This window comes from Paramisgurnus dabryanus, chromosome 13, assembly GCF_030506205.2.
Source record: "Paramisgurnus dabryanus chromosome 13, PD_genome_1.1, whole genome shotgun sequence".
Taxonomy (NCBI): Eukaryota; Metazoa; Chordata; class Actinopteri; order Cypriniformes; family Cobitidae; genus Paramisgurnus; species Paramisgurnus dabryanus.
The window spans coordinates 12,809,550-12,881,638 of NC_133349.1; the positions used below are offsets into that span (position 1 = coordinate 12,809,550).

Genomic DNA, 72,089 nt, shown 5'->3' on the forward strand with positions numbered 1-72,089 from the left:
AATAGTATGAATATAAATATAGAAATATGTACAATTTCTATATTTACCCATATGGGCAGACAACAAGGCAATGACCATGGCGTATACTTATCATATCATAACAAGGACAGTGTCTATCACTTTTATTTTAACATGTCGTTCCCAAACACACAACATGTCTTCTTGTAAAAACAAAGCATCTAACAGATTACTTAAAACCAGTTAATAATAAGAATAATATAGTAATATTAAGCAATCTGACAGACACAGGAGTTTTTAAATGTCAGGCAATGTGCTGATCATCCATGATCATTTCCGTGATCCCTACCGGGTTTTCCACGGCTCTCAACCAAAGTGCGCTAAGAGTCGAATCACTTCTTTTTGGTTCCCGGAATACTTCCGTGGCTCGCACAAGTATGTGTTACGGTTACTGTTTTGAATATTAATACTTGTCGGGTGCGGTAACTATTTTCTGTACAAGCTTAAGTGTCTAGGTCGTTTTTACTCGACATAGGCAAGGAAAAATTTGACAACAAACATAAGTTTAACAAACACTAGGAACTATCTGACATAGTTGTCATGTCTCCTTCTCGTGTACAATGCATTCCTGTGTTCTTCCGCGAGTGAGAAGGCCTTTTCAAGGTCCAGACTACACATTACGAGAAAGGTGTCCCGGCTCGAACAAGGTTCTCTGCTGTAAGTTTAAAAAATACTCGCCGTCTGTTAAAAGAACGTATTAGGGATCCTACCCAAAAGAATAATAAAATTACTTCCTTATTAACGTGTTTGTTGAGACTATAAAAACTGACGGTCAACAACATTCGCTGATCCCGAACACAACTAATCATTGTTTTACAAAAAAAAAAAACTTGTATTTGACGTGTTATCCGAATAAAAAGCATGATATGTGGTCACAGACACACATTTAGATACTGCAGTTTTCATAGACGCAATAACAAACGAGTAAATGCTGACTACAATGCGGTGAGCATTGGTAATCAATACGGTAGTGACATCTAGTGGTGAAACTTCTGATGTATGCACGCGTCCCCTTAATTATTGTGGGGAAGCTTGGTACTAACATGTACATTTATAAATCCAAAAACATTCAAATAAACACCCAACTCAAAATAATATGGGTTTGTTTTCTCCACTTATCATTGCAATAGTAATCACAACTGTGATTTGTGATGTTTAATGTTTTCAAGCCTTAAGATTGAGCTAGCTGTAGGACTAAGACTTTTCTGAAGGGTTATGTACATAATTTGATTAAAAGAAATAAAAACCATAACTCAGTCAACAATCCTCTAAAATATTTGACAGCATTTTTCTTGTAAAATAACACTGTTTAACTATCTGAATTGGTAATATTAAATTACCATGCTTTTATGCTTTTATGCTCCAATCCCTGTTCCACTTTAGCTAACCTTTGAAACTTAGAAGTGAAACTTGGATTATCTTTTTTTATAATAAATTGCTATAATGTTCCTAATTTCTATAACAATGTGAATATTATTGTCTGCTAAAGGACAAAAACGTAATGAAATAAAGTCAAAACAGCACTTTGTCTGAATTATCCACTGCTCTAATGTTTAAAGACAATCAATAATAATCTATTGAAAAATTAATAATCTATTAAGTAATCAATAATCTAATCAATAGTACAACAACAAATGTGTTAACTGTTTGGTTAAATTGTGAGCAATTGAATCAAGTCAGACAATCGTTTTTACAAACTAATTTAATCAATATAAAAAGTGTCACAAGTCCATAATTTCATCCTCCACCGTTTTCTCAGTGGCTTCCACGTATCTCTCCTGTACTCCAAGAGTACTGTAAGTAGATTGTTAAGGTCAATAAATACATAATTTACAAGTAAGCAAGAAAACACAACTTCAAGAGTCTGCTTAGAACATTTGAAGACTTATCCCTAAAAAAAGGATAACAAATTAATGTATTGTAGCAAAATTATAAAATGTTAGAATTAAATAAAGAAAATCTTTGTTCATATTTACACAGAGAAATACAAAATATTACACAGCTGAAGAAGTTAATAGTAATGTTAATGTGGCAAACAATTATACAAGGATACGTGCTGAACTGAAAGTCTGCCCCAACAGCAGCAGACATCATGGCCTGCAGGTTCCTCTCCTCCAGGTCCCCAAAACAATAACCATTGGCCTTGTCTACAGTTCGCAAAACCTGCATCATGCTTTCCTTGTCCTGTTGTAAAACAACAACAAGTCAAAAGTTATGCCCATGGTCCACATACAGTAAACAATCTTATACCAAATCCTTAGACATTTCAAGCAATGGTTAACCCCATAATGTCAATTCTCTCTTTATTCACCCTCATATGCATATCACTTTTTTAGCTAAACACCATAGAGTAGGTGGCAAGATTGGCATGAGGGTATATTATGAGTTTTCATTATGAGGTAAACACATCAAAGAAATGAGAACTAACCTGAACATTAAGAGGTACAAAAGACACCAGACTGTAGTCCTGGATCACTTCAGCCAACTTCTTATTCAGTTGATGAAACTTCTTGAAGAAAGGGTCTAAAGCGAGATGCTCCACCAAATACGACAGGTCAAGAACCTCAGTGTAGAAGTCCAAATTAAATGCTTGCAAAAGAGTTAAATACAGATATATCATATTAGTTTGCAACACATCATCTATGCACGCATCCATATCTCTTTTAATTAAAACCTGGACTGAATCATCTTACCAAGTTTGCCATACTGCTCAATGAGGTCTATTTTTGAAAGCACATTGACATGTGGCAATTCCACATGCAGCATGGTGGACAGTGATGTACAGAGCACAGAGATGAATTTGGCTGGATCGGCACAGTAATGGGAATCCACCAAGTGCACTGCAGTAAGCTGCCAAAATCAGATGAAGTGAGACAGGAGATACATTTACAATTAAAGAAAAAATGTTTAAGACCATATGCTTACCCTGAAATTCCACTTAGACAGCTGTGCAAATATGTTCTTCACCGAACTATTATGAGTGTAAAGTTCAACCTGACCTGGGCAGTCAAAGAGGAAATAGCTGTCTTGATGGTGTCTTAACTTGTCCTCTAACCAGTCCAAATTGGCCTCTAAATATTCCATACAATAAATGAGGCCACCATTGGGGCCAAGTTTAAGACCGTCCATCACATCGTCAAGTGTGACCAGTTCAGATATGTCCACTGCACATGGATATGGTAGCCCTTCATTAGCAGGATCCAGGTTAACAATGACCACCTTGCGCCCGAGGTGACTCAGGAACTCCTGCATGCCCCGACAATAGGTGGTTTTACCTGAACCAGGTGGACCAATTACAACCTGGCCGAAACGTAGGGGTGATTTTGAAGGACGTGATGACATTATGACGAACACTATGGATAGGTACAAATTTGGCTAACTTACATCTAAAAAGAAAGACAGAGTATTAGAAAATACAAAAAATTGAGTGAAATTTAAATAATATGATCGCTACAGTTTAGTTTAAATATTAATTTTCATCCTATTTCGTCTTAAATGTAAATAAATATTACAGGCATTTATTTTGGATTGGCGCAAATGTTCGCGGCATGACTATACATCACATGTAAACATAAGCGAATTTAAACCATTACAAAAACACAGGCATACGAAACTTAATGTATACTGTTCGGCCGAAATCTTTTTCATGTATTAAGACAAACCTAAAACGCACAATACATAAGCACAAACCTCTGAAACCAAATGATATTATTCCAAGCAACACGAAACGTGATTAAACCGGATGTCGGTGATTTCAAAATAAAAGACACTGGCTTGACGCTTTCTTCGTCAAAAGATAAATAAAAAAACATTTTTATAATAATTAATTAATTAATAATAATGTAATTAATAAAATATCTGCCCTATTGACTTTACAAAGTAAATAACATACGGGAGAAACATTGTATGCCCAGTTACAGCAGTTTATATTGAACAAAAGTTTTTTTCAATAAATTAAATGTAGGGATGCACCAAAATATCGGAATGTAATCTGTATGGACATATAAAAGCATTTATAATTAACCCTCATTTTATATAAAATTTTTGTGTAATATCATAAAAATATTTTGATACAGTACTATTCACCTCTTGGATAATAATAAGTAGTAAATAGTAATTCAGGTTGCTGTGTGTATAAAGTGATTATCAGCTGCAGATCTCACTTAGAATATGTACAGTCAAAGAAAAAACACTCATTATGATCCATCTTTATTAAACAATACAAAACATCAAGGTACTGTGAGAGAATAGAAAATGTCTAAAGATGGCATCTAAAGTATAACAATATACAGACTTGTTATATACAGACAATATTCAGACAGTCTGTTTTATCTGAACAATCACAATTATGCTTGTTTGCTCTGTGAGTGCTGGTAAATTGATTTGACTTAGAAGGAAACTACTAATGTATAAACTTAACTAAAACTCATAAAACAAGCACTCACATCAAATGCATCCAATATATTTACAGTAACCATATTTGGACATACTGTTCACGAACTCAGGAGTATCCAAAATATATCTTTTAAGAAATCGAATAACTAGAGGCATCGAGCACTTTTTTTGCAGTACGACACTTTACACAGTTTGACAGAAAAATGCCGGACGATACAAAACCTATCCACCTGAGATTTTAATTATACAGACACATTGGGCAGGACGAAGCACAACTGTTTCATTGTCCTAAAAGAAATTATAAATCAGTTAGCAGTTCATGTCCAACCTGTTCCTTTTAAGGATCCCAGAATAAAACGGATACTTTGGTAAATGCTGGGTAAGAACTACTCATCAAGGCCTTCATCTTCCTCGTCTTCATCCTCCCTCTTAGCATCAACCTCAGCTGTGTCAGAAAACTCATGAAGGAGCACATACTCCCTACTGCTAAAGCCAAATTTCAGCACATCTTTTTCTTTGAGCTCATAGTAACGCTGGGAGTCCATCCGCTGGTTGTTCAGATAGGTGCCATTACCAGAGCCCAGATCAATGATGTATGGCTTTACTCTTCTGCCTGAGGTGCCATCTGCCCGTGTGAACTCCACTAATCTGGAAAAATAGGTTTAAAAGAAATAAGAATAACCCCTTAAGTGAATATAAATGAATCAAATTGAGAAATTTTATCTATGTTTATCTAAAGAATGAAAATATTTAAATTTACTCAACCCTGTTGTTTCAAACCACATGACATTTTTCTATGAAACAAAACAACGTAAAGTAGAATGTTAGGGACTGACCGCCAGTCACCACTTTTTTCGGAAAAAGATGCAAGGAAAATCAATGGTGACTGAGGCTGTCAAATTCTTAACATTTAGCATTTTCTGTTCCACAAAAAAGTCTCAACAGTTTTGAAACATGATTCTTATTTTGCATTTTTAATATATTAAAAAATGAACCATGGTGCACATTGCTGTTCTGACCTGTACTGTAACACAGCATGCTGTTTGGAACAAGAAGGGTGGTCGATAGGAATGTCTGCTATTTTCCTTTGTCGTCCAAGTAGATATGCACTCTGTCTGTGAATATACATGACTGGCAGCGGCTCATCATTTTTAAAGGGGTACAAGCGCCACCTTCTTTTAGGGATACGTGCCTCAGGCGGCTCATTATACTTGATCACCACCCCCCTGAATGTATTGGTGTCTTCCACCAAGGCACCTGATAGTTCAAAGTTTGGCATATCTTTCTCAACAGCCGGGGCAGAATCAGGGTCACCAGCTGCCTCATCACCGCTGCCACCTTGAGCCTCTCGTCTGAGGCGATTCTCTCGCCGGCGTTCATTATGTTGGTCCCTCTCAGCTTGCTGATGCTGTTGTATGTGGGCATCTCTTGTTCTTCCCCTATGTCTCTCCTGTTCTCGGTCTCGCTCTCTTTGCCGTGGTCGCTCTTCTTCTCTTTTTACCCTGCGATCATTTGAATCATCCCTTCTCTCGCGATGCCTATGACTTTCGGCTCCTCTGTGATCCTCTTGTTCCTAAAACAAAAATTCCTATTAATATGCTTTACTGGTAGCCTCCTTCATTTACATATTTTAATACACCAACGTTAAGAATCAGCATGTGCTGTAACTGTAAATAAACCCTGTTGAAAAACATTCGTATGGCTTTCATTAAAAAGTAAACCATTATAAAACCTTTATGTATTGGATTTTTCCTTATTCCAGTATGGTTAAATGGTATTCTTTTGGTTCCCATCTCACCAAACAAACTGACACATTACCAGTAGAGACAATTTACATTATAACCGTAAGATCCCTTTGCCATTACACACATCCCTTGTGATGGTTTCTATTGTTTTTTTAAGTAGGGAAAACCAATTTGATTGTTAAACCTGTTGTGAACTTTAAACTATAAAAATAAATAATTAGAAACTACTAATTATTATTACTACTAATATACAACTAGTAAAGTAACAGAGCATATTTTATTTCAAATATTGCAATCCTATGCCATACTTTATAGAGAATGGTCAACTTACAATAAAGTTATTTTATATATTTATTATGAGACTCACCCGCTTTATCCTTGCGTCAGTTCCGCGGTGTGGGCTTCTACTTCTGCGGGGTCGAGGTGACCTTTCGTGCTGTCTGCCTGATGAACGGTCTCTTCTCGCTGGTGATCTTTCCTTTCTTCTGACAGGCGATCTACAGTTCAGCAAACATCCCACGTGAAACAATGGAGTAACTTATAAACAAACTTACTTGTTGATCCCTCTGCCCCACATTTCAAACTTTTAACAACAAACTACAAGAGCGATGACTTTATTTCGCTGACCTGTCATGCAGATAACCATGGGTGTTAGGTATAAAGCTTACCTGCTGTTTCGTCTTCTCGGTAGAGGACTGCTGCTGCCGCGGCTGGATCCCGAAGCGGATCGGCGTGACCGCGGAGGCCGCCCGGGACTCTCTTGTTCCTGCTTGATTTTAATCTTTACATCCCGGGCAGGAGATTCTCTGTGTCGTCTCCTGTTATCCATTACGATGTGGGCTTGGTAATAAACTTCATAAAGTATAACAGTCGTTCACAGAAAACGAGACCATGAAAACACAATCACACCGCATTTACGAAACTTCAATTTGCACTTCCGGTTTGTAGCTTGCCGCTAAGAAATATGTCCCCCTTTAAAATGTACACGAAACTTTGGTTCCGGTGTTCTGTCGAAGTCTGTTTCCCTTTTGTATAATGTTAAAAAAGTTTAAATGGTTTGCTACTGAGATGTGTGTGTGCATGTATGTAATGTTTCGTTTGTTTCACTGAAGGAGTTATAGTACAGGACAGTACCATTTGACCTCGATATTAACTTAATGAATATTTGTAATTTATTGTATTGTAATTTAAGCATATTTATGAAAAGATAAACAAGGATTTTAAAATGATGCGTGATCACTTTAATTTAAATTATTATTCAACGACCACACGATTAACAGGATGCCCGCCAGGATTATTAAACAGGATAGTAAACTCACAAATTTGAGTTTAATATTATATCCAGGATAACCTAAAATATATGTTAAGTTCGCAAATTACTAAATAATTGCAGTGCATTGCCACCTGGTGGTGGGATCTTTTTTATTGCTACTAGCATTGCTTGATCAAAATAAAATATAATTTCCTGAAAATCAAACAAACAAGCTTTACCTTGAAATAATTACGACCATTACTATTTTATCAGTAATTTTACCAATGTTTGACTGTAAAGTACAACAAAAATAAAAAACTTATGCAGGTCATTTGCTTTACGTCTGCTAAAGGTATTCAAATGGTTGACGCAAGTGAGGCTGTCATAGCAACCGTAAACATTAAACCGAAACTTACGCAGCAATACAAGTGCTTGGTAAACTTTTAACCAAAGCGTACATTTTTTATCATGATTCCTCCTTCCGACTCCCTGCTGAAGTATGATTCTCCAGTGTTAGTGAGCAAAAATACTGAAAGGAAATCCCCAAAGGTAAGCACGGTGTTCTTAAAATTACCTGTAAAATAATGTACCCATTCACCTCTTAAGAAGGAACGTTAATATTCATGATGTGTTTCCGTAGCTCAATTGGGTAAAGTTTGGGTTCGATCCCATAGTGATATTGATAATATTTTGTAATGCACTCTAACGCATTAAACAAAAAAGTCAGCCAAATGCGTAAATGTAAAATGTATAATGTAAAAGTAAACTTCTTTTCATGTTATTAAAGCATCTTTCAAAGCTTTATTAACATAATACAAAAACCAAACATTTTCACAAATTCTCTCATTTCTACTTAAGAGTCGCCCTTTAAAAGTAAGTCCTCAACAGACGTCAGTCAGTGGCCCTGTCCCACCTCCACCTAAACCCAAGAGTCCCTCAGCAGATGCCAGCCATCAGCAAACAGAAGAGATCTTGAATGCTATTCTACCACCTAGGTATAGGTCAACTTACTAATACTACACCATATGACTACCAGCACCCCATAGTTCAGCTGTACAGGATGTCACCCTTTTTAAATGTTGCAAATGATTCTGTTATAGGGAATATATAGAGGACGGCCAATTATGGGTACAGCCGGTGTCCAGTGCACCATGCACTCGTGCAGACGTCATAAATTTGCAAGAAGAGCTGTACAAAAAACTACAGCAGCGCCAGGCCAGGGAGACAGGCATATGCCCCGTCCGCCGGGATCTATACTCTCAATGCTTTGGTAAGAATGTACAAATGCCTAGAGATCAGGTCAGTAATACAAAATGGCTCTTAAAGTTGACAGTTGCCTATTTTCCTTTTAGATGAGCTGATCAGGCAGGTCACAATAAACTGTGCCGAGCGAGGACTTCTGCTGTTGCAAGTCCGAGATGAGATCCGCATGACCATTGCTGCCTATCAAACGTTGTACGAGAGCAGCGTGGCCTTCGGCATGAGGAAAGCTCTTCAGGGCGAGCAAGGAAAGTTGGACATGGAGAACAAGGTACTGTTTGTAGTTATAACAAATGCACTTTACTATTATATGTATAACAAGACCTGCCAGATGGTTTACATTAAATTATGATTTAGTGGCAAGTGAAATTCTTAAAACTTTTTGCTAGATATTGGAGTTGGAGAGTGAGAAGCGAGATTTTGAGAGGCAGGTGAGTGAGCAGGTGGCTAAATGTGAGGCTATTGAGAGACGTGAAGCCGAGCGGAGGGAAATTGAGGAAAAGCAGCATGCCGAAGAGGTCCAGTTCCTCAAAAGAGCCAATCAGCAACTTAAGGTAAATAGCTGCTGGTAGAGAATAAAATCACGTTGTTACAAAAGCTTTGTTCCAACTAAATGCTCTTCATGTCTTTGTATTAGGCACAGTTGGAAAGTATAATTACCCTGAAGAACAAACCCTGAATTATTAAAACAACTACACACTACAAATAAAAGTCAGTTTTAAATGTTCTACTTCAATAAATAAAAAGCTTGTTTAAAACATTACTTGTTTAGTATTTATTTTTTTTCTCCATACAAAGGAGAACAGATATAAATACATGGGTACATGATCCATATTTCAGTATGGCTGAATCAGGACATTCTTTGAAGCGAAATGCTTTAAAAAATGCACAGTGCTGAAATGAATTGACAGCCTGCAGTCAAAGGATGGTCACAGTATGAATAAAGTGCAGATCAACTAAACCTTCACCTTTATACAAATTACTGTGATACCAATCAAGATGTTCCAAACTTAGCCACCGACCCAACTATGGGTGATGGGAATGAATAGTGATGGGATTTGACCTGGTCTTATCTCTTAGCCCGTTTGGCTTTTGTGCCATCCTGGGGCATTTTTCGGTTTTTATTTTTGTTCTTGACATTGTGCGTGTCATAATAACGGACTCCAGTTTTCTTTGTTCTCTGGGCACGCTCCATTCTTCGTTTCTGTTGGAAGAAGTTGTTCAAGTAAGAAATTGACAAATGTGGCTGAGGAGCTTATATTTATTTGGGAAGTCTGAATTGAGCATGAAGAACAATGCATACCTCTTTGGATGTGAGTTTGGTGGACGTTGAAGGTTCCTCATCTTCCAAAGCTTTCCTCTTTTTGCCCAACTGCGTCACAGCTAGAAAACAATACAAAGAAGGGTTACATTATGCCTACCTGTACTCATTGACCAAGAAATGTTTCAAGTGTACTTCCAGGTCAACCTGGTTTGCAAATCATCCCTTGCCTGTTGTGTTATCTAATACAGTGACATGATCAATAACTGATATACATGGATATAGAACAGTGTACTAAAATGGTGCCATTTTTGTTCCAATTCATTTTCAGGTCTGAATTAAAAAAAAATATTTGGCATTAACTTGGATTGTTTGTGTATGTAGCCCATCATTAGTTTTAATATAACTTACCTTTCTGTTGTGCACGATTTTGCTTTGCCTTGGTTGCAGCAAACACCTCTTCAGAAAGGCCTTTAGGAATTCTGTTAAAAGACATTAAGACATTAAAAAGAAAAATTCTAAAAGCTGGAAAAGTGGAAAATGCAACCTGAATTAGCTAAACAGGGCAAACCCTCAGTAAATGCCTATAGTTTGGCTTGGTAAAGAAAGTTAAGCGTTAATATGAAATATTAAGAACCACAAACCGTAAGGCAGAAAAGCGCTTCGACTTGGCACGATCAAGAAATTGTTTCAATTTGGCAATCTTATCATCCAGCTCTTTATTCACTTCTCGTGTGCTCTTGCTCTCGGGCTTGTCTGACGATCCGCCCACTGATGATTCTTCCGGTTCCTCTTCATTGTCGTTTTCCACGTGTTCCTCTTCTTCCTCGTCTTCCTCATCTTTCTCATCTTCTGATCCAGAGGGATCAAAAATATCAGGCATTTCAACAGGCACAAGATCTTCTTCGCTAAACTCTGGGGCCACGTTTATTTTGCCAAAGTTTTGCTTGACGCTGACAAAGATCTTCTGCATCTCTTCATGTTTTTGTTTCAGTTGTTGATCGTCTTGTTTGCTAGATGACGCCCCCTCCACATTCTCCACTTCAAGTGTGTTTTCAAACTCTTCCTCCGCTGTTTCCATCTCAGGGATTTCTAGCGGTGGCTGTGTTTTGCTCTGAGAGAAAAGATTAAATGTCAGTGTGGTGAAAATGTTTATAAAATGCATTACAGTCGAAGTCTTTGCCAGTATAAAGATTTACAAAATTTGAAATGTAATATTTTTAATCAATGTGGCCAACAATAAGGTTTTGATTTATTCCATGCAATCCTATACTCGTTACAGGAAGCTGGAGGATTTAGACTCGGAGAGCACATATATAAACAACGAATAAACAACAGAAAGTTTTCAAGGAAACAAGACGTTGAAGGGAATCCATCTCTAAATATTTCATTACAGTTTCTAACACTGACCATTTGATTCGGTTAAAAGATCCAAACTTTCTGGGAATGTTTGTAGCACTTGTATAAGGATTAAAAACAAATGTCTTCTTACCCCTTCATCCATCTCGCACCCAGGGGGCTTCACAAAAAAGGGGATCCGTCCCCTTTGCCAATCATTCAAAACCATTTTAGCGACTGTGCTCAGGTCAGGCTCTCCACCCTGTAATACAGCACAAAATACTAATCATTAGAGATATGTTTGATATTTAGAGATTAAAACAAAATAATAAAAATAGGAAAAGCTAACAGTCCAAGACCTTTAAATTTCCAAAAATGAAGTATAGGGTGGTTTTGGTACAGAGAAATCCGAAACTGGCTATTCTAGTGTATAAGTTTTTCCACAAGCTCAAAGTAAGCAAACTGTCACAACCCAATTCAATCTGACACCCCAGAGACAACACTAAACAAATATGCCAAGAGAACTTTGGGCTAACAGTTCATCTTATCAGATGCACTTTACAATGGTGCCAGACCTTAAGCAGTTTTCCGGTGCGAAAGGCAAGCTTTTCCAGGAAATCTTCGGCGGTGCTCCAGGATGGAATACGGTATGTCTTCTGGATGTACTCGGCTTTCGCCCTCTCCAGCACCGCTCCGATGTGATCCTCTGGGTTTCGGATCTTCTCCACTTGGACCTAAGAAGCAAAACGATTCAAAGTGATGAGATAAAACCATTGGGAATACCAAATGAGAACAGTTCGCTTGGACAATCGAAGCCATCTTACCACTCCCTTCAGTACGATGTCAGACTCGCTATCGTCTGAGGGGTAGACAACGCCAGGGCAGTCGATCAGGAATATGCGTCTCATTAGTGTGATATATTGCCAGACCTTGGAAAGCAATAAAGAACAATCAGAATCCGCAGGCCGAAACATTTCAACAAAATAAACTGCATTTCCATAAATAATCTCTGGAGAAAGAACCATAAGTATTATTTGTTAAAGGGACACTCCATTTTTTTTGAAAATAGGCTCCCTAGCTCCCCTAGAGTTAAACATTTGATCTTTACCTTTAGGAATCCATTCAGCTGATCTCCGGGTCTGGTGGTACCACTTTTAGCATAGCTTAGCACAATCCATTGAATCTGATTAGACCATTAGCATCACGCTCAAAAATAACCAAAGAGTTTCAATATTTTTCTCATTTAAAACTTCACTCTACTGACCAAGACCGACAGAAAATTAAAAGTTACTCTCATTCTGGCATAATAATCAAGGACTTTGCTGCTGTAACATGGATGCAGGAGGCACAGTGATATTACGCAACAGCCAAAAATAGTCCCCTAAGTAACTTTCAATGGCAGGGGACTATTTCAGGCACTGCGTAATATCACTACGGCATGTCCTTGAATATTACGCCGGAATGAGAGTATAGCCCTAGCCATATCTGCCTAGAAAAGCTCAACCTCAAATTTTCTGTCAAGCCTTAGTACACAATGTAACTACAAGAGTCAAGTTTTAAATAGGAAACTTTTTGGTTACTTTTAGCGCGATGCTAATGGTCTAATCGAATTCAATGGATTATGCTAAGCTATGCTAAAACTACTGCCAGACCCGGAGATCACCTGAATGGATTCCAAAACGGTAAAAGTCAAATGTTTAACTCTAGGGGAGCTGGAAAATGAGTATATTTAAAAAAGTGTCCCTTTAATCTCAACCATTTAAAGGTGCAGTGTGAGACTTAAGTGAGACTATGGGCTCTATTTTAACGATCTAAGCGCATTGTCTAAAGCGCACAGCGCAACGTCTAAATGGGCGTGTCCGAATCCACTTTTGCTAATTTAACGACGGGAAAAATTGTTTTTGCGCCGAGCGCATGGTCGAAAAGGGTAGGTCCTTTTGTAATGGGAGTATTTTGGGCGTAACGTGCAGTAAACCAATGAGAGTCACAGCTCTCATCCCCTTTAAAAGCAAGTTGCGCTGGCGCTATGTCTAATCCCTATTTAAATGACGGACTTTGTAAACTGAAAAACTAAGCGGAGGAAGACGATCCCCAGTTTAAGATTAATGTTAAATAATTGTGTTGTTTTTCACTTGTATTGAAATTGTTATTTTTTATTAAAACCTTTAAAACCCGTTTTCTTTTAGTCATGGAAGTAAAAAGCAGGCTTGTAATTGCTTTAAATGTATGGCTATCCAATATCATCAAAACATAATTTACAAGTATGTAAGAAAAGGTTTGTACTCTAAAAATACTTTATTTGTAACAAACAGGAGATAAAGAAATTACAAACGGCTCTCCTCACGTTTCAGCACTTTGGACAGCGTTTTTTTTAGCAAAGAGTTTTTTAAGCATTACTTACAAATGTTTCTCATCTCACCATATCCACAGGTACATTATATACAATAAATCCGTGAGGTAGCATTAAAAAAAACATTTAAAAACAGACGCATTTGTTCAAAGCAAAGCATTTATTTACTTACCAGGCTGGTGAAGCAGCTCTTTGCGCCTTAACGTCTCATAATCAGTCCTCATTTATAAATATGTCCAAGAGACTCAATAATAATCTTTTACATTCAATCCTTTAATCTTTCATATTTAAAAGCATTTTTGTGCTGCTGCGCATTCATGTAGCCTACTTTGTGATAAGCAAACCCGCGTTGTCCTCCCGTTTATAGGCGCATTTTACTAATGCGCTCTTTAAATAACATAAAACACATTGCGCCATTGACTTTAGACTTTAGACCAGGTTTTTGTTGGTCAATGGCGTAGTCTATTTTAGTTGCCTCAAAATAGCAACGCGCCAACAATGCGCCTGAACACACCTCATTTTCAGACCAGAACGCCCATGGGCGCAAAAGGGGGCGCAAATGCATTTGCTATTTAAACAACGCGGCGCTAAACGTGAAAATTAGGGTGGAAACTAGCGAAAGACACTTGCGTCGCGCATTGCGCTGCATTGCGCCGGGTGTAAGATAGAGCCCTATGAATTTTTATCCAACGTTTCAGTCCACAGCTCACCCCTCCCTATCGAAACGTGATACAAATCAACAAAACAAATCAAAGTGAAGCTACAGTAGCCGCCACATGACAAACATGTCATCGACTGAGACAACATAGTGACAAAATGCGCTCTATAGGACAGTTTGTACGTTTAGGGGTACTGTTGAAACATGGCGGCGACTTCCATGTAAGGGAACCTGCGATGTACTATGTAGATAAAAACAGGTCATTCTAAGATACTTAAAACAATACAGTTCATTTTGTAGGGTCTTTATACACCACTGATAATATAGTTGTTCCGCTGAGGGTTCTCAAATCTTACCTTAGTTTCACCAGCAATGGGTGCCACGTTGCAGACTTTTTTGGAGCGCAGGGTATTGATAACAGAGCTCTTTCCAACGTTGGGGTAACCAATGAACCCAACACTGATCTGCTTTTTGTCTGAATGGAGCTGAACAAATATCAACCGGAACATGTTAAGGAAAGTCATTTGGAAAATATTTGTTTAATTAAAACACAAACACACTTTCATGATATCCAGCTAATTTGGATCAACCTTTACACCTATAGTTTGCAGACAGCCCCAAACATTCCACAAGGGGAACCAAGAAATAAAGTTGATACTTTCAAAGCCCCTTTAAAAGTCATTACACGCAGATTTACACCAATCAGCCATGACATTATATGACCACCTGCCTAATTTTGTGTGTATCCCCCTTTTGCCACCAAAACAGCCCTGACCTGTTGAGGCATGGACTCCACTAGACCTTTCTATCAGAACCAGCATTCACTTCTTTTTAGGAATTTCAACTACAGTAGCTGTTGGATCGGACCACACGGGCCAGGCTTTGCTCCACACTTACATCAATGAGCCTTGGCCGCCCATGACCCTGTGGCCGGTTCATTGCTTTTCCTTCCTTGGACCACTTTTGATAGGTACTGACCACTGCAGACTGGGAACACCCCACAAGAGCTGCACTCTGATCCAGTTGTCTAGCAATACCAATTTGGCCCTTGTCAAAGTAGCTTAGACCCATACGCTTGCCCATTTTTCCTGGTTTTAACACATCAACTATTAGGACAAGTGTTTGATCTGCTTAGGCAGGTGGTCATAATGTTATATAGCAGTCATGGTAACAAGGACATAATTTTACCGTTTTATTTTTACTCATATAGTGTCTTGTAATATAACCTTCAACTAAATTGATGCTTTTTTAAGCTAACAATCCTTTTTAGTCTTTCCAAGATATTGTTTACAGCTGTGTTCCCGAAAATAGGCCAGAGGCAGATGTGAAGACAGAAGTGGGGGGGCACAATAGGTGGTGGGATGTATCTGGTTCCTGGCCAACAATCTGCAGCCATTACAAATCAGATATAAGACTGGTCGTAAGCAAAGATATAGTGTAGACTGTCGTGCATCTAAACCTGCCATCATGTGTTTCCAAGACATGCTGTGTAGTAAACATAAAAGTGTACTAAAAACAATGAAGTCTTACCTTGCCAAACTGCCTCAGGAGCTGGATAAGCGAGCCCTTGCCGAAGGAGTTGGTAAGGCTTGCGTGAAAAGCCAGAGTGGGATATTCCTGAGACAGCAACGCGACCCAGCGTTTCTAAAACATACATACACACGCATAAGCAAGACAAATCAAAAATGTCAAATGTTTTGAAGAAAATTTCTGTAAATGTGTTGAAAAATGATTAATCGAGACTAATCGTTTGGGTCTAAGCATATAAAGAACAATCCTAAATGATCTGTTTATGTTTCCTACCGTGACCCATGTGGGAATGAGGTCACACTTATTGAGCACAAATATGAGATGCTTCCAGGATTTCTCTTTCTTCATGTAGGATTCAATACTCTGAGACCGTGTGCCCATAGGGTCCCGAGCATCCAGCACCTGAATTACAACATCTGAGGAGTCGATAACCTGTGGAAAGAAATATTCCGTTTAGGATATGAAATGACAGTATTCTGGTTTCCAGTAGTTTTTTTTTTTTGGAAGTATGGTGTTGGGTAATAGTCAAAGCTACCTTATACAGCTCGCCCCAGATTCGCTTTGACTGGCCCTTTTTGAAGATTTCTTCCTGAGCCTCATCCCTGCAGTGACAGGTCAACACAATGTTACACAATACTAGTGTTGCCAAACCAAAATATTACATTTGTTAATATATCACACCATGTCATTAAAAAAAGGAAAGCCTGAATTAACATGTGGTGTTAGTTTTGTAAAAATATTTATTCGGCTTCACATTCAATTACTCTGAACTTCAATACGACACCTCCACATGTCTGCATAATAATTTTTAACTACAGCCATTTTGTCCCTCACCGGACTCCACTGTCCTCAGTCACCAAATCCCGATCTTTCTCAGCGCTGTAGCTCTGAGAGGAGACTTCAGCCTTCTCAGCAAAGTCCTTTAACTCCCCCACTGACAAGTTAGGCCTTTTTCTTTGCGCCTTTGGTCCAAATGTGGTCTCAAAAGTCTCCGTGTCCAGAATGTGCACCTTGGAGTTCTAAAAATATATGGAAAAGAACGAGAAATATTATTGTTATTCTTATTATTTATTAAATGTGACAAGAGCTATTATATGCCCTCTTCACTAATCTTTGTAACGTTTGGAATGTTTCTGATGAAGTATCTGATATCTGAAGGAAAGTGTTTGGACTTCTCGCTAGAGTTCAATCATCAGAGGAAAGACGTGATTCATTACGGATCATAGTGTACTTAACGGCATGATTTATGACTGGCTTCTGTGTGTTAAATATTTTTGTGCCCTGTAGGTAGGTTAGGATGACATTGAAAAAATGTAAGAGCTCTTAAATATTTTCCAGTCAATTAGCAACACTTAAAATATTTTTACATATTTGCTTGTGACTTAACCCTTTGAAGGTCTCCATAACCATGTGGTACAGCTTGCTTTGAGTAAGCACATTTTGTCAAATACCAAATCTATTTAACCCAAGTTTTTACTATACCGATAACCATAAAAATGCTTAATACAAAATTGCACTTTTTTGGGTACCAGTCGTGAATTACATATTTTAAAATTGATAAGCTGACGTGTTATTTAGCTATTTGTTGTTTACATTATATTATTTCCTTTTGGATGTTTAGAATTTAGCATGGAGCTGGTTCAAAGAAAAGTTATAAAACATTTTAAAATTTCAACGTAAAGTCTATTATTCAACAAGAATATACGAGAATATAAAAAAAATAAACTATTGTGTCACAATATCAAGGTGAATAATAAACAATTTTGATTTTGCTCATAATCGTGCAGCCCTCATGTGCATTATTACGATGTTGCTAAATTTTATATTTTCAGTAAAACCATAATTAATATTTTAATTATTTCCAATATAATCTAAAAAAAACCATCTTTAAAAAGCATGCATAATTGTTACATGCACTTTCCTGCATTCTGACTTATTTAACACTGTTTAAGAGTTGGATCCTCATGTTAAACATAGGCAAACAGTCAAAAAAACAATTGGACGTATCGTAGGGCTGCCTAATGATTAATCAGGATTATTCGTTTGCAGAATAAAAGTTTTTGTTTACATAATTATTATACACAGTACATCAACAAATATTATATATAAAAATATAAATATAAATACAAACACATTTATGTATATTTTTAAGGAGAAAATATATTGATATAATACATATTAGATTTATATATTATATAAATTAAATGTAAATATACAAATGTTTATACAGTACAAATGCAAATATTTCTAAAATAAATACATGCATGTGTGTGCATTTATATATATATATACACACATAATTATTATATACATTACACACACATTTAATATGTAAATAAAAACTTTTATTCTGCAAACGAATAGTCGCAACTAGTTGTCAGGCAGCTCTATCCCAGAGTATTTCTGTGTCGAATGAACTTCATTAGGTTTCGTACAAGTTTCAGAAAGTTTTTTCGAACATGAAAAATTCAGAAGTAACTTCTTGCTTCATTTCTTTTATGGGCAATTTCAGTGCAGGAAGTACAGTGGAAGCCCTTATATGGGCATGCACACAGCAACCAAGAAGAACTGATACGAAATCAACATCATGAGAGAATTCTGTTTATGTTTGTGAAAGAAATTTATGCTTCCCAATAAACCCAGCCTTATGGAAAGAGTGGCTATAGTTTGTTTATCCAGGGTATAAGAAAAGTTGTGCGTGTGTGTAATAGCTGTGCAAGTGCAAATAATGTAAAAGACAAAAACAAGTAGAGATAATATTTTGTGTGTGTCACTTGTCTGTGAGTCGCTCCCTCCGCGGTACGCATTAAAGGGCTCAGGTTAATTCAGAAAGAATCGGTAGTGCTGATTTGTCTTTTATGGACCTCATAAGACTCTTTGGATATATGAAGGATGTAATAATACTCTATAGGTACTCAAGATTAACATGAGATAAACAGAAACAGCGTGTGTTATGTGAGCTTTAAGAGTAATAAAAAAACACAAAAAATAACCTCTCCTCAAAATACATCTAATTTGATTGTTTGAATTGTCTTAAATAAGACAAAAATCAAGCAAAACATCAGCAAGAATCAGCAAATTTCATTCAGTTAAGATCTATAACTGTTCCAGGCCAAACAGCAATTTCTAGATTACCTTACAAAAAAAAAATAGAAAATAGAAGCCATACCACTGCTGCAATAGAGGGTGGAATAAAACAAGCAATTTACAGATCTTGTCAAAAGCGGTAACATTTCTCGTAAGAAATCCTACTTCTGGTAAGATTAAATTTACTCAGAAGAAATGCTGTGGATAATGATAAACAATCTGATTTGAGGCTAACCACCACTTCACAACATGTTCAAAATATTTCTGAGAAGAGCAAAAACGTAAGTGCACACACACGCACAAAGCTGCTGATACTGGGCCAGTGAAGTTACACCATTCGCTGGACGAGATGTTGCAACTAATCATAAAGAGAAATATAAACAATATATAAACAATTAAAATCGTCTCGTCCAGTAGTTTTCTGCAACCAGAGCAGAAAATCAGACAAAAATGGGAGCGTGTCACAGTGCTGAGAGGCTTTAGTAGTACATTCGCTTCACATAGTCCTGAAAGGTTTTGCTCACACATGGAACGGTTTAGATGAAGAAAACGTTTCAATCGAATCAACATTTGCTCAAGGAACACGAGGAACTGAGCATAACATTGCATTTTATTTTCGAGAACATTGCTATGTCCTATTGTTTAAGACTGGCAGCCTAGAGAAATGTAGGTGCCAATAAGTAATATCTCTTTTAGTAAAGTGTCTATCCCCATGCTGACCTCGCGAAGAACAACTCACAATGATGCAAAGGAACAAAGCCGATCTTTAAAACAAGGTGACGCAATGGTTAGTTATATGCCACCTGCTCTAAGACCAGCTTCCAGGAATTGTCAGACAGGATGAAAAATTAGCCTTATTAAAGTGCACACTAAAAAAATATTACATCTTTATTTCTTAAAGGGATAATTTAACCAAAAATGAAAATTCTGTCATTATTTCTTCTCATGTTGTTCTAAACACGTATGAGTTTTGACAAAATAATTTATTACCCATTAACTTAGTAATAAAACAAATACTATGGAGGTCAACGAGTACCGCGAACTGTGTGCTTACCATCATTTATCTTCTTTTGTGTTCAACAGAATAAGTAAACTCATACAGGTTTAGAACAACATTAGAGTGAAAAAATGATGAATTAGCATTTTTGGGTGAACTATCCCTTTAAAACCGTTTCAACATCTATAGCTATATTCATGGCAAGAATAGGTTATCCTATACAAACAGGTTACTGGTAAGTATCATATGAATATGAATTCGTGTTAGTATACTCACATGTGCTTTAATTCGGTCATGCAGCAAGGACATTGGTAACTTGCTCTGTCTCATCACTACTCGGTAGGGATCTTTCTTCACTGCATTCATCTCATCCTGGAATTTCTGCAGGGATGACTGCTTGATAACACGTGTATTGGCTAGATAGGAAGTGCATTAGAAAAAGCATAAAAAGACCTTATTCAATATGAAAGGAACGGTCTCTGTTCTGTAATTGTACCAAAAGTCTGGTCAACAAACACATTAAAACTCAAAGCTGAAATGCAATGGTCTTACCAAACCACTTGATGTTGGGTTCAACTCTGGCCACGGTCCCAGGAGCAACTGTGCTTTGGTACTGCAAGGGCTTTATCACCTTACCTCGATTATTGCTGTGGCATATGAATAGAAAAAAACATGCATTACTTATTTGAATAATTTAATTCTGAATAAATAGTTAAGACTATTTCTATAGTTTACTACTGCTTTTAATGGTAAAATAAAGTAAGATTCAATTACTGTTACCATCTCTGTTTCTGTCTGTACATATTTAAGCGTTTTATGGTGGCACGGTCCCTCATGTTGTTACCTCCAGCTCCCTTAACCCGGTCTGTAGAATAGACAATGTTAGATGTACAGTAATTTTAGGTGCACTGTAATAATGACAGACCAATAAACCACTGCTATGTCAATTTATTAAAAAATGCATAGGCTACTATTAGTTATCCACCTTTGACTGATTAAAATAAGCATCCTTTGTATCAGTCAGTCTCAAACATTTTGTAACATGAGTAGCAATACAACATGACATATCACATAAAAACACTGATGTCGATATCATAAATCAGTCCGTTATAAAACATACTAATCGTTTTTTCAAGGCATTAATAAAAACTAGTAAATGTATTTAAAACACCCACTAAAAACTAAGAAATAAGTTAATATAGATAATGCACTGGTTTGAAACTTTGACATTTGGTCTTTACAGCAGACAACAGCCTCTGATGGGACTTTGACATTCTTCTTGACAGAAGTCGTGTTTGCATAAAAACAACGGTTGTAGTTACAAAATATTCATACTATGCAGCACAGCGCGCAACAGTGAAAACATAACTAAAGACACATTTGTATACGAAATGAAAGCTAATGCTAAAATTCTGTAGCAGTTCATAGCTAACCAGAGATTTATCTGATCTTACCAGGGTTGGAGCTGGAGTTCGAGGGGTTTATGGAGCTTTTCCCTTTGAATTTTGGCTTAACCATTGTGACAGATCGCTTTAGAGCCCTTCCAGAACTCTATAACACAGAACTATACCGGGGTAATGGTATTAGTCCACTACAGACTTCCACGTGCTACAGTAAACTATTGAAACCCGGAAGTACGTCATCAACAAAGCGACATCAATTTTGCTCCACTGGAGAAATACTTTTTCTAATCAGTCTTGTTTAATGTCTAATAAGATTTTTGTCAACTATATATATCTCAAATATTTGTTATATAATTTATATTTGTTCTTTCCGGCTATATATCAAAACATATAAAATATTAAATGTTATTGGCATCTAAATTAATCAAAGCAGTAACACTACACTGAAAGTGTAGTCATTAAAATTGAAAGTTGGATATACTTAAAAATTACTTTAATTGGTAACACTTAAAAATTTGTTTTTTTAACTTAAATTTATATATATAATAATATATATTTAATATGCAATAATTTATTTAATTGAATTCGTATTGATGTTTTATACGAATTTACGGTATAACTAACACCCTTTTTGTAACGTTAAAGCTTATCTCTAATTAAAATCGTAATGATTTTAAACAGGGTCCATATTACAATTAAACATTACTAATAAATAACGTACAAATTACCCATTATTTATTCATTTTTTTTTATAATCCACACTTTTATACATTGTGACCAGTGTTGTATATTCTTGTTCTTGATATCAAAAACACAATAAATTAAAATCCTGTCTTTTGCTAATCAAATCACTTACTCTCTCAACTATCACTTTACTAACTTCCTAAAATGTCTCATTAGGTGGAAAAAACATAAAGACGCTAATAATAACTGGACCTGGCAACACTGTTCCTGACTTGATCTATTTATAAAGGCCATATGTTTTCAAGAAAAGGTTACTATTATTTTTGTAGATATAGCCTGCCATGTAAATAATGTATATGAATATGGTAAACTGTGGCATACATCAAAATTCCAAACACAGCATGCTACAACTTCACCGTATACCCAGAAGAGGGCATGCCTGCTTAGTAATTATTACTCAAGTATAAGCATTATCTTCTTGATGTCTGTGAGCTGGACTTGAACTTTAACTTGTGCCTGTTTACTACAGATAATCAAGACTTTTGGCCAAATAAATATAGGAAATTAAAACTCTAAATTTGACATTGTAAAAAAAATCATTAATTAAATCAAAACAAAACAACTATAATGCATTTGTACTGCATTTTGTGCTTCATAACTATTGCAAAATTAATTTGAGTCAAGGAAAAGAAAACAAATTGTGAACAATAAACTGCACATATAAATTAAAGGAACCATTACGCAGAAAAATTTGATCGGTTTTCAGCTTAAACCAAAAATGTGTGTTGTGTTGACAGCCAATGTATTGTTTAAACTTAGAACCTGAAGAGAGCTAGTGTGTGGAATGCGTAGATAATGGCTTCTGGGGCAGCCCGAACAGTCAATGAGAACCAGGCATACCTTGTATAATACTCATATTCTAGTGAAATTCCTGTGGGTTAAAGAAATCAGAAACATCATAGATTTTTACGTAATACTTTATATGTATACTATATTAGTAATCTTAATATCTGTATTTGAATAATGCATATATATATATATATTTTTGCAGATTTGCTTTGGTTTTGTTCTCCTGCTGTGAACTTGTACACATATAATGTTGAAGAAAATAGTCCAGGCTCTGGAATATTTGTCATTTTGTTCTCTCCAACTGTTCACTTCACTTAGTTAAAATTGAATGTGACAGCATCAAAAATGCATCAACCAATAGAGGTCAACCAAGAAAGAGAAAAGAACAATATAACAAAAAAAAAACATAAATTATTTTCAGATATTATTTTTTTCTCCAATATTTCTTTAGTGTTCTGCTTGTCATAAACAAGAAGATGACATCATAAAAAGTACAGGCAAAATATGGCTCCAAAATCATGATTTTCTTAGATTTCCTTTTTCTCAAAGGACCCTCTCTGAGAGGCTATTACATTTGAATTGAATTGCGGTTGTGTGTAATTTTGTTTGTAACCCGTTTATGAAATCGTAAGACGTTTTACTGATTTTTGAGATTGCTTGGCAAAAGCCTCAACAACTCACCACAAAAATGCTTTTTAAATGGTTGGATTCGAGCAGCATATTGAACAATCGTTTTGACATTGCTCTTTAAAACATATCAAAAATATTAAATATTATTGGCATCTCTTGCACTTAATAAATCAAAGCAGTAACATTACACTGAAAAAGGGAAAGTTGGATCTACTTAAAATTACTTTAATTGATAACACTTAAAAAAATTAGTTTTTCAACTTAAATATTCACAAATTTTTTTTAAGTTAATCTTTCACTTTTTACAGTGTAAGAACAGAAGCCAAGATTGAATTAAACCTTGGTTACCAGCATATAGTAAGGTATTTTATCCTGTGAAGAGTAAGGCATTTATTAGCTTTTACTGAGCAATTCATCAGCAATTGAAAACGGTTGATCTGACAACTGGCGTCAGAAAGTATTTCCATGCAGGACGGCTTGCTGATAGATCTAATTCATTTTAGTCAAAGAAGGAGAAATTGCTTGTTTGATTTTTCCGTCAAGATTAGGTAAAGTTGCAGGATCATGATATCCCTTAAGATTTTCACTAATCTGTTCTCAACACTGCCAGTAAACTGCCCTGCAGTCACATGGGAAAAAGTAAGGATGGAAGTACACGACTACACAGCTCTGTAGAGAACCTGCATAGCCCTTATCAAGTGCCCTTATCTTGTGTTTCTTTTCAATTTTGCCAAAAAACTTTTAATAGGCTGCACTCCATTGTGACAACTTACTTTGTGTAGTATTACAACACTTAACAATAGTAAAAATATATCTTCTTTCCTGGGCAATAAACAGTTAATATGTTCAAAAATGTGACCACTGCTCCCCGGTCTCCCCATGTCACGGTCTATGTGCACCAAAACATTTAAGCACAAACGCAAAGTGCGAAACATGTTAACAAATAAAGTTTGCTGTGAGGGCCAGACAGCAAATAGAAATGATGGGCCAGACATTATTCAGTTGGACAGCTTCTGCAGTCAAATAATAAAGAGGGATTATTATGAAAAAGCACAACAGATAAAAAACGAATCGCAACTGTGTCGTATAATTCATCTTTAGTGCAGAGAATGTCCTCCAGCTCAGAAGTCTTTTTTAAATGTCTCTCATGGCCTAAAGCCTCTTATCGCCTATACACTAAGTAAATTATATCACTGTCACTGGTAAATGATACAAGATCAAAGCTTCAACAAAAAATAATTTAAAGACATTTACTCTTTTTAAAAGGCCAAATGCCATAATTTATACTCGACAGCAAGGGGAAGTACAGATAAGCTGCATAAACCAATTCATTTTTAGGTTAACCCTTGAATTGTGTTCGCTTTTTGTGATGATTATAAAGGAGCAGGTCATATTGACCCAAATTGGATTTAATGCAATTCCCTAAATACCACATAATGGAAATCAAGAAGGAATTAGGTAGGAACAGGACCATTTTAGTATCAGTATTTGTCACACATTACAAACACTTAATATCAAAAAGTATGATTTTTAAAAAATCCATTTAACCACAATTTTGTACATGTTTGTTTTAACAAATGTTGAAAATAAACTGTTGTGACTTTTAACATTTAACATTTTTATTTAACTTTTTTACTATGTTTAAAACATCCTTAATAAACAATTTAATATTGCTATTAAATGAAATTAAGCTTTTAGTTTCCTAAACAGGCTCATCATTTGTTCCTGAGGCTCATTGTTACTCTGTTGACATGATGTGCAAACATCAAAAAATTTACCAGCGAACATCAAAATCGTAAAAAAATCATTATTTGTGTTAAAAAAAACACTTCAAAATACATCAGTGTATTCTAACTTTGAATGCATGTTCATGGCCCTAAATGAGAAAAAGTGACAAAATGTCTGGAAGAAAAAGATAACTTAAGTAGTATTTCATATACATTGTAAATAGAAATCATAGCTCACTTTTACCATCTGTGCTTGTAAAAGTCTTTTTCAGTACTGAAAAGAGTGTGAGAAAAATATTTTTTCCCCATTTCAGGATAGTAAAACACCAATATAGCAACAAACACTGAAAACATATATTTTATTTGGGTCTGTACAGTTGCTTTGGAACTAAAAAATGTGGGTCAAATTGACCCGCGAACATCAAAAGCGTTACAAAATTATTTGCAGACTTCAAAACATATCTTAAGTTTGCATGCATGTTCATTGCCAAGAATGAAAAAAAGTCACAAAATGTCAAGAATAAAATCACAGTTTTTTTCCCCGACAGCTTAAAAATCAAAAAGGGTCAAATTGACCTGGAACATAATATAAGGGTTAAACTTGTCACTATCAGGTTATGTAATCAATTGGCAAATCTTCTAATAGAAAAAAAGACAAGATAGTTTCTCTTTTAGGCGAAGCAATGTGAACATAGTAAACCTAACATAGCCAAACATTCCTAAGACAAACTATTTATTATTAAACCTTTTATGAGAATGGAAATCTCTGCTTGTAACACTATGTACTTCAATAAAGGAAGTCATACACATTGAGGACAAGCATGTTCTGAGAATAAATTGACACATTTCCTGCAGTTCCTTTCCAAATTCACATTAAAAAGGCTTTACACTATTAACAGGGAATAGCTAGAACCGAGTACAGTCATTACGTTATCAAACATGTTTGTTTTATTAACATCTAATGACATCCATTGGTTTGATTTAATGGGTCTTCTGAAATGGGTGGCCCAGATGACGACAATATCATAAAAGATCATTTACATCATTGATAATGTTAAGATTATCATAATATTTGGGAAAATCAGCAACCCTTACTTGTCTGGAAACTTGATAGAGACTAATTCAAATGACTTGTTAAACACAAGTTAAACACAATTAGTAAAAACATTTTTGCAAGATTGTAAACTTGGCTGGTAGTTACAGACCTCACAGGAAAAGTTCTAAATATTACTTTCTAAATAAATGTGACCTTTAAATGTGTTTGACTGTAAAAAAAAAAACACGCGGTTCTTAGAAACAGGAAGTACATTTCCTAGAATTTAGAAATACAGTCATTTAAATCTTTTTTCTGTTTGTCAGAGTATGACACATAGTTTTGGCCAATGTTAACTAAAATGAAAGCTTCTGGTAAAACAACATTAACCCAAATTTGAAATGATTTCATATAAACAGTGCAATTAGGATGTTTTTTTCTCTCTCTTGTCTTTGGTCAAACTGTTATGCGCTGTGACAGAAATCATAAACATTTTATTTTGTTGAAAACATCATTTCCTCTTTGTCACTACAAAAAACAGAAACAGAAGATGATCATAACTCCTAAAACATTTTTAAATAGCACATAAAGAAAAGGAAACAATTTGTACAAACGTATTTGCAAATGTTCAGAATGCTCAATGCAAAGGAAGCTGGTCCAGGACAGTGTGGCTTGTGTGTGTTTTTTGGGGGGGATACATTCCACTAATGTGTTTTATCCTCTGTTAAATTATTCCTCCATTCGTTTGGTTCTTTACTCCTTGTTGATTCAGTTTTCACTCCACATAAATCACAGTATAATAAGGCTTTATCTGATGGCAGGAGTTGATGGAGAGCACCAGAAGCACGCTCCTTGAAGCAAAAGTGTATTATTTTTTTGGATGTATAAAGCAATCATCAGCAGTTCATTTGTCGCTGCTAGTTCCACAAGAAATATCATCTTTTACTTAAAAACCAGTGATATTTATGAGGGCATTTCTGCATGTAATGTACTATTTATTACTTATCTCTTTTGATCTTCTGGACTATTTCATGATGGACACAATGAACTTTACTTTAATCCATGTTGGCTCTCTTATAGACACTGGGAGTCTTTAAACTGCGTGTCAGTACTGAATCTGTTCACAGATGAACAGCAGTCTGAATACAGTTTTTTTATAGCTACATCAATCTGTAAACCTGCTAGTGTTTAGTATTTCAAATAGATATGTGCACAACATATATGCTCTGATTTGAGTCTGGTGTTTTAGTGAAACTGGGATTCAAGTAAGTGTTGCAGGACGTGTTTAATGTATGTCCCCTACACAAAAATCCATCTGATCCATGCGTTTTATTTAAACAGATAAATATCTATAATGAAACATATGGGAGCTATAATTAAAGAAAAAGCTAAACTATAAGCTATCTAGAAATATCTAACTTTGGCCTGAGCAGTCATTTGGCAAATCGACAAACAAGAACTGTGAAACTGTTTTATACATCTGTCAGGGTTATAAGAGTCAAATGATTTGCAAATGCTCTGAACAAGGTCACTTTCTTTGTCTTGAAACTGTTTCTATTACCCCGTGGTATTAAGATTCTTTGGATCCATCCAACCATCGCATACAGGTGAATGGAGTTGAAAATCCTTTTTTTTTTTTTACAAAAACCACATACGGAGGTAGTCACCACCTTGAATTTGTAGTGTAAATGTTAATGCATCTTGATGGCTCCTGGGCTGCAGTGATGGATCGCTCACTCATCTGTCAATCAACTGAGTAAAAGAAAGGTTTATAGAGTCCACATGAAATCAGAATTGACCCTTTCTAGTATTAGCATACTTTACTTTTTTCATTATGTATGCAAGTCAGTATACAAAAAAAACACACACAAAAAAAACAGTTTTTGTCATTTTAAATAAAAATCTGAAAATGTTTTTCTCTGGAACAGCAGTCTTTCTCTGATGACCTCAGTTTGATGGCTTGGGTGGAGCATCCTTTAACTCCTCCTCTCCAACTGCAGTTTGCTGTCAGCTTCTTTATGTAAGAAAGTACTATTCCTATTTTCCTATATCCAATCAAGCTCCAGTGAAAAAAAATTCACTTACTCGTAAAATTGCATATACTCGTAAAAGTAAGGTTCTTCACAGCAATGCCATAGACAACACATTCTCACTCCCAACTTGTCTCATATATATGTTTTGATCAGTGTCCCATCGGTGTCACTTTTTAATGCACAAAGTTTTTTTTGACGTGCAGGGTACTCATTACTTTCGAGGAGAAACCTTTGCATAAATACGTCACACGAGCATCTAGGGGTGCACCGATATATTGGGCAGATGATGGTTGCTATGCCTCTCAATGAATTACGGTGAAATGCTGCTACATCCAAAAGCCAGGGGGCTCTCTCGTGCAGAAACTCAATTTGCGCTGTAGACGAAGAACCATAACACGCAGCTATGAAATGGCTTAAAGATATATTTATATTGCTGTTCTTCAAACCTTTTAGGTATTGATGATAAAGAATATGTATAATGATTATGTTGGACGAGTGTTGCTTTTTCAAATGCATGTTATAAACGACTCAAACTAACAGTGATTTCAGATTGATAAGGACTTACTGATCAAAAGCGTAGTACATGAAATAGCTGTGAATAATATCGGCTGTGCGATTTAGAATAGTTGTTGGCCACGTATCATTAGTGGGAGAAACTAAGCTTTTCGAAGCTTCGAATCAATTGAACCAATTGCTTCGAAAATTGATTCAGTTTTTCAAAGCGTTCGAAACACCACACGCTGGCGACACCTGCTGGTCAAAATAGTGTAAAAGCAGTTCTGTCCGAACATTTGACACTTTTTTACAACTCCCCCTAGTGGTGAAATATCGGCTTTTCGAAACGTTTCGAAACAGTTATAACATAATGAAGCATCGTTTGCTTAAATCATGTGACTTGGCCAGTTTGAAACACGCTCCCAACCACTGATGAGAAAAGATTGGTAAAATTTTCGAAGCCTCATGAAGCACTAATGGTGTATAGACCCTTTTACTGTTTTAACACAATGATGACGTGGCAACGTATGGGCGCGCAGTTTGGCAACGGAAGTATGGCAACACAATGATGACGTGGCAACGTATGGGCGCGCAGTTTGGCAACGGAATTATGGCAAGAATCCAGCATTAAGCTGATTGTGGCGCTGGGACATTAACAGGGATGGTGTAGATCACATGAAACTTTCTTCAAAGTTCAATACTGAAACAACTAAGAATTTAAATACTCTAAAAACAAACGGTGCTATATAGCACCAAAAGTGGTTCTTTGCTCGTAATCATGAAAGAACCATTTTTAGTGCCATATAGCACCAGTGAAGCACTTGTGTAGAACCATATAGTGCTATGTAGAATCATATGTGGTGCTATAGTGGTACTATATGGCCCCTATATGGTTCTACACAGGTGCTTCACTAAAAATGGTTCTTCTATGATTACGAGCAAAGAACCACTTTTGGTGCTATATAGCACCGTTTGTTTTTAGAGTGAGATGTAATAGTATTGCAAGGTGAAACAGTGCCTTTAAAAAAAATTATTGCAATATACTGCCATAAATGTAGTTATGAAAACAGAGAAGCTCCCTTTGAAATTCGAACACAAGTGGTTAGAGGAGACACATTTTGGATGGATCTTACTAGGTGTTACATAAGGTCATGTTTGTCTGAAACCATCTTAGGTGAGTAAACATACTGTAACTTGCAATAGATGGCAAATCCATATAGTTTATATTTCAAGTACATTGTTTGAATTAGAGTTTTTGAATCACCACCTAAGAAAATATTTACATCAATGTTTTTATCAAAATCCCAAGATAATCTGAAATACACCCATAATCTGCAGTTTCACGAAGGTTTATCGATGCCAGACGAAGTCTGTTTAAAGTCCAGCCAAACAAACAAGCCTTTCCATCTCGAAAAGTCAGACAAGCTGTCATGAACTTCTAGTCTCTCCTTGCATCACGTTACTGCATCTGGTTTGCCGATGGTCTTTGGGTATTTGGGAAAGGAGGGTTATGCTTTGAATGATCAGGCATCAATTTGTATATTATTGTGACTTTATAAATCTGCAAACCTGTATCACAAAATTATGTACCTAAATTTGTGAGTGTTTTCCGTGACACTGACCCGTTTTTCCGCCTTTTTGCATGAACATGTCACGCATTTCTGTTAACGTGTCACTGTCACGTTTTTGTTACTCCACTGTTTTGTCCTATTTTAAAACCATTGACTCTTCGGTTTAGGGTTAGATTTGGTGTTTGTGTTAGGAAGTCACTTTAAGTATTGGTTTATACCTTTTTCATGATTTATTTTTTATATTTTAAGATTTTGAAACCATTGTCGCCATTAGGGTTAGAGTTGGGTTAGGGTACGGATTTTATGTAAATCTAACCCTAAACCGAAGTGACAATGGTAAGAAAAAAAGGACAAAACAGCTGAGTAACAAATACGTGACAATGACACGTAAACAGAAATGCGTTACATGTTCACGCAAAAAGGCGGAAAAACGTGTCAGTGTCATGGAAAAAACTCACAAATGTACGTGACTCTAGGTATGTAATTTTGGATACTGGGTTGAAGTGTGACCCCATCTGTGAAACCAGGCTAAAGTCTCATAATCTAATTATAAATTAGATTAGGAACATACACTGTAAAACCTAACAGTTAACTTAACTCAAACCATTTAAGTAAACCGGTTGCATTAGACCATTTAAGTTTTAAAACACATACATTTAAGTACTGTGAACTTGACTCATGTGCAATTATGCACTTATATTTAAGTAGTGTGAACTTAAATATAAGTGCATAACTGCATGTGACTCAATTTGTTTAAGTTCACAGTACTCTAATGTATGTGTTTTAAAATGCAACCGGTTTACTTAAATGGTTTGAGTTGAGTTAACTTTAAGTTTTACAGTACACGTTTAATATTACATTGATATTTTTATCATTAGTTAGTCAATCTTAAAGTTTTCTACTATTTTTCTATGAGTTTTCTATTATATTTGATATAAAATATTAAATTCTTTACTACACAGATGATTTTATAAAAGAATACTTGGGTTTTCACAGACTGGGTCACAAATAAACAATCAATTACATGATATTTACTACATAATATTACAATTTAATTCAACAATTAATACAAGAAAATATGCATAAATCAATAAAATTTGTATTGGTCACCTGTTAACTTGTGAACGCACAAGCATATTTATTTCAATTTTACCCAGTAATGTTTACGTTAACCCAACCGAACCTGCTCACATCACAGGGCTCTGATTGACTCCACTGTTTATCTTTTGCCCTTTAATATAGATAGGGACAACAGTGCAGGCTATTTTGCTTTCAGTCATGTTCCCAGGCCACTGTTCTTTGTTGGATACCTAGAATGCAATGTGTGACGCAGACCTATTTCTCCAGAGAAAGTTACTCAGTTAGGATCAAAAGAGGGCATTTTACTATAATCCATGTTATCTGCTTGAAAACATAGAGTTTCCATTCTTTCACTTACTGGTTAGAGGAAAGAGCTCCAAAATAGCTTTGCTGAATTTTGAACGGTCAAGCACTGAAATTATAAACCAATTATTATTGATTCTCAAAAAAACAAAAAAAATGTTTTAAGCAGACTATGCATTTCACAGAGACATATTTTAAAATTATAAATGAAATGGATAAGATGAATCTCTATTTCATTTTTATTTTCCACAAATAATTATGTGAATCAATAAAGAAGCATATGGCAATTTTAGTGTCAAAAGGCAGAGCACATGTTCATATAAATAGTCGTTTGTCATTGTCGACAAGTTTGTTAAAAAATATATTTCTATAAGAGTTTCAGGGAAGTCTTCCCCATAGCAACAGATTCCTTGTTGACTTTGAACATTAAATCAAATGACTTCTGTCTTTTCTTTCCTTTGCTTTTGTATCTATGTCTGTTTGACATCAAGCTGACTGGAGTTGATTAGTGGTTGGGTTTGAATTTGTTTATTTAGAAAATGACCTTGAGATTTCAGCAGCTGTTTCCAAATTATACGTAGTTCAAATTAAAGTCTATGATTTGTCATATTTTAAGCCCCAACGTACATGTTTCTATGCCTTTCTGAATATACTTAAAATGTATATTATGTGAAAAGTTGATATACTGCATAAACAATGTGAAGAATGCAAAAATATGCATTTTGCATATGCAAAAAGCTTAAGTTGAGCTTAATGTGTGTAATTTCCCCTCCCACATAAAATGCATGTAATATTAAAATGTATAGTAGTGAATATGTACTATAATGATTTATACATAATTGTGTTTCAATGTAAGCATCATAAAAAGTATGCAAATTATTAAATTAAATGTTTATACAAATAGTAACAAGGCGTCTCTAATCCATCTTTCTGTTCACTTAGCCCTTGGCCTAAAATGACCCTTGGTAGTTATATGTACAAAGCTTTAAAATTATTCTTCTGATGCCCCCAATAAAACATATCTCAAGCTTTTTTGAGCAATAAGGTAAAATTTGATAAACTCATGGGTGTCTTTTTATGAGCCAGCGTTTCAGGGTGGGCTTAAACTTCAATAAAGTAAGTCTGTGATGGATTCAGCCTTGTTCTATTATGTTTTGCTTAAGCCTGGAAATAGTCTTCCAATAGGTCTTAGTGGTACAGTTCATTCATCCATCACACTCAATGTTTTCCTGGGGCGGAAATTTTCAGATCATGAGTTACAGATGCACTTCATATACATTGTGCTGATAGCCAGGTTTTTGTTGATCTGCTCTAATACAGCGACACTACAGGGGCCCTTCGTAACCACAATCCTGTAATATAACAGACCATCTCTAAGGTGCCTCTGTTGCCTTCTAAGGTTACACACTTCTAAGGTTATTCAAACTGTTGTGTATTTTCTCCAGATACAGGACCTAATGTCTAACCTGCATCAACATTAGTCAAAACAGGAGGCCAAAGAAAAGAGATCTGTTTTTACATACGGGTCACTGTGACCTGACGTGTTTATCCAGCACTGTCACGGTACCAAGGTGCTACTGTTTCAGTTCATTTTATGACCTTAGCCAAGGTGGCCATGGGAAAAGATTAAACATTATTTATGCCACCATGTAGGCCCCAAAATAGTATCAGCATTCATAAAAAACAATGCGTCATGAAAGAAAGTCAAAGAGATTGTAACAAAAGATTGAGTATAGCATTGAGTATTGTTTGAATTTTATCCATTCTGATACCGCATGCGTAGTATCTGAAATGACCTTTAGCCGTGTAACTGATCTGACCAAGCATTTGTCGTCTTTACAAGGATACCAGTCTTTTAATAGTAAAGTCTGCAAACGTAACAAAACATGATGTCGAAGTGTGCTATCAGAATAGATTTGGGCTGTACAGGGCATCAGACATTTAAAAAAAAATAGGCTATGGTGTTCCCACAAATGCTTTGTCATTTTAGTGGTAACACTAACAGCCAGAGGCCTCATGCGCATTTAAATGAGGGCATATGCCCCTTGGTTTTTTAGCCAAATTTATTTTGCATGCAACCTCAAAATCAAAGAAGTGTCCATTAATCTGTTACTTGTCTTTTAATCTGTGTAATATGCACAATATTATCAATTCTGTGCTGCATCCTTGTCACTTTTCAGAGATTTTTGCCGTTTTGATCATGTTATACTTTATTCTAGCGCAGAGGCTGCAGTCAGCGCAGCCGCAGACGTCATCAGCGTCTGAGCACGCTCACGAGCTTTGCTGTTGCTACTGCATTTGAGGAATTAAAACGTGTAAGAAACGCTTAAAGCATTTCCAAACCCCTGTATGATAATGTGCAGTTACCCTCCTCTGTGTAGAAAATGGCTGTTTCTCAATTCTTGCCAGGCGACCTTGGACGAACAACTCAGAAGGTCGCGAGAACACAGAACGCGAATTGAGAATTGAGATGTGTGTGATCGTGATCTTCCTGTTGGTCATGTGACCTCCCCAGATTTCAGCGCGCAAGTCTGCACTCGATGCATCCTCGATATCAAGGACACATCCATCCGGGTATTTTCATGCGTCCTCTGTACTTGCGTTCTTGAGAATTGGAATTGAACTTCGCCGGTTAATGATGACGTAGAGCGAGGACACAAGGACGCAAGATCGCCAAAGAACGCATATGAGAAACAGCCAACGTATGGTTTAAAATGTGACCGTCTCGTTATATTAGTAGAGATTTCTAGATTCATCTTCTTGGTACAACGCCAAAGTTCGCCAGAGTTCACGGGGGTGCGGAATCACACATGCTCACATGAGTTAAAATTGAATGTGTAAATCCGTTCCTCTTATAATTTTATCTAAACAAATTTTTTTAATCATTACTGAACCATACTTTATGGATTGAAAATTACATTAATTTCATAGGAGTTGTTGTGCAAAATGCATTAATGACACAATTAAACAAGTCATTAAACAAAACGTAAATAAACAAAACATGCCGTTTCAGATGTAAATGATGCCAATATGTCATTCCGATTGAATATCCTATTTCATATAAAAGTTAGTCAACACTTTATTTTGGAGATTTTTGATAGTGTTTTGATCATTTTACGATCATGTTACATTATTATTATTCTGGCGGCAAGGGCTGCAGTCAGCGCAGCCGCAGACGTCATCAGCGTCTGAACGCGCTCACGAGCTTTGCTGTTGCTGGCTGCTGCATTTGGCTATCTGAGGAATTAAAACATGTAAGAAACGCTCACAGCATTTCCAAACCCCAGTACGGTAATGTGCAGTTAACCGCCTCTGTGTAGAAAATGTATGGTTTAAAATGTGACCGTCTCGACATTATATTAGTAGAGATTTCTAGATTCATCTTGGTACAACGCCAAAGTTCGCCAGAGTTCACGGGGGCGCGGAATCACACGTGCTCACATGAGGTAAAATTTAATGCATAAATTCGTTCATCTTATAATTTTATCTAAACATATTTTTTAAATCATTACTGAACTATACTTTATGGATTTAAAGTTACATTCATAGGATAATGCAGTTGTTGTGCAAAATGCATTAAAGACACAATAAAAGTCATTAAACAAAACGTAAATAATGCCGTTTCAGATGTAAATGATGCCAATACCCTATTTGATATAAAATTAGTCAACACTTTATATTGGAGGTTTTTGATAGTGTTTTGATCATGTTACATTACTTATTATTCTGGTGGCAAGGGTTGCAGTCAGCGCAGCCGCAGACGTCACCAGCGTCTGAGCGCGCTCACGAGCTTTGCTGAGGAATTAAAACGCGTAAGAAACGCTCACAGCTTTTCCAAACCCCAGTACGGTAATGTGCAGTTAACCTCCTCTGTGTAGATCTTTTATCTTAGTAGAGATGTCTAGATTCATCTTCTTGGTACATCGCCAAAGTTCGCCCGATTTCACGTGGGCGTGGAATCACACATGCTCCCATGAGGTAAAATTGAATGCAAACATCCGTTCCTCTAATAATTTTATCTAAACATTTTTTTTTAATCATTACTGAACATTAAAATCAATCTTGTGGCTATAGCTTAAGTCATTTTCGTTGTGTATATACTTTATGTATTTAAAATTACATTAATTTCATAGGATAATGCAGTTGTTGTGCAAAATGCATCAATGACACAATTAAACAAGTCATTAAGCAAAACATAAATAAACAAAACATGCCGTTTAAGATGTAAATGATGCCAATATGTCATTATTCTGATTGAATAGTAGCCTATTTGATATACAAGTTAGTCAACACTTTATTTTGGAGGTTTTTGCATGAAGGCAGGGGGCCCTCAGATTGTTAGAAATGTAAGTGCCATGGAAAAGACTGAAAGCTCTATAATATTTCATTTGATGTCTGTGTATGCACAAATTTCTGTGAAATGTGCACACTGTGCCCCCTTAAAAAAATGGTGCATGACGCCCCTGGTAACAGCTATGGTGTTACTACAGTATAGTATGCCATTTGTAGTAAATGATCATCCTCTTACCTGGCAAAATGTAATAACATTTTGAAGCGTAATCCATCAGAATTGACATTTCAGTTTCTTTAATTTAGAAAGTCTTGGCAAATCGTAGGTCGGGTCTTTAAAGATAACATGAAATAAAATACCCAGGCTATCCTAAAATGCACACACAGGAATTGCCAAGAGGAATAGAAATTTTTATTTTATACTAAGGATCTGATTCCAGAATTGATCGATTTTCAATTCACAACCCTAGTGGGGACAATTTTCATCTTTCGATGAATTTTCGATTTAACTTTACTTTATTATGTATGTATAGTAACATAAAACTCATTCATAAAAATGTGCTCATTATAAAAGTACACATAAAGAAATGTCTAGTACTTTTCGGTACATACTAGTCACCTAATAAAGCTGGAGTGAAACATAATCAAATGTTTCCTGTATAAACTGGAAAAGGATGGTAAACACTGAGAGTGCTCAGAGCAATTGAATTATGACACAGCAGTTTCTGAAGCAAATATTTTTTGCTCACCAAGGATACATTCAACATAATATATTTTGTTTTATATCATTGATAATGTTAGCACACAACTGGCACCAAGAAGTGTTCATCATATGATATCTCTAACGCAATACTTCTAAGAACAAAAGAACAAAACATTTACAAAAGCAGAGGAACATCTAAACCAACTGAGAAATTAACTGATGTGCAAGGCAGGATAGCACTAGAGAGGTATACAACATTTGTTTCCATTAAAGACAAAAGAGTAAATGAATATGCATTCTGCATCTTATAAAGGTATTCTGCATGAACTGTGATATTACAGCAATATCACACCAATAATAAGAGATAATGTATAGCCGCAGAAATAAGCCCTGACAGTGTTATCTTGTATCACACTGAAAGTTCTTATTTCGCAATAACAACCAGCTGTCTGTACATTATCCTGGATATTACATGGCATTTTACCTCATAAGTAAGGTAAGGAACATTAAATATTGATTTGAAATATTTAATTTGTCTAATTTTTTACGAATCCAGACCTTCCGCGAGAATAAAACCATTTACTTTTGGTTTAGCATTCGGTTTACTGTGTGATATTAGTTTTGAGCAGTTGTTATCTTTGAATAACAAACCTGCAAATGTCGCCACAAATCTAAACAAAAATCTCAACATGCCTGAGTGACATCTCACTCTGGATGAATGATCACCATCTCCAGCTGAACCTTGTAAAGACCGAACTGCTTGTCATATCGTCTAAACCTAAGATTCCTCACAATCTTTCCATTCAGCTAGGTTCTTTGACCATTATGCCTTCCAGGACAGTCAGAAACCTGGGTGTGGTCATTGATGATCAGCTTTGCTTCACTGAGCATGTTGCCAGCACCACCCGCTCTTTTAGGTTCAAAATGAGACCTTTCCTATCTGAGCATGCTACACAAGTCCAGTGTTTCCCATACGTTGATTTATTCGTGGCGCACCGCCACGGAATCAGTGCTGGCCGCCACAAATAGATTTTTCATGATCCCCATTTACATTTATATTTTACTGTTTAAAAACGTCTTAATTAATTGTTGCAAGCACCCAGCGCGCCCCTCCCTTTCTATGTTGCATGCAGCGCGCGCCCCTCTCTCTCTCTCTCTCTCTCTCTCTCTCTCTCTCACACATGAGCGTGAAAAGGTGGCGGTGTTTCAATGTCCGTTCCTCCTTTTTCGCGTAAACGTCAACAGTCACAGATTTTACTGACAGAGAAGACGGCGATGACTTGACGAAAGGTTAGCATTAGTGTTTCCCACACACACACCCGTTCTCTCCCTCTCTATGATGTCGTATGCCTGCGCACGTGTTTTGTATTAACTTTGTGTAACAGTTACTGTGTATTCTCTAATATTTCTGAATTTGCGCCCAATTGTCTGCGCTATACGCGACAATAAAACTCGCATTTAAATAAAAAAGGGCTCATACAAGACATTGATGAGAAGAGCAACAGCAGTAAGACTTCAATGTAAATGTATGGTGATTTATAGACCAGCTGTAAACATACACGTACATTTCATAATTTCCTGTTATTTTGCGTTTTTTTTTTTTCAAATATTAATGCGCTTAAGCATTTACTTGCATTCTTGGAGAAAAAACAAGTCAGTGGCAAGTCAGTTCCTGAATAACACGACACAAAAAAGTCAAATTCACTTCTCAGAGGTACAGAACTGTTCCTGAAACGGATGTTCTCCTCAAACTGAAATTAAACACAGTGTTTCGAGTTTTTCTCGTCTGTGTCATGTTGATATCAAGAAGCAACGTGCACATGACGACGAGAGAGGTGACCTGCTGCACAATCGAGTTACCCCTCCCACTTCTGAATGTTTTACAGAGACTTCTTATCCCGTCCGAATTGACCATCAATATTACAGACGCCCTGTGGTAAAATTACAACCGTAAAACTAATCCCGTCCGAATAGGGCCATAGTCTGCTCATTTTATGTCTGACAACAGAACTGATAATATGTAAATAATAGCAATCAGTTGTGTTAAAATGCAATATAACGTGACAAATCAAAGAGTAGAAGTGAAACATATTTCTGGTGCCAACACTCGATCAAACGCAAACACGTGATGACGTCACATATATGCTAATTAGCGTGTGACGTCATCACCGCCACAAGTCTCTCAAAATCCTGTGGGAAACACTGAAGTCCTAGTCTAGGCTCTTGTCATGTCCAGACTTGACTATTGCAGTGCGTTACTGGCCAGACTCCCAGCCTGCATAATCAAACCCCTACAGATGATCCAGAATGCTGCGGTAAAAGTGGTCTTTATGAGGGTGCACATCACTCCTCTCTTTGTCAGGTTCCACTGGCTTCCTATAACAGCTTGCATCAATTTTAAAGCTCTGCTCCTGGCCTTTAAAACCACCACCTGGTCAGCACACCCTTACCTTCACTCGCTTACAGACTTATGTACCCTCTAGATCCCTGCGCTCTGATATCCGAGCAACAGATTGTGGTGCCATCCCAAAAAGGGAAAAATATCACTTTGGATCACTCTGGATCTGTTCCACATTTGGGGAAGGATCTGCCATTTGCAACAAGATCTGCTGATTCTGTAGCCGTCTTTAAGAATCTGCTAAAAATCTCTTCCGCCAACTCCTAACTAATACAGAGCACCTACGGTCCGATTCACGTTTTTACATTTCTTTTAAGTACATGTTAACGATATGTACATACCACAAAGTAAACGATGACGCGAGTTATCGTCTCCAACGTAAATCTCTTTTCTTGGACTACAAAAAACACACGAATTGTGCAACAGTTTACTTCCTGGGATTGGTGATGTAGACAAGACCGACATTATCATAATTCCTCCCGCTTCGGACTCAGCCTGTAAGTTAAAGGTGTAGCGGAGGATTTTCTCGAATTTTAGAAAAGAACCACCTTCTCCACTTTTTAAAAAAATGCAATTGTGGAACACTCCTGATTGACAACTAGGAGGACCAATAGTCTTGATGATCCACCCGGAAAGAGAAAATTCTCCACAATACCTTTAACTGTTAGCATTGCATTGTGACCGAATCTTTCAAACGTGGTAAGGAGCGTCACATTTCCAGCTGACATCAGAGATATTCAGGCCAATCACAATGTACAGATTAGCTGACCAATCAGGGACACAGAGCTTTTCAAATCAATGAGTTTTGTATAAAATCATTGTGTTTCAGAAAGAGCGTGTTATCTGGAGCTACAAAAATGTATGTGGAAAATAATGTGTTTTGAACCATAAACAACACAAAAACATATACCAAATACACAAAAAAACGTTGTTTTTAGCAATGAAATAGGTGGCCTTTAATATCTATTTATATTTTTCAAACTTTCTCTTTTCTGTCAAAAAACTTTATGAGACTAGTTCCTGTGCACTTATGTATTGCTGTTCTTGTGTTGCTCTTATTATTTCGATTGTTCACCTCATAAGTCGCTTGGACAAAAGTGTCTGCTAAATGACTAAATGTAAATTAAATGTAAACAGGTAGCTAAAGTCATGGCAATGGCAAATGCAGTTTGCAGTTCGCTTTAACTTTTAGATGGGTCAGAATGACCCACAGCCAAGCTCAGTTCAAAATGCTCTTTATTCGCAGTTTTTAGAACGGACCTTGCCAGATAATGATATTCTCTAGCCGAGCAGTCATCTGCGCAGGTAGTTGTACTGCCAAGACTTTCTTGCTGCTGCATTACCTTCAATAAATTTAGTCTCTCATTTGGCTGGAACTGAGGTCACGTCTTTTTTGACCATCCAAGCTACATGTGAAGAAAAACAAACACATTTAACATGCTTAGAGTATCAGTAAAAAAAAAGAAAAGATAAGCTTGCATCACCATGGCAAAGTCTTCTCTAAACCATAGATCTTGCCCAACATTTGCAGCTTTCCAATGAAAATACATAGGCCTAAAGGTTTGCAGCTGAGTGCTGTCAGACAAAGTCTCTTTATTACTCACTTCAAATTCTTTTAACATATAAATCTGCATGTATTGATGGAGAAAACATATCACCTCAACAAAATGATCTGCCCACAATGAAACAACCTCAAATTTACTCTATTCACATTCAAAGTTTCTCAGTGTTTTACTCTTTTATCTCTGCTTCTTGATGGACATTAAAAAGAGAGCAAAACATGTGCCTCTTACAGAGACTTTAAAAGGGACACTCCGCTTTTTTTTGAAAATATGCTAATTTTCCAGCTCCCCTAGAGTTAAACATTAGATTTTGACCGTTTTGGAATTCAGATCTCTGGGTCTGGCGCTAGCACTTTTAGCATATAGCACAATCCATTGAATCTGATTAGACCATTAGCATCACGCTCAAAATAACCAAAAAGTTTTGATATTTATCCTATTTAACACTTGACTCTTCTGTAGTTACATCGTGTACTAAGACTGACGAAAAATTAAAAGTTGTGATTTTCTAGGCTGATATGGCTAGGACCTACACTCTTATTCTGGCGTAATAATCAAGGACTTTGCTGATGTAACATGGCTGCAGATGACACATTGATATTATGCAGCAGCCGAAAATATTCCCCCTTATGCCGAGTTCAGACTGCATGATTTTTAAACCAGTCGGGTCACCGATATTTTCACACTGCGTGATTATGTTGGGAAGCGTTTCAGACTGCATGATGGATTGGCAACAGGGGTTTTCAGACTGCATGACTTTACCGTAGGAAGGATCGGCAACAACTTTCTCCCGGTCCGCAAACTACGTCTCACAACCAAATGCACACAATAAGTGATGTGAAGGATACAACGCGAGGTCACGCATGCAAGACTGGAGTTTTCACGTGAGACTGGAATTATTATTAAAAATGGTATCCCGCAAGAAGCTTTCCATACAAATTGCTTGTGCGCTCATTTGCAGCAGAAAAAAGAAGAAATAAAGATTATGAAGGAGGAAATGCTTGGAGAGACTACTCCCCGAACTTCCAGCTGCCCTGTATGTTGCTGTCTCATTGGCTGTAGGTCATCACCGATGTTATTGTTAGTCAAAACACATTTCACACAGCATGATTTTGAATCGCCGACAGGTCCAGATATTTAGCATGCCAAATATCTCACAGATGTCGGCGAATCGTCGGCGATTCTCTCAGAACGCGTCTTTTATAATTGTTACTTGCGTGCATGAGCATCCATTTGCCTGTGATTTCTGGCATTTGTCGGCGATTTCTCAAAACCTGTCGGCGAGTCAAAATCAGGGCTAAAATCGTGCAGTCTGAACTCGGCATTAGTAACTTTCAATAGCAGGGGACTATTTTTGGGCACTGCGTAATATCATTGCGCCTCCTTTTTCATCTATTTAAGTAAAAAAATGTATGCAAATGTAAATTTAAAACAAAACTCATAACAGGCAAAGCAATGTGCTCAGTGGTAGAGCATTGCGTTAGGTCATGGGTTTGATCCCAGGGTAGGGTACACACATACTAATAAAAATATATACTCAATAAGCCACTTTGGAAGTATCTGCCAAATGCATAAATACATCATAAAATTAAGAGATTCACTTTTTATTCAATAAAAAACACATTTGATTCACTCTAGGGCTGTCACAATTATTAAATAATCATCTCATTGCGATTGTTTGACCTCATCGTGATGATAACAGATCACCGCATCTCTCTAAAAAACACAAGGGGGAGCTGATTACTTTATACTATGTGTTATGTGTATTCATATTTTCTGCCGGGTAAACCTTGCAAAAAGATTTAATTTAAATAATCACAACAATGTGTGAAAATTATTTTATAAACAAAGAAAATTTTTTATGAGAATTTAATGTCAAAGCAATAAATAGACAATAAATCGTCATAATCGTCACAATTTATCAGACAATTAACTGTCAGACAAATTTCATAATCGTGACAGCCCTAATTCGCTCTCTTATTCACATTTAATTCACTTGTTCATCAATGTTGCTGACTAGAATGAGATTAGGTGTGTTGTATTTCCAACTCTTTCTGAAAATGTCAGACATTTACAACAAAGTACATAAGTACAGCAGTGGCTGTCCAGTTTTTTCCAGGTTCAGGTTTAAACCACTTCATTGTTCATAGTCTTATTTATGACTGCAATGTGTCATGGGATTGATAAAAATCATTATTTAAAAAAAAGTATATCACTTCTTTTGTTCTCTTTTAAAGATGAAGGAAATTCTGAGGTTCTTCCATGTTTCTGTCTTTTAAGGTGTGGCTGAAAAATAAGAGGTGTCTGGTGCCATAACTTCATGAGGTTGTTTTTCAATACCTGTGTTGAACATCATGTACGATTGTTTGACGTTTGAGGAGGCAGAAGGGCAGAGGCTGTCTGGCACAGCAATATTATGACAACTCCATAGAATAGGGACTGTTTGTCAAATAAAATATGAGCGAGTTAAAAATTATAAGTGCATTGACATACTGTATACTCGATGTGTATGATGAGAACTAAGTATGCAATTTACTGCCACCTTACTTAGCCTGTGGTTCTCACATCTGGAAGGGATCAGGTGAAACTGTTGAAGAAGAAATTAAGAAGCTCTTTAAACACGGCAAAATATTTAAATTGAGCGAGCTGATACGACGTGTGAACTTTGCACGCTCCTGCTGGAGGAATGCGAGTTGTAAGAGCATCTGGTGCATAGGCCTGATTTCAAGCAGACATAATTCCAGAGCAATGCCCAAAGAAAAGCAATGCTCTCAGGCCGTCATTCAGCCGTAATATCATCAAGCTCTTTCGCCAAAAGGCCTTTTATCATATACCATGTCTGTCATGCAGTGTTTTTAATTTATGAAAGTCCAATGGCTTGATTAGACCCATTGGCAGTGTGCAGTATACAGGGCATTTGATTGTTTGGGGGTCACCTTGTTTGTGGGGACCAGCCAGTGCACTTCACTGCTTAATAAACGTACAAAATAATAAAAGCATAAAAAACTTCGTAAAAAAGCAAAAATAGAGAAAGGATTGTGCAAAGGCTATTTAGAATGAGAGTTAGATTATGGAAAATATATTAACTCTACATGTGAGAAATCATAATTTTTGTATTTAATATTTAAAAGGATTTTACACCCCTTGCTGTCAATTGCGCCACCATACTGGGGAGGGCTTTACTGCCCAATAAACATTTAAAGGGGACATATCATGAAAATCTGACTTTTTCCATGTTTTAGTGCTAAAATTGGGTCCTCAGTGCTTCTATCCACCTAGAAAATGTGAAAAAGATCAACCCAGTAACTTAGTTTTGGTATACCCTTCTCTGTAAGCATGTGAAAAAATAGGTGATTGAAATCTGGCTCCCCATGTTATGTAAGAAAGGGGGTAATACCACCCCTTAATCTGCACTTTCCAACCATGACACTGCCATTTAGTGAAGATATGAGCTCATTTGCATAAAAAATAGCAAATTTTTGCTCACACCCACAAAGAGGCAATTTTGCTATAATACATGTTTTAATAAATTATCTATATGGTATTTTGAGCTAAAACTTCACATACATACTCTGAGGACACCAAAGATTTATTTGACATCTTTAAAAGTCTTGTGAAATTGCCCATTTAAAAGTGAATAGGGAGCTGCGGTTTATCTGAACAAAATTTTTTTTGTCAATTTCAATAGTTTACAACTACGTGAATACGATAATGTTTATTTTATAGCATAGTATTAGACTTTAGCATTTGGGAAAAAACAAGTTTTCATGCATTCAAAAACCCTAGACGAATGCTCTACTGTGAACAAAACAGCAGATTATTTCTCAACCCTGTAATTTCAAATAACTGGTTGGTAAGAATGAGTTATATTAGTAAATCACGGGTGACGCTGTTCTGCAGGTTACAACTCAGATGCAACTCTAAGTGAAGAGCACCATCAACCATCAAGGTAAGGAGCATATACATTACTATCAGTGATGCGCGGGTCAATGTATAAACAACCTGCACCCGACCGACATTTTTTAACTCACTCGCCCGCATTTTTAAAAAGTAGTAATTGTTTAAAATAGTTAACTGGCATCTTTAATTCAAACGACCTGACCGACCTCGACCCGAATATCATTAAAAATATTTTTGGATGACTCGTAACCGCGGGTAACCGCAGGCACCCGCTCATTTCGGATCAACCCGCGCATCACTGATAACTATACATTACTTTTTTCCTTTATTTAACTGACAGTGGCATTACAGCTAACAAAACAATATTCATTGCAGCATACATAAAAGAAAAGTATTACATTACAAAGACTGAAGTCCACGAAGTGGTGACGTGTTTGTTTCTTGGTCAAATTACATTGCTTATTGATGCAGACAATTGTGTAATTTTTTAAGAGTTCTAGGACATCTCTTCTACATCTTCAGAATTCTTTAAAGTTTATTTTGTGTAAAAAAGAAAAAGTTAGAAAAAGATAACTTAAAAATGCACAAAGTCCACTTGTTTGATACTTTTGTTGTTTTTCATTGATTCACAGATCCTCGTTGTCTTCATTACATAAAAAAGACTGGGCAGGATATTCACTCTTCAAATAAATCACCATTTGTGTACCAAAATGTGCCCGGAACGACATAAGGGTGAGTAAATAATAACAGATTATTTTTGGTGAACTTCTCTTTTAAAATGATAAACAGTTTCCTTAAAAGATTAAGATTTGATTCATGCTTTTTGAGTTTCAGTTTTCCATTTAGAATGAAGCTACAAATGTAAAGTTAATTTATCATGATGCAAGCACTTCTCAGATCTCAGTCAGATCTTATGTGTCAGAAGAAACATTTGTCTATTTCTATTACATTTTTATAAGAGGGTTTACTTTATAAAATTACAAAATTTATATCAAACCCAAATTGTGTTTACTACAAAGTGACAGACTAAGTAGGATCATGTTCACATTTCCAGTACACCAGGGTATATGTTTAAGGTCACAGTCACAGATTACTCAGCTATTTTACTCACAGATTACCCAACATTATCTTAATTTCGTGCAAAGAGATATTCCCTATATAATTTTACATCTTTTTTAACCCCAAATGCATAAACTGAGGTACAAAAGGTGTCATGAACACACACAGCAGTGGGCAGCACTTAGGGGAGCTATTAGGGTGAGGTGCCTTGCTCAATGGCACCACAGTCACAAACCGCCTGCCGTGAGACTCGAACCAGCAATTCTCAGGTTACAAGCCAGACTCTCTAACCACGAAGCTTCAGCTGCCGCCTTAATGTCCTGGAGATGCAAATTTAGGGTGCTTAAAAACTAAACCTTTTCTGTGTGCACTTAAATCTGTTTGATATCCAGAGTTTGGTGATGCAATGGGGTAGAAATATTTTAAGTTTACTCTATTAAAAAGTGTTTTACTAGCACTTTGCTAAATCTCAGTACTAAAACAACGTTGAGTGAAAAATGTGGTAACATGACCCAAAAAGTTTTCCCTTACTGATGAAGAGTGCAGAACAACTGAAGTCCACATGTCAGAGGCTCTTAGAAAAATCTGTCAAGCTAAAGTTGAATGTTGCAGTCATTAGGTCGTTTTTAGATAAACAGCCTTTAAAAGACATTTGTTAAGATATTTTTAATATTTACTTAAAACTTTGGGATAAAAGGCTTTGTCAGGTGCTTTACTTGCTGACCATATGTCCCAGATAAACATTGAAATCAAGAGACATGCTAGGCAAACATGTTGCTCCTTATCGTGTGTTTTTTATTGATCTCACACTAAACATGTTGAAAGGTATATTTATGGAGCATGATTGTAAGAATTGTTTCAGATGGTTTTAATTCATCAGCTGGGTCATACATCTGTTCCTGCTTCAGACAGTGAAAAAATGCTTAACTTACAAAAAAATGTTTATTTTGGAGTACTATTTCAACAGCCTCTCCAGTCCTAACAAGTTGTCAGATATGTCCAGTAACCAGATGTATTTGGCATTTTACACATACTGACAACTTCAGTGCAAGCATAGTGTACAGTTGACTGGTACAGAGCAAGTAGTGTCCATCGTATTTGTTCGTTGGCATAATCGACACACCAAGATCTCCAAAACAACCAAACACAACTCAAAAATCATCTGAAGAAGTTGCCAGTTAAAAAATCCACGCTTACATTTGTAACCAGTTTTAAATGACTGAAGAGCAGAAGTTAAACATCAAAATGAGAACTAAGATCCACTGCAACCAAACCTCAGAGGTGTTTCTCAACATCATGTCTATATTTTATACCTATGAACTCGTTAGCCTCATAATGTAAAAAGCACAAAAGTTGATACTGGCAGGAAGGAGTGAAAAATAGGGCATTTCCATTGATTGATACCTTCACCAGCTCCAAAACATCTGTGGAGAGGCATTATGAAAAATAATAAATTAACACTATTAAAAAAAATAAGTATGATGAGTCAGTGAGAGATGCTGGGTGGGGAAACCTTGCTTCATTTGTTAAGTGAAATCTTGTGACATTATTTAACATTTAATGTATCTCTTTGGGCCAATAAATATTATCTTGGACAATAGATCTGCAGTACTTACTCTGCAGAGTGAAAAGAGTTCAATGCTCATCAGTAACTAAAAAGTAAAGTAAAAAGAGTCATGTGGATTATAAAACTTCATCAGTAGAGATGGAGGCCTTTTCAGGGCCGTGCACAGACATTTTGAGGGGCAGTGGCCCAAACCAAAATGGGGGCACTGGGGGGGGGGGGGCACAATTTATATGGTTTTAACAATATGATGTGTTATAAACTAGTATTAAGTATCAAGAGAAATGATTATAATGGAAAATATACTTAATAACAAATAAAATAAAGTGTAACAAAACTGCTTAATATTCTATATGATTTACGTGCTGAAGCTTTGAATCCATGTTTGCAATTTTGAACAGCTTTTGCAGCCTCCCTTTCAACTCTTTTTTTGTAAACATTGTGTTTTATTTTAATTTTTTGTCTACAAAGTGTGCCAACAACAGCAAATTTGGTGGTATTTATATTAGATCTCATCGGGTACATTACTTTGATTAAACAATCAATGTAATTCTAAGAATGTTTGCTAAGTTGTTAGCACTTTTAGAAGACCAAGAGGAAATCATTACCCACAGAAATACAAAAACATACGAAAGCCGAGAAAGGTCATCCATATTTTTATTTTTGCTGCTTGTTTTCTCGTGATCTCGAATTAAGAAAAATGTATGTTTTCTCATGATCACGACTTAATTTTCTCGTGATCTCGAGATAACAAAATATGTTTTCTCGCTATCCTGACATGATAATCCAAATGCCATAATGTAATTTCCTGTCCATAATATTTCGTTTATTTTGAAGTGGACTGCTGATGCATATGAGTTGGGGTCTTCGCCATTACCATGCGTAGCTAATTGTCGATAGACTTAATAAATAAATAAAGTTGGATGTTTGATGTTCGTGAATTTAGGGACCATCTCTAAAGTAACAATGTACATGTTTCTATCTTCAATAGTATTTAACAGTTTATTGAATAAATATAAACAAAGTGTGCATTATAGTTGACAACCACATGAAAACTTTACAGTTGGTTTTGTGACTGTTTGTTGACTTTAAGGTATTCCATTTAAATGCATGTTAAAGTAGAAACTTATATATACATGGGTTTCAGTCATGTGACTTTTTACGTTATGCCGCCATCTTGAGGACCTACCGAGTACCAGTAGGCTACTGACAAGCATTGGCTGGCTTGCTACGATTTACGGATTTCTTATCTTTTACTGTCTATGATTCTTATGGATACGGGAAATGGCTACGAAAGACAACATGTCGCACCTCGACTGTCATGAAAAGAAACGCGACTTTAAAAAAATATACCTTGGTTTGGGTGTGATGCCTACTCAATCCCAGATACGTTCTTCCAGCTGCTGTTTGCTGCTACCGAACTACCACTATTTTACAACACTAAGGCGGCGCGTCACAACATGAAACTTTGCTCGAAGTATCACCTGGATCTCTACTCATGAACGCAAACATTGAGAACATTGTTTGTGTACACAGAGTTTAATAAAAAGAAAGTTTTGTACAACTGATTTTGGCTGTTATGGTGTCTGCTCGTCATCCCTGCCAGACGGAAATAATCGATTTCTGAATGCGAATGAATGAATCTCATATGAGGCTCCTTTTTCAACTAGAAGGTCAATATTGTTTATCACTTGCGACAAAACAACGAATTATCTGTGCATTTATATGGAACTATGCTTTAGGAGCTATCCATCTTTACTCTCCTCCCTCCTTACGTTCCATTCGCAGATCGATACATCTAGACTGGGAAGATGGCGGCGAGCGGAAGCCAAATCAACCAAAGTCAGTTGTTCAAAACCTTCTTTTTAGTAAACTCTGTGTTCACAAACAATGTTCTCAATGCTCGAGTTCACGTGTAGAGACACAGGCGATACTTCGAGCAAAATATCATGTTTTGTCGAGCCTTCTAAGTGTTGTAAAAATAGCGATTTTGATGCTCACAACATATTGAAGGCATAGCTTCTAGTTCTTTTGCGACCACTTCAGGTCCTCAAAATGGCGGAAGACAAGAGAGTGACGCCAGCTGAAACCCATGTATTAGTTACTTTAAAGACGGTCCCTAAGTTCACCGCTATCAAATTGTCAATTATTGGCAAATCTGTTTCATCTTGAGCGAATCCATTATCCAAGTAAAATATATAGATATATAGATCTTTAGACGAGCGTTAACAGAACACTTTGACCGGGGTTGTTGAGAGGGGCACCTCAGCCGATTAGGGCAGAAGGGCAGTGGCTCTAGCCACAGGGCCACCCCCCTGTGCACGGCCCTGGGCCTTTTGACTGTATGACAGAAGTCAGCTATGTGATTTTGATTAGTTTACAATAGTAATAATGTGGGCAAATAATAGCAGTAGGAAATAATTAATGGAGAGTGATGTCACAAAATCTGTCAACACAAACACATTTCATCTGGCTGTGCCCTTTGACATACATTAAAAGTATCTGACTTGTCTAACAAACACAAGGGCATAAAATTACCCTAAGAGGAAAAGAGACAGGTGTATTGTATTTTTGAAATGCATTTCATTTACATTTGGAATACAATTTTTTATGAAGCGACTTATAGTGCATTCATCTACTTTTTCCCCTGTGATTAATATTTCTTTAAAAATTTTCTTATTTTATCATCATATATGATCAAGACTTTGTAAATTGTTACTCTTTTTCAAAGATTCTTGCAGGCCTGAGAAGGGAGATTGTTTTAATAACTACACCTTTGGAAGCATTAAATTTAACTCAGTGATTACAGTACAGCTTATTCCAAAGAAAACACATTTAGGAAATGTTACTCTAAAAGTCCTTGTTTCTTTGTTTTTGTCCAAAGAGCCTAGAAACATGATATAGTCTACTAAGAAGCAAGTCAGATCATAAAAAGAGTGCTTTCTTTGCTAAATGAATTATTATTCTTGTCTATATTTGACTATAATCTAAGCTATTTTTATAGCATTGATTTAAGCTCTTTTTTAAAAACGTTTTCTATGAATTAAGATTAGGTTTCATCATTTCTGAATTTGCAGATCATTCAGAAATATCATGCACATACTCTTATTTGCAAGCGATTGTTTCATGGCCAAACAGTGATGCAAGACATCCCATAAATCTGCCTTGTAATAGCACATTTGAGACCAATGCGTGTCGCATACATTAGCTCAGCTGGCCATCGTCTTGTGGGAATCTGAGAGCCAGGAACACTATGGCATGGCCACCCACGTAAAAATAAAGTACTTTTCCATAATGTACTTAAAGTGCTCTATTTTCGCACACTAATTTTGTACTAAACATACAAAAAATTTCACTTTAGTGTACCTATTTGTACTATATGTTTTTAGGAACCTCTCGTAGTATATTTAATACAAAGATGGGTTCAAGTTTACTACAAATGGTAACTAAATAAATTTTTTAAATACAGAGATAGTACTTTAAAAGCACATTTTAGTTCATATTCAGTGTTTCAAAATAGCACAAAAAAGTACACTTGGATGTTCTTAAGATTATCTTAATACTAAAGAAGATTTTTTTGTATGTTAAGTGCAAAATAAATGCGTGGAAATAGAGCATTTTAAGTACGTTATTGAAGTGTTCTTCTGATTCACCTGGGCATAGATTACCATAGTATAATTTGCTCTAAAAGAGTCAAATCTAGAGGCACGCTCATGCAAAGTGTTTAATAAAATGAATTTTTCAGATTTACCAAGGTGACATTGTAAATCTGCAGAGAAAGCTTACATAACTTAACAGCGCAATTCCCTATTTGTTCCCGGTTCTGAGTGCTAGGTTGCCTGGAATGTAGACTACTGCGATCTGGCATACTTTACTGGAAATGTACAATATACAGCGATCCAGACATCTGAATCAGCTCTTTTAAATACAGACAAATCATCACATCTTTTCATTTTAAATCATAAGAGTTGTTCGTTGTAAAATTTTATAGCACACTTCAGTTGATGTGTTTGCACTGAAAGAAAATGACTTTATCGGATCTCATGAAAGAAAACTTAAGACAAATGCATTGTGTTTAGGATTTTTTTCAAAGCTATGTGTGCAAATGGGTGTCCAGACAACCTTTACATTTGCTGTTTCTGTATAAACAATACTGTATAGCCCTTTGTACAGAATATACATGCGGCAATTTTACTAGATCGCCTTTACTGGAGCGATCCCAGGACATTTGTCTCTTTGACAATTTTATGGACATTTTCTGGGATCAAAGTGCTGTGTGAATGGGGTTATTGTGAGATGAGATGCCGGCGAAAAGGGTCTTAATAGTGGCAATATTAAATGTGTATAAGAGAAACATTTGACAGGTTAAGATAATTTTTACTGGCATGTGTATTATAAGAATTTGTATGTAAACATAAGCAAAAATCCACCAGATCAATTACAAAAATTTTCTTTAGACTTTGGCATTTTGCTTGGTTGAAACATGCTTTTTAAAATAAACTGTATATTGCTGGATAACGATTTTTTTGTTTTTTGGAAGGAATATCGGACATGTGGTAAAATATATAAACTCATAAAACACAGCTGCTTTTTCCTCTTTCAGGTGGGCAAAAAGTGCTTTTTTGAACTGGAGAAACAAAGAGTCTTTAGAAGAATTTCTGGAGTTTCCAACGTATTAGGTCACCACCCCTTTGTGTGTCTCAATTTATGATCAATGGACTCTCAGTGAAACTGAATTGTTGTCTACACCTTGATCAGACTGGCACATGGTAACCTTAGCTATTGTTTTATGCTCCACCAACAAGTATAGATCATGATTTTGTGTAAAAGCCAGGCAGTTCCGCAGCTTTATGGCTTCTGTTTTCAGGACCTTACTTTCACCTTAGGCTGCCTGCCTGCATAAAGGTGAAATGAGGGCAGAGGCTTTGAGTTCAAGCCGACCTCATACCATAGGACATAAATTAATCTGCTTGTTAGGGTACTGTAGATATATCATTTTAGCTGACCTAAAACAAGTGCAAAGTGAACAAAAAAGCATAAGAATTTCAAAGAAATGACACTGAGTGTGATTAATTCAACATGACCTCACGGCAAGTCGTGTTATAGTCACGAAAAAATATGATTAATTTATTTGTATCCGTGGCACATAATTCAGCTTTTTGCATTTGAGCACGAATGTCTTTTTTGTCTTACTCAGTACGAATTTCTTTAAATAGTTTGTTGTGTCCGTGACACGCCTTTCTTTTTAGTTTCATTTTATGTATTGTTTTCTCATATTTTTAAATCATTGCCGCTTGGGGTTGGGGTTAGATTTGGGGTTTGGGTTAGGATGTAATTTTATGTATTGATTTCTACATGTTTTTCTTCCACTTTTGAAACTATTCTCGCCTGGAGTTAGGGTTAGAGTTAGGATGTCTAAAAATGTAAAAGAAAGTCAGTCTAACCCCAACCGCAAGCGACAATGATCAGAAAACAGCAAAAAACTATGATGAAACGATACATACAATTACAAGAAAAAAAGGTGTGCCACGGACACAAAAACTATTTATAGAAATTTGTGCAAGTGACACGAAAAAGACAATTGTGCTTAAGACACGAAAAAATCTCAATGTCATGCCATTGACACAAGGATCAATTAATAATTTTTTTTGTGACTATACACAACCTTCAGTGAGATCAGTCTGGATTAATTCTACGTTTTTGTATTAGGCAACCTTAGATGATTTTATAACCTTTAAAGTGATGGAATATAAATGTATGGAACAAAAATGGACCATAAAATGTTCGTTGAAGATTGCATTTGGTGCGAATGCAGTGTCCTACCTGCATGTCAACCTGGATGTATTTGTGCACCCTGCTTTCGCATGAACAACAAGCTTATAAAAACGATGTTAGTTCTTTACCACCTTAACTAAGTTGTTTCTATTTTTATTATTATTGTAATATTATGTCCTTCGCAATGCAATTTTTTCTCATTTTCCAGTTAAAATTTCATTCAGCGAGACTTAATACATCCATGACATTCCTAGTTTATTGTTGTCTCTCAGTCTTGATTACAACATTGAAAAAAATACATCAATTTTAATAAAGGTAGCTGACTTGTTAGTGTGCTTCATTTACTCAAAAATCTGTCATCATACAGGCATAAAAACCTATTTTGGAGTTACAAGAACAGATCGTATCTGCTCTTCTAAAACTTCAATTTTTTTAAAAGCTAAACTTTTCCAAATTCTTTTTTAGCTGGAATACCTTCAAAACACTTCAGATCCAGCAAATAAAATGTACCCTAATTTAATTTAAATGTTTTCGATCACATTCTGAAAGATAGTGTGAAGCGTTGTAAGATTAAACACGGACTTTCTTTTGAAATTTAAGAGCACATCACTTACACCTGTTTCAAATTACCTGTGAGTAACCCATGCGATATTTTCAGTTTCCTTCTGAGAGACGACAGCGAGTTTGTGAAATGGAAGAGAGATGATAGATTAGGTTGCACGATTACAAAAAGGACACCATGTTCCTGATTACACACCCCATATAAAGGTGTTCATGGATATTTGAATAATCTGTAAAATGTGTTTGTACTTACCAAAAGAACAAATCAATTTCAAATAAATCGCTTTCGATTTATTTTTCTGCAGTCGTCTAGTGGTAGCACCGAGCAGGGTCACTGCTGGCCAACTGGGTGTCCAAAGCGGACTTTTATGGTGGTGCCCCCTTTAGTTCCATCACACAAAACTATAGTATGTGGGAGAATTGAAATATATTAAAATGCTTTTGTAATCATTTATAATTGTATTTTGACAGCAACACAAACTACATTTATACAAATACACTCAAAAAAATGATTCAAGCCAGTGTTTCCTCTAGGATTTTTTTCAGCTGTGGCGGCAGGGGGCGCCCATGATGATTATAAATGTAAAAAAAAATCTAAGTAGAATATAGGCTACAGTAAACAAACATGTATTTTTTTATCATTTTCACCCTGTCATTTACTTTTCCTTATAGCCTATTTATAGCATATTGCTTTTATATGTTTGATCTAAACTGTATTTTATTAAAAAACGTTACACAGCTACGTACGTAGTTCGGATATTTCATTGTAGTTTTAATGTAGTGTGCATTGCAAGTTCGTCCTCGTGTTTAGCGTACAGAGCTGTTACAAAGTCATGCAGTCCTGTTTGATAATCCGCACCGCTGTGATTGACAGAACAACCGACCAGTTATCCGACATCAGCAGCTATTTTATTTCACACCCGTACCATTTGACATAAAGACTGTGACCCCGAGCCGGTCACACCGCAAATCGCACAGTTAAATATAAACCTTTACCGGTCTTCAGACAGATCTTAAACACAAATAAGCACGGGACATTTAAAAAAGAGTCGAATTTTGGTCTTGGATGTTAGACCCGCATTTTACTCTTGTCTATTGAGTCCCGACCTGCATCTACAACACAAATGACACGCGAATAGCCTATAACACCCGTTAGATCAAATATTATGCGGTTCACCCGCGGGTACCCCGACCCTGCTGTTTCGTCTGAAAACAGATAAAACAGTCTCACAGTCTGCCTCAACTTTCTATTACCAACGTTCTTCTCTTCCACGGGAATAATGTAAGTTTCCTTACAAACAGATTCGACTATTAATGTCTTGCAGTCGCATATAAGTAGTATTCAGTATTTAGCCTTTTGTTTTTGGACAAATATCTTATCATTTAATGTGAAACTTTGACGATTTTGACGATTGACTGACAGCTGAGCGGTCAGCAGCGCGCTGCGCTTATAGCCTATACTGAATAACTAATGGCCAGATAAGTTGATAATATGAGTACAGTGATTCCAAATGAATGTCCAAAAAACTCGTAATATGTTAAATCAAAAGTTTAATAATGTCTTTTCTCGCAGCCCTGCGCTGTGTTGGTGTAGATATGCGCCGGTGAACATATGCGTTATGACCTTGCAGCTTAAATTACCCTAAATTTATAGTCATAAAGATAAAAGTAAAACAACATTCGAAACTTCAAATGATGTATTTTTATTTGTGTAAACTCACAATAAGGAGAAAACCTTGTGCTTATTTATAATCATTAAAAACATGACGTGCTTTCTGCTGGTTTGGTTTTAGAGCGCGTCACAAAAAAAGAACAGAAACTCAAATACTTTTTTATTCGTTTTGTCAATTAAATAATTATTTAAGTGCAAAATATTTCGTATAGGCTTATTTATTTTATTATTATTTCTCAAAACAGAAACGTAGCTTAATAATCCTCTGTTGATTTAAATCTATTTGTGCATGAAACTAAACCCATGGAGGAAATTATGATATTTTAGGAGATTTATTTATAAATGAGTGAACAACGCAAATCCAGAAAGAAATTTATTTCTAGACAGCCAGTCTCGCAGAGCGGACATTTCGGTAGCTTTTTTTTGCGTGCTGCCGCTGTGGGTTTTGTCTAGAAGGGATACAGCAAATGCCGAAAAGTTAAGGATTAGATTTGGAGGTATGATTATTAGGATGAAAACAGCGGTTCTGGCTAAATTAGATACAAATACATCCTACAATCGTGTGAAATTTTGTGTTTAGAGTTGGGTTTGGTTAAAGGATTAGGATAAAACAGTGCTCATCCAACGAGATTTCGTTTGCTGTATCCCTTCTATCCACAACCGCAGGCATGGCGGGGATGTTTTAGGAGTGGCGGGCCGCCACGGTTGAATGTATATAGCGGAAACACTGCAAGCCCTTCTTAAAAATGACACATTAAAATTGTGTTCAATTAATTTAAAATACCTCATTAAGAGCAATAAGTATATATATTTAATTAGTCTAACACAAAATGAATATGTACTTTAATTTATTGATTTCTTTTTAATTGCGTTAACACAATTAGTTTGAGTTTGGATTCTGGAAAAAGAATTTCCCAGCATGCTTTGCATGCAACTGCTTTTGTAGAGTAATTTTTTTAATTAAGTGTTATTTTATGCATTTTTAGGTAAAGAGAAAGACTTTATAGTGTTTAATGTCCGTTTATCTTATAGATTTAGAAGCGTTTGTGTTATATTTTTTCAAATGGTTTGGTTAACATCGTGCAGAAGAGTGGCGCTTGTGGATGTGACACATTTCTCTTAATGAGCACTGTGTTAATGCCTGTTTGGAGATCAGTCTCTTCTTACATGCTCATGCAAAGTATATGTTATTATTATTAGCATGCTAACATGTGCTTATGCTAATTAGTATGATATACAAATGTTTTATATAAAATAACAGAATTGAGTTATTCAGACAAGGCAACTAATTGAGCATTGCCATTTAAATTGAGTTGGACTAACTCAATATATTTTTTATTGTGTAAAGCAGTTTTTTATGAGTTAGGGGTATACATTCATATTGGATGGAAATCCTGCCCACAATTTTATTGAGTTAATCCAATGAATCATTTTTTTGAGTGATATGCAATTATATATTGTAGCCTATATTCCTCCATCTGTACCTGTGTAGCTAATGGACTTTAGCTTAATCTAATGTAAAAATGTAATCTAACATGTCAGTATAAACCCAAGCAATTCATAGCGTTCCTTTTCTTTTTCTTTTACGGAGGATCGCAGACCTAAGTGCATTACCGCCACCTAATTCATAGCATTACAAAAACAGTAGGCAAAAAGTACCCGGATGACCTACTACTTCCGGTAAGATTCCGAAGTGTTCCCTCGATGGGTATCCCGTGAGCCCCTGGGAGATGAGTTATCCAACAAAAAAGAAGACAGAGGGGCATTGTTTTATTTAAAAATGTCCAAAAGCGGTAACGCAGCTCTATTCAAATGCAAATACATATATTAAACAACTGTCTCTTGTGGTTAAATTGCACTAGTTTAACGTCATTCCAGTTAACTTGTTGTTATGACGACGTATTTCACATGATGTTTCAATATGGCGAATGTAGTAAATTAATTCATACTATCCATATTTATACTATATAAAACGTAATGTTTAACTGTCGATGAGTAGTACATACTTCATTTAAATCAGTACCTACTGTCACAGGATGTGATTTCGGACGCAGCCTTTGTCTTCCCGGGAATAGCTGTCCATCACTCGTGACGTGTGTTACTGTGCAAACAGATGGTGTATGTTATCAAAGTATCACGAGCGCAGACTGCTCCGCATGTTTTCTAATCGCTCTTGTGATACTCTTTATGTTTTTTTTTTGCGAATTGAGCACAGTGCCATCAAACACACATTTGATTATTCGCAGTCAGGTTTGTGCACCAGATGCGATGTTGACGCGTCACGTCATCTGCTTATTCACTGCAAAATGCTGTATATAACGTTATATAGTTTTTATCTATGTTGCTTTAATTTCATATTTATAAAGAATTAAACTTTTTATTTTCTGAGGAACAGAAATGGTGCCCCTGGGGAAGTTGGTCCCTATGCAAACTGCGTAATATGTGTATATGGAGCGGCCGTACTGGCATTACCTCTGATGTAATATTTATGAGCCTAAAGCTCTGTAGTGACAAGTGCGAAAGACAGATTTAAAGAAAGATGCTTGCAGTTTGGCAAGAAAGATGCTAAGCGCTGCCAGATCTTTTATAATCTACAAGCTATCCATTTGCAGACAATAAATACTTGACTAGCTTGAGCTATGTCTTATCAAATTATCTTTATGGAAGGGACTTTAAGGATAATCTAAGGTCTTATAAAATGAAAAACCAGCCGATTTACATGACATAATGGCAGATTAAACTTTTTAATATTTGCACCTAAAGGCTTGCATCATAAAAAGATAGTATCATTTAAAAGTAAAAAATTGTCAAAATTGTCTGCTTACTACTGTTAGCTTCTTTTGTATCAACACATTTTCTTTTGTCCTTTTGTATTTTTTATTTATTTGGATTTCTCTAGTGTGGCTTTGTTGCGTGTCTGTGAAGTTATACGCGTCTGTGACCTACACGTCATCCTGTTAACATTGCACTCAATGAAAGCATGATTATGACAGCCTATAAACTTGCATCTGGTTGGTTGAAGGTAGCAAAGGAGACGCCACCTGCTGAGACGAGTCAAATAAATTTTGCTATGTAATTTTGTAGCCACTGGTATTTTTGCCTGGTCATATGAGTTACAATATGGTAAGCACATGTTGGCAGTTCTGGGCACATTGTTTTAGCATGATCAATCCTGCGTTTAAAGCAGTGGGAATGGTTTCAAAGAAAATCCTTCCCATAAAATTCTTGAGTTCCACATACATTTGTTCGCATGGCAGCTAGATTTTATTTGAATGTTTCTAGTCAATCCTGGTTGAGTTTTTGTGCACCAAGACAAATTCGCAATAAAACAGCTGTCTTTTAAACTTGTTAGAATCCATTCATTACAAAATATCTGCTCAGCCTTATAAACACTATAAAAATACTATAGTATGCTAAGTATAGTATACGTAAGGGATAATGTAGAGGCAGCCGGTAGTTATTGGGAAATAAGCCCCAACAGTGTGATCAGGACCCTTCGCGTCGGGTCTTGTATCACACTGAAGGGGATTATTTCCCAATAACTACCGGCTGCCTCTACATTATCCCGCTTATTACACGGCTACTTGCCACATAAGAAAAAAAACTGGACATGAATATGAATTTGAAACATTTTATTGGCATATTTGTTTTAAATAAACATTTTTATCCTTCCGCGAAACTTTGCACAGATGCATAAAATGATCGTAATACCTTATTAAGATCCTCTGCTTCATACTTGTCTGTCTCCATTTTTTTATCTTTAACCAGTCTTTGAGAAGTTTTAATGCCCATTCTGTATTTTTTTGTGTGTTGGCTTCGTAGCTGTCATGCTCTATTTTGTCAAGTTCAGTCTCAGTAAGCTGTCTGTGTCTTGTCGTGGTTGTCGAGTGTTTCTCAACCCCAGTCCTCGGCCCCCCCCTCCCAGAATGTTTTAGATGTCTCCTTATACGAAACACCTGATTTCACTCATCAGGCTCCTTCCAGAATGTTTGAAACTTTCCTTAATTAACACACTAACAAGCTGATGAACTGAATCTGGTGTTATATGGAGACATCTAAAATGTTCTGGGAGGGGGGGGGGGGCCCGAGGACTGTAGTTGAGAACCATTGTTCTAGGGCTACACTGTATTAAAGAAAATGTGATATATAATAACTTGCTAAATTGTACGATAATAAAAATAATACTTCATAAAATTTATATAGCGCTTTTTTGCAGCACTCAAAGCACTTTACATACACTATGAAAGGGGAAACTTCTTAACCACCACCAATGTTTAGCATCGGCCTAGATGATGTGATAGCAGCCATATTGCACCAGGACAACCACCACACACCAGCTTATTAGTGGAGAGGAAACAAAGTAATATCGCCAATTAATATATAAAGGGATGATTAGTAGGCCAATGGGCAAGTTTGGCAAGATGCCGGGGTACATATGATATGGTGATATGGCTGCTAACACAGTCATTTTAACACATTATGTGTCATTTTGTGTAGATTTTGTGTTAAAATAACAAGTTGTGTTAAAAGAAACGAAAAAGTGTTGTTTCAATAATTACACAGGGATGTGTGGATTCTGGGAAAACGCATTTAGGGCCAGATTTATTAACAGTTTGCGCCAGCAAAACCATAATTGTTTCATTAAATTATGACTGTTGGGATTTACTAAAGACGCGTAGTGGATCATTAGGGCTGAAAAGGTGTTGCTTAGTTTTTTTGCGACTGGCCTTATTGCATATGCATTTTTTTAGGAGTTTCCCTTTCAGACGCATTGAGATTTTTGGGAGGAGATTATTTAAATGATGCAAATGCTGCAGACTTCCGCTGAACGACTAACATGATGGCAGACAATGTATGAACTATGGAGGGATTTGGGTGTCTGCAAATATTTTTTGAGCACAGTTCACTTTATTTAAATCAATTAAAGCCATTGTAGCAGGTTTCTCATTTAAACACAAGTGCATTATGTTAAACTGACATGAAATAGTAAATCTTTCGTAATAGTAATTCAAGTATAGATCCAAAGTGCTATTTTTTCTTTCAGTATAGAGATGTTGAATCAGTTTATTCATTTTATAGAATAATTCCTGTATTGCCACATCTGTCTATCTATTGACACATGTAAAGTTGAATATTAAATTCCTGAGTTTATTGTGTTTTTGTCACCTATTGGGTTTTTTGGTCTGATTTATGGCAACAATGAAAAGATCTCATGTGGAGATGACGAGAAAAAGAAAACCAAACAAATTAATGCCGGCTTATAATATAAATTATTCCTTCCTTCATCAGTAACACATGCACATAAAGTGAATGTCAATTACTACCATATGCGGAAATCTATACAAGCACGACGTCACAAAGAGCATTGCAAGATGCAGATGCGCTTAAGAAAACAGAAGTTTCAGTTCACAGTTTGTTAGTAAAATGTAACCACATAAAGGATGGATGAGGCAAGCTTTTACAAGAACACAAGGAAAGAGTGATAACAGAGCAATGACCTACACCACTAATTATCATCACAAAAACACAGAAAGAAAGTAATTGTTTTGCCATTCGTGACTTTGAAGTATTCACAAAAAATTTGACGACTTGACAATTTGAGCTGGGTTCTTTACTTGTACTGTAACAGCTTGTCTGTTTGGATACAGCTTAGTATATACACCTGTAGTGCCTTGCTTGTTTTTCAAGCAACAAACACTGCCAAGACAACTATAATGTTTCCTGTATTACATTTTTAAGGGGTGATCCAGGGACAGTTGATAAACCATTGGTTAAGTGCTATAGACGGTTTCATAGGCCACACACACACACACACACACACATTGTTGCGGTTATGCATCTGTACCAAAGTGAACTTCTGGTCTGTATTTATTTATCGGTCTGGGTACTGGCTAAACTGATCTTTGAAATTGTCGAAAATAAAATATTTTGGTTTGCTAAAGATGAAGGGAGACTTGTGGAAGTCTACCGGAAGTTGACTAGACTAGAACGACTAGAAATGTTCATGTCATTATCTATTGACAGCACAGCATTGTGGTTTATTTCGGTAACTCTGAGTCTGGCCTATTCTTCATTTTTCGTTTTTCTTTTTTTGAGCTGTGATGAATTTCAAGAACATTCACATGTTTTATTTTGACATTCACATCCTGTAACTCCGACAAGTCTGATGTTGGAGTCATAAACCTATCATTAAACCCCCAGGTCCCTTGTTAAACTGGACATTCAGTCTACCCTTGGGGTAGTACAGCAGCCTTACTGCTGGCCAGTACACTTTAGCAAAAATTATTACCTTAATAAAGTCTTTTTTTATAATATTTGCATGCACAAGAATCTTTTATCTGACATTACAAAGACTGTCTGTCTCACTTTAACTTCTCCTTTGGGAAATGTCTTGGCAGGCCGGGTGATGTGTGGCATTTTGAGATGGACCACAGTGATGCTGAATGTGTAAAATTGGGCTTTTAACTTCGTTCCAATACGTTCCAACGTATAAAATCACATTGTGGGTTAAAGCCCATGCAATTGTTTTCTCTATCCTTGCTTTCTCCACTGCAATCTTCCTATACTTTTTGCTCCAAAAAATACCGCTATGGTGCATTATGCTAAAGATCTCCAGAGATTGAATACAGCTGAAAGTGTCTGCATTCACAGGACTGAGCTGTAAATTAAATAAATGATCATAGCAAAGCTTGTAAAATTCAATGTCCAAGAACACTGTTAATGGATATTCATGGTTAATGGCAGAAGGTTGGCGCTTTTTTTATTTGGAAGAAAAAGTGTGAAGAATCCTGCAGATATCTGCACCATACTTGTGAGAAAGCTTTCAGTTATCAGTTGGTTTTAAAGTTTGCATGAAAAACGTCTTAATGAATGAATTTAATTTACCCTTGCCCCATAATGTATTTAGACACATATGCTACTCTTAATGTATTTTGCCACTCTTAAATGTATGATGGTCCTCACATTAGATCTGTAGCTCTCAATTTCGATCCTGGAAACTCATAGCAAAAAGGTGCAGTGTTTGAATCCCCGAGGTGGGAAGGTTACAAAATATATGATGATAAGCACAGTTTTAAGCAAAGGTTTACTCAAAAAGATGTCTAAGTTAAAAAAAAAATACTTTATTTGTTTACTTGTTGATATGTTTTAGTATTGTTTAAAATGTTAACATATGTATATCAAGCCAAGCTTATGTAAAAATATGTAATAAAAATATTACAATTTATATTATATATACTATACTTATTAATAAAATGTTCTTTGGGGGGCACCTCACAGACTATGTGTGGGCACCACGTTGGAGACCCCTGCATTATAACATAAACGGGTAGTTCATTAGAAAATCATTTATTAATGGCCCTCGTCTTCAAAACAAAAATTAAGATTTTTTATTCAATTCGAGAGCTTTCTGACCCCCATAGACAGTAATGAACCTGAAACTGTCAAGGCACAAAAAGGCAGTAAAGATATAAACTATTTAATGGGATAGCAGTTTAAAATATTTTCTGTAGATATGCAGCAGTTTGCCAGTAACTAACTGTAGATTTATATTTATCTAATTTATCTACATTTATTCTTTGAACAGTTCAAATAAAAAAAATAATATTAAACATGTCTTTGTCTTTACAGAAAAATATTATAAAAGACAGACTCATGCTTAGCATTCTGGAAACCAGGAATCCCTAATCAACACTGTAAAAAAATTCTGTAGAAATGACAATGTTATTGCAGCTGGGCTGCCGGTAATTTACCGTAGATTTAAATTTATGTTATTTACTGGCAAACGTTTGTTCAAAGTTTAATACATTTAAAATATTAACAAGTCTTTATCTTTACAGAATAAAACTATACAATAACAGCCTCATGCAAAGCATTCTGGGAACCGAAAATCATCATCAACCTTTTTCTGTTTTTTGCTTCAGATTTTGTTTCCCAGAATGTTTTGCTTGATGCTGTTTTTTTAGTTTTACTCTGTAAAGACAAAGACTTGTAAATGTTTAATGTTCATTTAACTTTGAACAAAATGTTGCCAGTAAAAAACATACATTTAAATCTACGGTAAATTACCGGCAACCCAGCTGCAATTTCTACAGAATTTTTTTACAGTGAACCTTTTTCAGTTTTTTTTCTGATTTTGGTTCTCAGAAACGCTTTGCATAATGCTGTACTTTTAATTTTTTTTCCTGTAAAGATCAATTCTTGTTAACGTTTAATGTTAATTTATCTTTGAACAAACTGTTGCCAGTAAAAAAAAAACAATTTAAATCTACAGTAAGTTACTGGCAAATTGCTGCCACGTAAACATGCATTCACCCATAATGTGATACGCTATACAAATATTTAATGTATTATTTGAAAATAAAAATATCTCATGTAACATACAGAACTTTCATCTGTCATCTGCAGACAATGACTCTGTGACATGCAGTATTACACAGAGAGAGTAATAAAAAACGACACGGTCACATCTAAATCATTATATATAGCCAGTTAATTTATTGGAGGCAAGGACAAATTGTCTAAGCCACATGATAATTGCTTTGGCTGTTTCGGAGTTCTGCTCTCTGTTTCTAAAGACGGAGGGGTGTCTGAAGCAACAGCAAGCAGGCGCCTGGCCATAAACTTCTCGATTCCTTTCCAAATGAAAACCGCAGGCCATAAATCCCATCCCAGTTAGTGCTGTATGTTTGGTGTGTTCGTCAATACGTTACAAGATAGAACTGACATCAAAGGTTGTAAAATTAGACTTATTGGCCCCCCGCTGAAAAATATATCTTTTTATTTTTAAAGTTGCAAAGGAAAGGTCTGTCGATTCAAATAAATATCATTTCAGATAAAAAGTACAGTCTTCTGCAAATCTCAAGGTCTCAAAAAGGCTTTATTGTCTTGAATGAGCCCACCACACCAGGAAGCCCCTTTCCCACCATCTCTTAAGAGGTTACGCTGTTTCCTTTCTTGCATCCACTGTGAAATCTTCGACAGTCTTTAAAGACTTATTATACCTCTCTATATGAGAAAGAGGCCACCATTGGTTTCTTTTTCTTCTTTAATTGTGGGAGTTCTGCTTTTCAACCAGCGCTGTATTGAAATCCTGGGGGGTGGATTATGGCAATAAGAGTTTTTATTAATTTCTAAAGGCTCAGTGATACAGTTTGCACTGTGAGAAAACGGCCTGGACAATAGAGGTCCTTCATCTCATGATGTCTGCAGGAGTCATTGCTGTGTGTTTCTTTAAAAAGCACCAGTGAAGAGAAACAGATGCTGTATATCTGATACTTTAAAACAGTGTAAATCATTGCTACCTCAGAATACATTTCTAAGAAGATCAACGGTACCTATATTTGAAACCTTTTGAGAACAAATGCTAAAAGATCAGGTTTAAAGATAAACCTTTTAAGCTATTCACGGGCGAAAAACAGAAACGATTAATCAGACAGAGACTCTGCCCATATTTGGACAAAACTATACTTAAAATAAGGAGTGGTATTTTGAATGTCCAATCATTGACACAGTAAGTAACTCACTGTGATCCACAACGTTATGTCATAAAACAAATATATAGAAGGATAAAAATCACCATTTTGGAAGTATACTTGTCTGTCAGTTTGTCTTTCAGTCTGTCCATCTAGTCTTGACATTTTCAATAAAAATGAAAATATAATTTCTTATAGAATGTATTTATTACCAATATATCGAACCATCTGTTTATATTTTCCTAAGCCCCTGATGACAGAGTCCAAACATCAGAAAAGTATCAGTCTATACACATGGTTTCTGTTATAGACGAGGGAAATATGTGTTATGGATGGACGTACATAAGTTTTTGGGAGACAATATGTGAAAGGTACTGGTATTTGGTAGACAACATTCTTTTTATCTATTTAAAAAACATAGAGATGTAAGCAACCAAATCCTGACATCTAAGATAACCAATATATGGTTAAAAAACGTTTGGTAAAAAGTCTAAAAACTTTTTTAATGGTAAGATTGACATTTGCATGGAATTGCTCCTCTCTGTTTCTCGCTCTCTTATTCTATTTGTTTGAGTTTTTTATTCAATGTGTGGAATTAAATTGCATATCGAAACATTGAATTTCTTTGAGTAGCACATAGAGATCTGGTTCGTTGTATTGTGTTATGCTGGGTACACACTACAGGTATTCTCGGGTCCAAATAAAAGTACCCCGACCCGAAATGACCTGAATCACTTTATACCCGAATCCGACGTGCATAAATAATAAAAAAATAAAGACCCGACCCGAGACAAACCCGAGAAAATTAGACCCGAGTCCGACCCAAACCAGTGGCATTTTTTTTTTACCCGACTGGACCCGAATGTAAATGGCACTGGTCTCGCAACCAATTTGGTGTACTGCTCCATTTGTTTTACTTTGTTATCTGAAGATGACACTCAGGTAATCACTAAAATGTACATTTAAAATTTACTTGACTTGTCTGTCTCAACAAAAATTAACCTACCGCCAGCCACACAATGTCGCAAGCGCTCTTGGCATACAGACGAGAGATTCAAAGCTCCCGTTCTGTCTGTGTTTTTGAAGCTTTGATTGTGTTTATAGTGGGCAATATATCATGTGTTCATGTTTCACGTGTAAAAAAACGCGGTATTTTTCACACAATTTACTTATCTGTATAGCGCTGTTTTCACTGTCCTCAAAACAGGCTGATGCCTTCCTTGTTCTATGAAGTCCCTCCTTCAGAAATACGTAACAAGTTCTGATTGTGTAGTTTGTTTAGTGTGCTGTGATTCGATAGCAGCTTAGCTTAGCAGAGCCGTTTGAGCCAAAGCTGGTGACTGACTTATTCATGTGGGCGGAGTTTAGTCAACGAACCGTTTTACTGACGTCAATTAAGCAGGAAGTAGAGGGCTGTAGTCCAAACCGGCCGTTCGCTGAAGGCTTTGAAAAAGGAATTCTATTGAAGAAAATATATCGCCTGGCAGTTAAAGGTGCAGTGTGTAAATTTTAGCTGCATCTAGTGGTGAGGTTGCAAACTGCAACCAAAAGCTCAGTCCACTGCTCACCCCTCGCTTTTGAAACACGTAGAAAAGCTACAGCAGCGGCCACCGGACAAACATGTCATCTTCGGAGACAACTAAGTAAAAAAGTTTGTCTGTTAAGGGCTTCTGTAGAAACATGGTGGCCCAAAATGGCGACTTCCATGTAAGGGGACCCTCAGTATGTAGATAAAATGTCTAATTTTAAGGTAATAAAAACATAACAGTTCATTATGAATGGTCTTTATACACCTCTGATAATATAGTTTTGTATATTATTTTGCATTTCTATCAAGAGATCCTTCTAAAAATTGCACACTGCACCTTTAACTTTGAGCTTTATCATTTTACAGGTATTATTTATGCTATTATAGCAACATTACACACTAACTAGGGTTTAAAAAATTGTATCAGGAAGAACGTGACCTTTAAAAAAGGAAATTGACTCACACACGCGAGAGAGTTCGAGTTTTCGGGTCCGTTCTGCAAAAACACATTAATTTTAAATTACCCGAGACACGATGCCACTAATATTATACCCGACCCGTGTCCAAGGCACACGTGAAACTTTTAGACCCAAATCCGATCAGGTCTCGGGTCGGTTTAATATTTACAATCAGAAATCCTGATGTGTGGGGAGAACCCAGAGGAAAAACGTTTGCATGCTCTTGAGATTATCACATGAAACAAAGCAATATCCAATCAGAAAGCGAAATGATGGAAGATGGAAGCTGTCATGGCACAGCACAAAGTGAAGTTGATGCAAAGTGAACTTGTACAGACCATGTTCATGCTGTCTCCCACTTCACCCAAACCCTTTTCTTATATTTCCTTGAATTTGAAAATCATTCCAAACACTATCATTGAAATTTCATCCCGCATATCATCCGGCATGCTTATTCTGAAGTCTTGTGAGATTTTGTGAGATTGTTAGTGTTCACAGTCGAGACTTTGGTTGAAAATCTGTTTGTGTTTGGTGTGCTGTATTTGATACATCATGGCACAGCACACTATAGGAGCAAAACTGTTAAATCTAGGATTTTTTATCCTCGTGTTTATGGTCTTTTACATTTTGAAAATCTTATAAGATGTAAAAAATCTTTTGGTGTGTACCCGGCATTAGATGTTTAGCTGACTCTTATGATAATAGTGTTAGCAGATTTCAGACAAAAAGACGGAGAAGCTCAAATGCACTGGTTCATAAAGGTATCTGGTCAGAAAAATCTCATGGATTTCATGTTTATGGCCCCCTGTTGGTTTGTGAGGAAATGGAATTGTTTTATGATTGATGTTTGCTTCATTCAGTATATGCAGTCAATTCAAAATTCAATGTGTATAGCTGCTGTGAATGAACCATAATATACTGAACATTAATCTCAGGGGTTACATCACACTATAAGGATTGCGTTTAGATAATGCAGCTATATCTGATTGTAATGTATTCCTAACCGTGTCATAGTACAACACAGCTGCACATGTGGACAATATTAAAATACAGGTTAATGCCATGTGTAAAAATAGTATGGGATCTTCTTTCTTCCTATTGAATTTTGGGATTTTTTTCAAAGACCATCTTTTAATTGAAAGTGGCCATGGCATGAAAGTCTGACTTTTTCTATGTTTAAGTGCTATAATTGGGTTCCCAGTGCTTCTATCAACCTAGAAAATGTGAAAAAGATCAACCCAGTAACTTAGTTTTGGTAAACCATTCTCTGCAAGCATGCGATAAATTAGGTCATTGAAATTTGCCTATTTGTCTGTCCTTATGATGTCATAAGGAGATCTTATTATAATAATACCGCTCCTTAATCTGCACTATCCAACCACGGCACAGCCATTTAATGCAGAAAGAAAGAGAGAAAATAATTCACAGCACAATTGAGTTTCAATTGCAACAAACCACCATCATTGCAATCAGTGTTTGAATTTCATCAGCTCATTTGCATTTTAAAGGACACACCCAAAACACCACATTTTTGCTCACTCCTACAAAGTGTCAATTTTAACATGTTATAATAAATTATCTGTAAATTATTTTGAGCTAACACTTCACATGTGTACTCTGGGGACACCAAAGATTTATTTTAAATCTTAAAAAAGTCTCATGACATGGCCCCTTTAAAATGAAATAATGATGAACTTTTGCTAATACCTATATTGCGACCAACTACAGATGCAAAAGAAAAAATATCCAGATGTTTAAAAATATCCAGACAAGCTCATTTTAAATTCCTTCCTTTATACACTAATCCGTCTTGGTATCGGTAACAATAAACAGACAGGAAATGACTCCAAATTACTTGCTCCCAAAATTAAAATGTCCTAATCCTTGTTTAAACTCACAGACTGCAAGACAGGAGGGAAGATATGCTGTGGGCTAACTTTGGTTGTTGAATGGAAACCTTTGATAAAAGCTCTACCCTTGAACTAGGAAAAGCTTTTCGTATGATTCCATGTCATGCAAGATTGGTTTATATGAGGCCTGTTCTGGTGTAAACAATACATATTTTCTTTTATATTGGTAGCCCGGCCAAAACTCATAAGAAAACTCTCCTGCTCTTTATTAGACAATGGCACGCACTCTCAACTTTGTCTTAACAACAGGCAAGCAATGCAAGGATTACTCAAGGAATACTTCAGACGGAGCAATGGAGGGAATCTACAGTATGTGTGACGTACAGTTCATTGGGATAGGCTGGCAAATTTGTTCATCTAAAAATGAAAATATCGTCATTTGCTCATGTTATTCCAAACTTTTAGCTTTAATGAAACATAAACATTTTACCTATTGCAATACAAATAAAGTGAATAGCATCAAGCTCCAAAAAGGACAAAAAAGCACAATTCAAGCATATAACAAAAATAACCTCTCTAAAAAGTTTATTTAAACAATAATTCCTTACAAATCATTTATTTGTTGTGATTTTAAAATGTTCATCATTCAGGAGTTTTAAAGGTTTAAGCAGACCGTATTTATTTTCTGCTGTTTTTTAAGTAAATAACTGAATTACTCAAATGGCTCAATGTTTTCAACACAGTGATTAGGTAGAAAAAACATCTTTTTTGGTTTAGATTATTGTCATTGATTATCATTTAGTTTGGCAGTTAGGCACAACAAGCTGTCAACCTTTGTAGTATAGAAATTGCTACACTTTGTTCATTTGTACAATAGCATTTTGAATTATTATATAGTAAATTAAAACTGTATACAATTTAAAAATTACTATGGTGAGCTTGAAAAACACTATTATATCTGGGAATTTTACTACAGCTTACTATAGTAAATACTAAATATACTAGTTTATCATGTGGGTTCTGACAGTTGCTTAGATTACTAACCCGGGACACTGAGTATTATTTGTCCCATAACAGTAATAGTTAATCCATTTCTGATCCAGTGGTGTTTGGTGGTGCAGTGTGGGAGCGTGGAGATCCCTATATTAAACATGCATTTAATTTGAAGCTCAGTCGATGCAGCTTGAGGTACAGTGAAAAAAATTATTCATTCAATTTAATATTTTTAAGGTAAGTGGTCGCAAACAATTTATTTAAGCTACATTTAAACAAAAGTTTTTTGTTTAGTTTTTCTACTTTTTTGTTTAAATGTCGCTTAAATAAATTGATTGCGACCACTTACCTTAATAAAATGTTGAAAATTGAATTAAATTTTTTTTTCAGTAATATAGTACATTTACATTATGCATTTAAAGGGGTCATAGTGTGAAAATCTGACTTTTTCTATATTTAAGTGCTATAATTGGGTGCCCAGTGCTTCTATCAACCTACAAAACGTGAAAAGAATAACCCAGTACCTTAGTTTTGGTAACCATTCTCTGCAAGCACGTGATATTCACCTTATTCCGCCACGCCCCTTTTCAATTCTTCGCTCTTCCGCATTTTGTCAACCGACTTCCGCTGCTAATATGGCACAGTGCATTCGGTAGCTAGTTTGGTGGTTAGAAGATTGTTTGTAGTTCACTATAACTTTAGTGAAATGACAAATATCGCTACTGCTGTAAATGTTTTAAATTAGGAGCACGGTTAAAACTTCATACGACGATTAGATAGTCTTATATTGTCCCATCAATCGTCTCGTGGTTAGACGATATGAAGCGGTCGCGGCAAGTAACCTGGCATATTTAATTACCTCGTCCTGTCAGGAGTTGATGGAGCAGCATTGAAAATTATTAAAATGTATGTATACCAATATTTACACAGTGATTTCGTCTTTTTTATAGCAAATGTGCACCTTAGCCAGTCCAATAACTATTTCGTTTTTATGTGGTACCATGATAGAATTCATTTGCAAACTTGCCAACACTTATTCCTTCAAATCAGGAGACTTAAATCCTTTTAAGTGGAATCTACAAAGCTCACATATAGTTTAAGAAATTCCTTACAGATAACAACTGATCACACTGTAAAGGTTTATATAACTGCATGGCAGGTTACATCTGATCACATAGTAAATGTTTAATATAACTGCATGACAGGTAACAGCTGATCACATTGTAAAGATTTAATATAAATGCACAACATCTGATCACATTGTAAAGGTTTAATATAATTGCACAACATCTGATCACATTGTAAAGGTTTAATATAATTGCACAACATCTGATCACATTGTAAAGGTTTAATATAAATGCACAACATCTGATCACACTGTAAATGTTTAATATCACTGCATGACATCTGATCACATATGAAGGTTTAATGTAACTTTACAACAGGTAAAGCAAGACCACCCTGCAATAAATTAAGACACAGCTTTATCGGATTCATCAGGAGCTGATCCCAAGCATATATCTGGAAGCTGTTGGTGTATGTACTGGTAAAGTGCTTGGCGACTGTGTAATGGATGCAATATCAACCCTGTGTAAAGCTGAACCAAAGATGGTTGTTTCTCAGTAGAGATATGTACATTTGTGCCAGCTCAACACATGAAGCAGTTTCTCGGACAGGGTTTACAGGACTAGGCCTTAATTATATTAGGACATTTTAGTTTTTACAAACAAACCCTACAAAAAAACAAGACTGGTGCGCATCTTGTGACAAAACAATGGCACTCATATATGTTGAGGTATGTCAGTAAAAGGTGTTTTTAAATTATTGTAGCTCAAATATGCATTTTAGCCTGGGACCAGCATAAGCCCTGTCCGGGAAACCGCACCATTGTTTTCCCATATCAGATGTAGGTTTCTTCAGGTTGAGTTGTGATTTTAAAGTGTAGTTGTGTTCAGAGACGGATTGATCCTCTCATTGTGTTTCTGCATCACAGTTTAGGAACATGTTGATTGTATCATCCTCACAGTTGTCCACTGCATCACTAAACATCAATGCATCTGTGAAAACAATATAACCATAAACAGTTTTATGTTAGTATTTAAAATAAACTTGCATCATGAGAATTAATATATAAATGGCACCCATACTTAAACAGAACAGTGTGTAAGAGAGAGATGCATTAAAAAGAGACAGTAACATTATACACACAACCTTTAACTTCAGTGTTAAATAATACGTTGTTTAATATGTCATTATCAATATCTGAATGAGAAATGAACTGACATTCTAGCATCTGAAATCTCAGTAACTTGTAGGAATCACGTGGGCTACTGTAAGAATGCAATGTACTATAATATCTCGTTGTACTATCATAAATATAAAAATATAGGTGGACAATTAAATCCATTCAAATAGTTGCATTTTATAAACTAACGTTACTGATCTTAAGTGTATTTGTAGAACGGACTTCACAAATCTAACTTTAGACGAACGAGCACAAAGTTAGCTAAGATAGCTTACCTGAAACTGGCCACCTTTTCAACACCCGGCGTGGTTTAAAGTTACCGGAACATCGTAGTCGAACCATTACTTGGGATAAGGGTG

General features: G+C 36.0%; 4 protein-coding genes and 1 long non-coding RNA gene across 6 annotated transcripts in view; 1 reads left to right on the plus strand and 4 right to left on the minus strand.

The window, feature by feature from the left end:
- Nucleotides 1-1,705: 1,705 nt before the first annotated feature.
- Nucleotides 1,706-3,782, minus strand: gpn2 (GPN-loop GTPase 2). 2 transcript variants are annotated; one of them, XM_065298382.1, is made up of 6 exons: nt 3,709-3,782; nt 2,944-3,404; nt 2,712-2,868; nt 2,447-2,607; nt 2,072-2,202; nt 1,706-1,812 (listed from the first exon to the last, which is right to left on the minus strand). In XM_065298382.1, the coding sequence occupies exons 2-6, from the start codon at nt 3,358-3,360 to the stop codon at nt 1,740-1,742; spliced, it is 939 nt and encodes a 312-aa protein (XP_065154454.1). In that variant the 5' UTR covers nt 3,361-3,404; nt 3,709-3,782; the 3' UTR covers nt 1,706-1,739. The 2 variants fall into 2 exon arrangements, with proteins under 2 accessions (XP_065154454.1, XP_065154453.1); XM_065298381.2 differs by having other exon boundaries at nt 2,944-3,759.
- Nucleotides 3,783-4,210: 428 nt separating this feature from the next.
- Nucleotides 4,211-7,115, minus strand: snip1 (Smad nuclear interacting protein). Its single transcript, XM_065298380.2, has 4 exons — nt 6,827-7,115; nt 6,526-6,655; nt 5,433-5,986; nt 4,211-5,061 (listed from the first exon to the last, which is right to left on the minus strand). Exons 1-4 carry the CDS (start codon nt 6,985-6,987, stop codon nt 4,800-4,802), a joined length of 1,107 nt encoding a protein of 368 aa, XP_065154452.1. The 5' UTR covers nt 6,988-7,115; the 3' UTR covers nt 4,211-4,799.
- Nucleotides 7,116-7,671: 556 nt separating this feature from the next.
- Nucleotides 7,672-9,411, plus strand: dnali1 (dynein, axonemal, light intermediate chain 1). Its single transcript, XM_065298379.2, has 6 exons — nt 7,672-7,959; nt 8,269-8,405; nt 8,511-8,680; nt 8,763-8,941; nt 9,060-9,224; nt 9,308-9,411. Exons 1-6 carry the CDS (start codon nt 7,879-7,881, stop codon nt 9,347-9,349), a joined length of 774 nt encoding a protein of 257 aa, XP_065154451.1. The 5' UTR covers nt 7,672-7,878; the 3' UTR covers nt 9,350-9,411.
- Nucleotides 9,412-9,430: 19 nt separating this feature from the next.
- On the minus strand, nt 9,431-21,520 carry gnl2 (G protein nucleolar 2). Its single transcript, XM_065245265.2, has 16 exons — nt 21,346-21,520; nt 20,672-20,756; nt 20,444-20,538; nt 20,168-20,307; nt 16,642-16,826; nt 16,343-16,409; nt 16,081-16,239; nt 15,808-15,921; nt 14,634-14,762; nt 12,094-12,198; nt 11,845-12,003; nt 11,424-11,531; nt 10,576-11,045; nt 10,343-10,413; nt 9,974-10,053; nt 9,431-9,874 (listed from the first exon to the last, which is right to left on the minus strand). Exons 1-16 carry the CDS (start codon nt 21,407-21,409, stop codon nt 9,740-9,742), a joined length of 2,166 nt encoding a protein of 721 aa, XP_065101337.2. The 5' UTR covers nt 21,410-21,520; the 3' UTR covers nt 9,431-9,739.
- Nucleotides 21,521-70,815: 49,295 nt separating this feature from the next.
- The window catches only part of LOC135717673 (uncharacterized), a 1,440-nt gene continuing 166 nt past the window's right edge, over nt 70,816-72,089 (minus strand). Inside the window, exons 1-2 of the long non-coding RNA XR_010520331.2 lie at nt 72,006-72,089; nt 70,816-71,542 (exon numbers count right to left, since the gene is read on the minus strand). The exon at nt 72,006-72,089 is cut by the window's right edge and continues 166 nt beyond it. This is a non-coding gene — a long non-coding RNA (uncharacterized lncRNA). The remainder of the gene's footprint in view (nt 71,543-72,005) is intronic.

What these genes read in the sequence shown, in the direction of transcription:
- gpn2 (XM_065298382.1), bottom strand. Translation starts at nt 3,360, where the DNA reads ATGTCATCACGTCCTTCAAAATCACCCCTACGTTTCGGCCAGGTTGTA. An exon ending in TGAGCAGTATGGCAAACTTG is followed by an intron (nt 2,608 to 2,711) that starts GTAAGATGATTC and finishes CTCTTTTGCAAG; the next exon opens with CATTTAATTTGGACTTCTAC. An exon ending in TTGTACCTCTTAATGTTCAG is followed by an intron (nt 2,203 to 2,446) that starts GTTAGTTCTCAT and finishes GTTTTACAACAG; the next exon opens with GACAAGGAAAGCATGATGCA.
- snip1 (XM_065298380.2), bottom strand. Translation starts at nt 6,987, where the DNA reads ATGGATAACAGGAGACGACACAGAGAATCTCCTGCCCGGGATGTAAAG. An exon ending in CCGAGAAGACGAAACAGCAG is followed by an intron (nt 6,656 to 6,826) that starts GTAAGCTTTATA and finishes GCTGAACTGTAG; the next exon opens with ATCGCCTGTCAGAAGAAAGG. An exon ending in CTGACGCAAGGATAAAGCGG is followed by an intron (nt 5,987 to 6,525) that starts GTGAGTCTCATA and finishes TTTTTGTTTTAG; the next exon opens with GAACAAGAGGATCACAGAGG.
- dnali1 (XM_065298379.2), top strand. Translation starts at nt 7,879, where the DNA reads ATGATTCCTCCTTCCGACTCCCTGCTGAAGTATGATTCTCCAGTGTTA. An exon ending in AGTTGGACATGGAGAACAAG is followed by an intron (nt 8,942 to 9,059) that starts GTACTGTTTGTA and finishes ACTTTTTGCTAG; the next exon opens with ATATTGGAGTTGGAGAGTGA. An exon ending in GAGCCAATCAGCAACTTAAG is followed by an intron (nt 9,225 to 9,307) that starts GTAAATAGCTGC and finishes TCTTTGTATTAG; the next exon opens with GCACAGTTGGAAAGTATAAT.
- gnl2 (XM_065245265.2), bottom strand. Translation starts at nt 21,409, where the DNA reads ATGGTTAAGCCAAAATTCAAAGGGAAAAGCTCCATAAACCCCTCGAAC. An exon ending in GAACTCCAGCTCCAACCCTG is followed by an intron (nt 20,757 to 21,345) that starts GTAAGATCAGAT and finishes TCTATTCTACAG; the next exon opens with ACCGGGTTAAGGGAGCTGGA. An exon ending in CCAAACTCACATCCAAAGAG is followed by an intron (nt 9,875 to 9,973) that starts GTATGCATTGTT and finishes TTCTTCCAACAG; the next exon opens with AAACGAAGAATGGAGCGTGC.